The sequence below is a fragment of the Silene latifolia genome, chromosome X, assembly GCF_048544455.1.
Source record: "Silene latifolia isolate original U9 population chromosome X, ASM4854445v1, whole genome shotgun sequence".
In the NCBI taxonomy this organism is placed as follows: domain Eukaryota; kingdom Viridiplantae; phylum Streptophyta; class Magnoliopsida; order Caryophyllales; family Caryophyllaceae; genus Silene; species Silene latifolia.
The window spans coordinates 170552646-170624734 of NC_133537.1; positions in this window are offsets into that span (position 1 = coordinate 170552646).

Below are 72089 nucleotides of genomic sequence, written 5' to 3' on the forward strand. Positions count from 1 at the left end.
ATAATTTTTGGCATACATGATTAAATTGTTGTTTAAGATCATCATTCATTAATATTGATGATAATTCCAATCTTGTTCTAGTAGCAACTTTAAACAAACTTGTTCATTATTAATTGGGTTCTTTTCAAAAAATTATGTTTTTGATTTTAGGGCTTAATGCCGCAAAGAAAAAAATGGAAACTGTTTTTTTTTTTTTTCGGTTTTGCCGAGATAAAAAAAAATTTCTGTTTTTTTTTGTGGATATGCCGAGAAAAAAAAGGGTTGTTTTTTCGTTTTTTTATGGTAAATGCCGAGTAAAAAGAAAAATTTCTGTTTTTTTCTTTCGTTTTTGGGATTTGCTGAGAACAAATAAATAAAAAAAAAAAAATTTGTTTATTTTGGCCAATGATTATAATTATACATCATTTCTATATTTTGTATAATTGTTTGTTGTGAAAAGGTTCACAAATTTGAGATACCCATATTATTTTAAAGAGGTTTAAAATATTGTTGGATTAATTCATATTACAAGATTAATATGTATTAAGATTAAAATAATTGTGAGTAATTGAGGAATTGTCACATAATTTGATCAATTAAATAGGTGGTTTGGATAAATTACTCTACATAATTAAGAAATTTTGTCTTGAATGTTTAATTTATTAGTTGATGCATTTTTATTTAGTTGAATGTTTTGTTGAATGGTTTATTTACGTATTTTTGCAATCGGTTGTAATTTGTAATACCTAGTGTGGCCTTAGTTAAATTATGTTTTCGTAATGATGGAGACATAATTTTTAATGTAATTTGAGATCTCGTATCTCCGTTTGGTTTTCTTTTATATTATGGTTTTGAAATTAGAATGTAAATAGGTTTATTATGTAATTTTTAAATTGTAATTTTGAGAAGACTAAAGATGGAGATTGGATTGCTCACTCCCGCTACATGGACCAAGATGGAACATCAAGACAAGCTTCTCGGGTCCAAGGAGTAATTGAGGAATTGTCACACTAGGACTTTATTTTGTTTTACGTTTTACCATTCTTATTGCTTTTCACTCACTTGATAGTTAGTGCATCATATTCCGCCTAAACCAAACCACCTTATATGCATGAAAATTGACTCATATAGATTGAATGTTAGTTTTCATAGACATACAGATGTCACACATTTTAAGCCATCATCTTAGTTTATTCATTCACGCATGCTAGATATTAGTTCACTTAAAATGAATTAAAATAAAGTTGATGGGATCTTCCTCTAAAACTGAAATTGAGAATAGTCTTTATAAAGGCAAACAACTATGAATCCCTTCTTCGTCGGTAGGCATATAGGACCTTACTCTCCATATGACCCCTTCTACGTTGAGTAAGTAGTTTGTGTTGACTTAGTTTACCTCAACATTATAATCCGAAGAGTTTCTCGTGATTATGATGGCCTAAAGATAGAATTTACATAAATTTATCGACCAAGAATTCTAACAGTAGAATTAGCCAAAAGGTTGGCTTATCAATTTACAGATAATTGAGTCTTGGGATCATTTATATAATTCTTGAGGGAGGTCAATTGTATAAATGCTTGAGTCTTCACGTTATAACAGTATTGCATTAGACTTAAATCATAACGATGAGAACGCTTATTATATTTTTCTTCTTTTCGCAGTGTAGAATTCGTTTTATTTTGATAATACCGTTACAACAAATGGCTGGAAATAACGAAATCCCAATGCCAAGTGCCACACTTGGACGCGAGTCCTGGCTAAAAGCTTTTATGGACCCCATGAATCAGTTCACACGTCTGAAAAATGACGGGTCCAACTTTGCGGACTGGGAGGCATCATGGCGGAATGCTGCCATTGCTGACGGTAAGCTCAAGTACTTAACTGAGCTAATACCGGTAAACCCAGGCCCCAATGCAGAAGTTAACGAGTCACTTGCTTATAGTGACTTCGTCATGGAAGCGGGTGCGATAAAGAACGTACTCATTTTTGCAATGGAAACCAATTTGCAAAGACGCTTCATTGCCCAAGGTGGAAACAAGATTTTCACCACGCTCACTAACGAGTTCTCAAAAGCACCGAGAATCGTTACTTATGAGCATACTTGTCGCTTCTTTGATGCGAAACTCCAGAAGGGCCAACCGGTTAGCCCACACATTCTTAACATGATTGAGAATGTCGAGAAATTGGAGGCACTTGATTGCAAAATCAGTGAGAGCATAGTCATTGACCGTATGCTTCATTCACTTCATGATGGTTTTACCCTTTTCAGGGCAAATTACTACATGAATGACATGAAGAAAAGTCCTCATGAGCTACACTCACTTCTCGTACAGACCAAGAAGGATATGAAATTGAGTGGGAGCATGAAGCAAGATGTTCTCATGATTTCCAACAAGAATAAGGGTAAGGGCAAAGCTCCCGGCGACCTAACTGTAGGAAAGCCAAAGTTTAAGAAGCCAGGAAACGGTAAGAGTGGGCCTGGTGAGACTAGTGGCTCACAAGGCAAGGCAAAGAGCAAGGGCGGTGACATTGAGTGCCACCATTGTCACAAGACTGGACATTGGAGGAGGAACTGTCCCGTGTACCGTGAGGACATAAAAGCAGGCCGCGTCACTCCTGTTGGTATGTCATCTTATATTCATATGATTGAGATTAACCATGCAAGTTTCGGAACTTGGGTACTTGATACTGGTTGTGGTTCTCATCTGTGTAATCATTTGCAGGGCCTAAAAAACATCACACCTCTCGGAAAGGGTGATGTGGACCTGCGAGTCGGGAATGGAGCTAGAGTTACTGCAGTCTCAAAGGGAACATAAGTAATCCAACTCCCTAGTGGTTTTGAGTTATATTTATATAACTGTTACTATGTACCCAGTTTGTCTAAGGACATTATTTCTGTTTCCGTACTTGATAAAGACGGTTTTTCATTTTCAATAAAGGATAATAGCTGTATTTTCTCTTTTAATGAAATGGTTTATGGAAAAGCAGTTTCCATGAATGGAATTTACATCTTAGATCAAACCACGGATATATTACACGTGAATAATAAGAAGTTAAAGGTTGGTGACAAAGATCAAACTTATCTATGGCATTGTCGAATGGGACACATAAATGAAAAACGTGTAAAGAAACTCGTCGAGAATGGGACTATTCCCGCATTCGATTTTTCTACTTTTGTCACGTGTGAATCATGTCTCATCGGCAAAATGACTCGAATTTCCTTCAAAGGTGTTGGAATGCGCGCTAGTGACCTATTAGGACTCATACATACTGACATATGTGGACCCATGTCAATTATCGCTAGAGATGGCTATAGATATTTTATCACTTTCACGGACGATTTGAGTAGATACGGATATGTCTACTTAATGAAGCATACAAGTGAGTCCTTTGAAAAATTCAAGGAATACCAGAACAAGGTTGAGAACCAACTGGGAAGAAAGGTTAAAGCACTCCTTTCAGATCGGGGTGGCGAATATCTTTCAAATGAGTTTGATCAACACCTTAAAGACTGTGCTATCGTTTTACAGTTAACTCCACCTGGAACACCTCAATTAAATGGTGTGTCCGAACGGAGAAATCGAACACTACTTGATATGGTTCGATCCATGATGAGTCACACGGTAGTACCTGATTCATTATCGGGTTTTGCTCTTTTGTCAGCTGCTCTTATACTTAACCGAAATCCGACTAAATCTGTCGACAAGACGCCATATGAAATGTGGAAGGGAACGGTCCCTAACTTGTCCTTTATTCGGGTTTGGGACTGCGAGGCTTATGTCAAGTGGAGACACGAGGATAAGCTCGGCCCGCGATCGGTCAAGACATACTTTATTCGTTATCCAAAACGAATGTTTGGTCATTACTTCTATTCGCCTACCGAACATCGAGTTTTTTGTTGCGGCTAGTGCGACGTTCTTAGAGAAAGAATTTCTCGAGAACAAGTCAAGTAATAGAACCTTCGAGCTGTCGGAGGTTCAAGAACCAACAACCGAGGAACAGATGGAGGAAGTTGTTCCTTCAACTGATGATACGGTTAATATTCCTCAGGAACCTAGGAGGTCGGGTAGAGTCTCTAATCCTCCAGACAGATACATTGGTATGGTCGAGGAGAATGACGTTTTGCTCCTACAAGTAATGCACCCGCTACCTATAAAGGTGTCATGACCTGTTCTGACTTAAAGCTATGGCTTGAAGCCATGCAATCCGAGATGGACTCCATGTATGAGAATAACGTATGGGATCTTTTTGATTTACCTAATAAGGTAAAACCTCTAAAGTGCAAATGGCTTTACAAAATAAAGCGTTCTGTAGACGGGCAACCAGATACCTATAAGGCACGACTAGTGGCAAAAGGTTTCACTAAAGTGCACGGATTGCATTATGATGAAATATTTGCACCCGTAGTTATGCTGCGTTCCATTCGGATTATCTTAGCGATTGCCGCTTTTCATGACTATGAAATTTGGCAAATGGATGTGAAAACCGCTTTCTTAAACGATTATTTGGAGGAGGAGTTGTACATGGTGAAACCCGAAGGTTTCATAGATCCTGAAAATCCTAAGAAAGTGTGCAAGCTTAAGCGTTCCATTTATGGACTTAAGCAAGCTTCTCGGAGTTGGAATCATCGTTTTAACTAGGTGATAAAAGAGTATGGTTTCACTCAATCGGTCGAGGAACCATGCTTATATATCAAGTCGAGTGGGAGCAAGATTGTTTTCTTGATATTGTATGTTGATGACATACTCTTGATTGGGAATGACATTCCTCTCTTATCTTCGGTTAAAGGATGGTTGAAGAACCATTTTCAGATGAAAGATCTGGGTGAGGCACAACGCATATTGGGAATCCGTATCTATCGAGATAGATCACGACGGACGTTATCACTAAGTCAGGAGTCTTATTTGGATAAGATTCTTGAGAGGTTCAGCATGACCAACTCCAAGAAGGGGAACCTTCCAATGACTTCTGGGATGCATTTGAGCAAGTCTCAGTCACCCACGACGCCTGAAGGGATTGAGCGCATGAGTCGTGTTCCTTATGCATCAGCCATAGGATCAATCATGTATGTCATGATATGCACACGTCCAGACGTGGCATATGCATTGAGTATGACGAGTCGGTACCAAAAGAATCTAGGTGAAACACACTAGATAGTTGTTAAAAACATCCTTAAGTACCTACGGAGGACTAAGGATAGGGTATTGACTTATGGAGGAGATACTAAGCTATGCGCAATCGGTTACGCAGATGCTAGCTTCCAAACGGATCGAGATGATTCAAAATCTCAGTCCGGGTTCGTCTTCACTCTTAATGGTGCTGCGGTCAGCTGGAAGAGTTCCAAACAAAATTTTGTAGCAGATTCTACCACTGAATCCGAGTACTATGCCGCTTCGGAAGCAGCAAAGGAAGCTATATGGATGCGTCAATTCTTACAAGGACTTACGATAGTTCCTAGTTCAAATGACCCGATCACCATCTATTGTGACAATAGAGGTGCCATCTTCCAGGCTAAGGAGCCTAAGTCTAGCAACAAGTCTAGACATGTACATCGGAAGGCTCACCTGATCCGTGATTACGTGGAGCAAGAGGAGATAGTGATTGACAAGATAGCTTCGGATGATAACATCGCGGACCCTCTCACTAAACCGTTGAATTATGATAAGCATGAAGGGCACGTTATTTTCATGGGAATTAAATGTGTTCCTGAGTTGTAGTAGTTGATTATGGATTCGATACATTATCTTTTTCATATATTATTTATAACTTCATCGTTTTATTTCATATTTTGTTTTTCATGTGGATTGTACCGACAACATTGAACGCCACAAAGTGAACTGAATTACATTATATTTGTTTTGGTCCGTAATCGCCTACATGAGCTGATAACTCTGGCTATTATATTGTGCAGGCAATTGATGGTGGGTTCAACGAGCCATAAGTCAAACAGTTGGCTGATCGATCACAGATGCGAGTTATAACGATACCTCGTAGGACAAATTGTGACAACGTAATGGAGTCCTAAATGTTTAAAAACATTCGGTGCCAGGTCGTGGATTGGACGTCCATTGTGTTCCTAGAGTCGATTCTTTTGCATATCGACTGTCTCTTGAGATTAAGGCAGTTTTTGGGTGACTTTGGTTTCTTTCTCATGGTCTGCCGTAACAGGAGGCTATTATATTCTGGGTCATTTCATACTGTGCTTATATCTGCAGGATTCGAGTTGAAGAAAATATCCAACCTTTATCAGGTTTAGTTATTTCTCGGGGCCACTCAAGGAGTTGTAACTGAAATGCATGGCCTTGCTCGAATGATGATTCGTTTATCAGTTAAGTTACTCTCTAGTCGGGGAAACCACTCTTGATATTGATCACTTGTAAAATACGACCTTTGTGAATACGGATTTTGCTAATTGTTTTACATTGAGTGGGAGAAATTTTAGGATATGAGAATCGGTTATCGCACATACACTTGTGAGGACAAGGGGAGATTGTTGGAGCTTGTGTCCTCCACAAGTAGTGTGATAACATTTATAAATCTCTTATAGGTTCCCAAGGGTATACTTAGTATTTTATCAATTGATTAACGATTACCTAATAACGGTTGGCTTGCTGGAATGTTTGACGTTATTATCATACTGTTGGCGGTGATCAACTGGTCCCTAAAAGTCACACCTAAAGGATGTGTTTGAGAGATGTGATTATGGAAAAGTAATCACATTGATGCCTTACGTGACTAAAAGGTTAGTCCATATATTTGACTAAACAGTTAGTCAATGTGATGATGAGACGATTATTTAATACAATTAAATATTATTAGCTGAGACGAATTAACTGTCAATTCGTAAATTGAATATAATATGTTATATTTAATTAATGTATATAATGTTAGTTTAAACGAATTAAGATGTTAATTCGTAATTAAACGTAACCAGTTATATTTAATTAGCTAATTATAAATATGCGATATTTATAATTAAAGTATATATTATATGAGATTGTCATAATAAATTATTACACCCGTGATAATAAATCGATCGCAAGTTTCATTGTTGTGTGTACACTTATTAATACGGAATAAAATAAATGACAATTTATAAATAATACACTTTATATACATTTTGAAAACTACCAAAATAAGAAGATTTAATCTCATTATTTTTGGTAGGTGAAAAAACCGAAAATAAGAAGATAATTCCTCTTATTTTTCGGTTGGATTGGCCGAAAAATAGGAAAGAAAAATCTACCCTATTTCACTCCCTCACACGGTTTTAAGGGAGGAAGGGACTCATTTTTCTAACCTAATTTTGACCTAATATTCTCTCATCAAACAAAACACAAAACCCTAAATTAATTAGTGAATTTGGGGATCTCATTCTAGCAATTTGAGGGGCATTTCTCGGAGCATCTTGGGTGCAACGATTAGGCGAATATAAATTCGATATTTTTCTTAGGCCATATTTGCTAGGACCGAAGGTTGATTCTTAATCTTATTCCTTTTGTTTATGCAATTTCATTTATGACTAGAAATTTCATAATCATAATTTCGTTATAATCCTTATAATTAAAAGGGAAGTATACCGATATTTCCTACATATAAAACCGCGAAAAAATATTTCCATCTCAATATCGATTTCAACTCAAATAACTCAATAACCATGGTCGCTCGGGACCGTAAACATAACTCGGCACAATGGCTCCGTAACTCAATACCAGTAACCAATTTCCATCTCAATTTCAATATCGATATTGTTAAAGATTCAAAGAAGCGTGCTCAACACTTAGAGTAAGACTCTAAGCTACTCACCCGCTAACCAAGGTCAAAGAGAATGACAATTCAAACACAGTAATCGAATATATATGATCAATTGTATACCTATATCATGTGCACATCAAGGTCGTCCTGCCAATACGTTGAAATCAGCTTTCCTAATTATAGAAGCTTATAACATGAAAGTACACCACCATTAATTAAACGTCGTAGTATCCGACTATAATTCCACAATGAATATAGTTCTACCAACGTAACAAAAGTTCTACATTTTAAAACCAATTGCACATCCCTTCGGCAAATCATGATTAGCAACCTTACCTCTCAATTATACAATATCATTACCCCACCTCACAATAAATTAACTTAACAAAGAAAATATTATAGCTTGTACATAAATAATATCACATTCACTCTCAATAATCAATTTAAAACACATACAACATGTATAAATTACACATAATCATATAACCCCGAACAATAATAATTATAATAGGATCGGTAAAATCGTGTTACCTTAAATATAGTGAAAACAAACTCGTATAATGTATAGAGACAACATAGAGCGAGAACCCAAAACTAATTGAGAGCAGCATGGACATCGGTGTTCAGGGATGTAGTTGAAATTGATGATGATGCGAAAAATAATCATACAAATTAAGTTATCGGTGTTGGACGAATTGTTGCAGGTGGTTTTTAATGTAACAAAGAAAGTAGCAGGGGAGATTAGGAAAGCATGAAGGGGTTAGGCGGCTCCCTTTAAACATTAATTGTAGTTTATAAATAAGAAAATAAGGGTTTGTCTTTGGGAAATATTATATGGAATATGGACTAGAAAAAGAGTAATTAACACCGACACATAAAACACAACTGACCAATATTCCCTTTAATTGAATTGTGGTCTTAATTCTAAAATATAAAGTAATTTAGTTAGCTTAACTAAAATATAACATAAATTGTCTATAACCAAATATTGGAAATATTTGGTTTGTTACAATCTTCCCCTCTTGAAAATAACTTCGTCCTCAAAGTTCGAGATTAGAGAACTTAAAAAGAAAATTAAAACTTTCAGTGGTATTACAATCCACCCACCTTAAAAACAAAGTTCGTCCTCGAAATTTAAAATTCAAAATAATTTTAAAAATTTAAGAAAACTTTTAAAAGTGAAATTGGGGGCGTCAAGTTGTAACGATTTTAACACCTGACCAAGAAAGAACCAGCTCTAATACCAATTGTAACACCCCTCATTTTCGGCTAACTAAAAACTTATAATTATATACAATACTGAGCCAAAATAGAGAGGTATTATAATCAATATACAAAGTTCGTCTTACAAATTACAAATTCTTTATAAAGAATGAAATAAAACTTTTACAAATCTTTAAATAAAATCTTGTCTTGAAATAAAATCCTTTTTAAACTACAGCGAAAGTAACCTGAAAGCAAAACCAGAAGACGGAAAGGACTAACCTCATGACGAGTAGCCCCGAAGGGAGAAAACACGTCAGCCAGAAAGCTGAGTAACAGATTATACCTCAATATAAGCAGCTTAATTTTGGTCATGGCGTGGAAACACCGACATGTAAAAATAAAAATAAACACAGAGAATAATAAAAACACTCCCCATAAACTAATCTCAAGCTCAAAGCTACTCCACAATATAATAGACATCCGCATCCCAATAATTAGCTCAATCTCAACTCATTACTTCATCTCATTCATTACTCCGTCTCACTCATTATAATACTTCTAAGTAACCAGTACTGTATTCTCATCGTCGACCCTAAGACCAGCACAAGGGGTGAGTGAACTGCCGGATAAAACCGCGAAACAATATTTCCATCTCAATATCGATTTCAACTCAAATAACTCAATAAACATGGTCGCTCTGGACCGTAAACATAACTAGGCACAACGGCCCCGTAACTCAATACCAGTAACCAATTTCCATCTCAATTCAATATCGATATTGTTAAAGATTCAAAGAACCGTGCTCAACACTTAGAGTAAGACTCTAAGCTACTCACCCGCTAACCAAGGTCAAAGAGAATGACAATTCAAACACAGTAATCGAATATATATGATCAATTGTATACCTATATCATGTGCACATCAAGGTCGTCCTGCCAATACGTTGAAATCAGATTTCCTAATTATAGAAGCTTATAACATAAAAGTACACCACCATTAATTAAACCTCGTAGTATCCGACTATAATTCCACAATGAATATAGTTCTACCAACGTAACCAAAATTCTACCTTTTAAAACCAATTGCACATCCCTTCGGCAAATCATGATTAGCAACCTTACCTCTCAATTATACAATATCATTACCCCACCTCACAATAAATTAACTTAACAAAGAAAATATTATAGCTAGTACATAAATAATATCACATTCACTCTCAATAATCAATTTAAAATACATGCAACATGTATAAATTACACATAATCATATAACCCCGAACAATAATAATTATAATAGGATCGATAAAATCGTGTTACCTTAAATATAGTGAAAACAAACTCGTATAATGTATAGAGACAGCATAGAGCGAGAACCCAAAACTAATTGAAGGCAGCATGGACATCGGTGTTCAGGGATGTAGTTGAAATTGATGAGATGCGTAAAAGAATCACACAAATTAAGTTATGGGTGTTGGACGAATTATTGCAGGTGGTTTTTAATGTAACAAAGAAAGTAGCAGGGGAGATTAGGAAAGCATGAAGGGGTTAGGCGGCTCCCTTTAAACATTAATTGTAGTTTATAAATAAGAAAATAAGGGTTTGTCATTGGGAAATATTATATGGAATATGGACTAGAAAAAGAGTAATTAACACCGACACATAAAACACAACTGACCAATATTCCCTTTAATTGAATTGTAGTCTTCATTCTAAAAGATAAAGTAATTTAGTTAGCTTAACTAAAATATAACATAAATTGTCAATATCAAAATATTGGAAATATTTGGTTTGTTACAATATGCTCCCCAATTTAATCAGCTTTCGTAGAAGAATACACTTGTTTAAACTTATCAAATTATTGAGGATCCTTGAAATGTAGGTTGCGCCATACCGGTTTGTGGCTTTGTGGAGGGTAGCCAACCGGATATGGGCTACTGACATCGAGGCACTTGCTGGCGGTCGAGGATGTCAGGTATGAACCTTCCGTTTACTTCATTTTTGAATTTTCTAACTTCCTTTATTGCTTGAAACGATTAACATGAGCCAATTCTTGTCGTTTACAGAGGGAGCGTGACTTGGAGCGAGATCTTTCCCAATCCCGGGAGGAGACAACTCGCCTGCGGAGGGAGCTAGAGGTCCGCGACGCCGAGATTGCTGCTCTCGAGGCGAGAGTTGCTGAGCTAGGCGGCGACCAGCTGTAGTTTGTTGCTCTTTGTCGTTTTTGTTGTTGGCCGTACTTCACAGACTTTTGTACATTTTGGAACCTTCATTTTGCACTTTATACACTTTGTTTCGGGCTCGAGCCCCCAGTTTGGTGTACATATACCCTTTTTGGTTGTATATATGATGGCTTGAGTGCCTTTGTTGTTGGGTTGCTTTGTTTGTACCTGCAGGTTAGCTTTGAACAAGTTTGGTAGATGACGCTTTACGCCGTCATGGTGCCGAAATGAAATTGCACATAAAACACATATTTGTACACATGGGCTAAATTAGCGCAAGACAAAGACTCGAAAATGCAAAAAAAAAATTACTGAAAATGACCGGACGGTGGGGAGGGTTACCCCCTAAAATAAAAGAAAAAAATAGAAACATATAAGTTTGAAATGTGAAATGGAATGGGAGTGAAATAATTCCCCCAAAAAAGAAAATTAAAATAAAATGTGTAAGTTTAAAAATGAATATCTAAATTTGTGAAATGATTTCCAAAAAAAGAAAATTAAAAAGAAATGTATAAGTGTGCTGAAATGACGAAAATGCCGATATTGCCTCGAAATGCGTGCCCGTGGAATTTAGGAAACGCGCAACATGGTAATTTGACGGATTTACCAAAATAATAACCCGTATGAATAGGAAATTATTCTTCGAGGAATTAGGAAAGATCTAACGCGGAAAATCACCGAAAGAAGGCTTAGGAAGAGGCGCAGCAGGAGCTGCGTCCCTTTGAAAGAGGCGCGGCGAGTCTGCGCTGTTCCCTGATGTGTGTCATCCGTGATTTTAGGAAACTTGACTTTTAGTATAAATATAGACGTCGAGGGAGGTTTTATTCACATAATTCTTTCGTCTTTCTCTCGTCTTATTACATAAAACCTCTCTAATTAAGCATACATCATGAATACTCTTGAAATCCGTCTGAAAGAGTGGACAAATGAGTTCTCTAATGTGGATAAACACGATATGGGCGCCTATAATTTTGGATCGATCTTGAGTTTGAAGCTGATCAAGGTAGTCAAACCGTTCCTAGATGCTTGTCTTGATTATTGGGACCCGAATTATCACATATTTGGCTTTCCTGGATGCTATATTTGCCCATTTCCTGAAGAAATTGCTGCGATCGGTGGTTGGGACCCGGAACATTTGTCTCCTATACCCTCTACTTCTCAAGGGTATAAGAATAAGTTCAGAGATTTGCTTGGGTTGAAAAGAGCTGAGGTTGACCGTCTTGTGACCACAAAAGGAGTGCGAATGTTGGACTTCATCAATCGATTCATAAACAGGGCAGATCCTACCATTTCCTATGTTGCAAGGCGAAGGGCATTCAGATTTTGCCTACTGCATGTATATGTCCTTCAAGGGCATGTTGATGAGGATTTGAGAGGTGGCCCTCGTTACTTGAGCTTAATTGAGCAAATGGAGCTACGCAGGAGCCCAGCTTGCCTGTGTTTAGGAGAGATCATGTTGGGGTTAGATAACAGGAAAGCCAACCGCGGCCTTCCTTATTTGGGAAGTCCCATCATATTGTAGGTAACAGAACGAAACTTTTTTATTTCCTTTTTTTGTTTTTTCGATTTTTTTTTCTTGTTTTTTTTTTATTCTAATACCTGCGTTTTGGTAGGTCTGGCTTATGGAGCGTCTTCAATTGATCGAGCCCCCAGTTAATGTTCCTGCTTATCCTGCGCGCTCAATTGCAATGAGGACTAGACTTTACATGGTGGACTTTACACGAGTCTGCAACTATTGGGAGAACAAACTGAAGAGTGATGATGGTCCACTAATTAGATGGATCGTACCATGGTGGCATCTCAAATCTGTCACTGGAGTATCGTCCTTGGATCCTACCCGATCGGTGCGCATTCCTGGCTTGGAGTTTATGATATGCAACTTCCCGGAGAGGTTGATGAGGCAGGTTGGATTGAAGCAGACGATTCCGAAGCTTGATACTGTCCCGCAGACCGCTATGGCCCTTACCACTGAGAGCCGAAGAGAATGGGCCATCAAATGGGCTCAAAGAAACGTATGGTTTTTAAATTCTTCTGTTAATGCTCTATGGGTGTCTGATTCCTATACGCGGTGGAGGAAAGCTACTACTCCTCAGGAGCGCGAGAGATTGAGGAAGCGCGAGCTTGTTGACTACAAGGTTCGTGATGTAGAAAAGGAGAAAGAGGAGCATCTGACTGAGGGAGAGAAAGAAGCCGGGTTTCGAGTTGTTCATCCTCCGAAGAAACCGAAGACTTCTCCTGCCGTGTAAAAGGTGGTTGACAAGAATGGCAAAGCAAGACCACGAGAGAGACCGTTGGTGATTAGGTTTGAAGTGGCGCAAGAGCGTCCGGCTCGAGGTCGAGACAAGAAATATGATAAAAATGACAAAGGCAAAGGGAAAATGGAAGAATAGTCTGAGTCTTTATTATTATTATTATTATTATTATTATTATTATTATTATTATTATTATTATTATTATTATTATTATTATTATTATTATTATTATTATTATTATTGTATGTAATAAGAAGGTGGGGTTTTTAGAATCTCAGCCTATTTTTTTAGCTTTATTTCTATTATGTAGCGTATTATTATTAAAAGAAATGAAATAAAAGAGGTTGATTGGTTATGAAACCGCTGGGATTTCCTATTATTATTCTTGTCAAATTCCAAATGCATATGCAAGTCATTCTATTTACATTTAAAATAATGGGTTGTATCCTGTGAAGGATTGCCTACGTATTCATTTAAAAAAATGAAATCAAACCCTTGCACGTAGTTCAAGTAAATGTAAAAGAATAATTTTTCTAAGCAAGAGCTTGTAGTGAACTAGAAAATAAGCATGAGCTTTGTACTTACTCCTAAAGTGCAATTCAATTTATTTGATGATATGATGATGACAAATTGTCAAAATGCAAGACCAAGGTGACGTTAGCTTTATTTAGCTTGGCCAGGGGCCGTTTATATTCCGTGCCACGGGAGCGACACGTGAGGTTACGCGAGGCGTGTTTTTTTTCCTATTCTAGGCATAGTAACATTTCAATTGGTCGAGGTTTGTCGGGTTGGCATATTCATTCCCATCTAAGTCTGTGATCCTAACTGCACCCCATGGATGTATGGACTTGACTAGAAATGGTCCGGCCCAGTTGGGTTTGAATTTCCCTCGTGGATCGACAGGTAAAAGAGCTCTAATTGATTTGAGGACCAAGTCTCCTTATTTGATGTTCCTTGGCTTAACCCTTTTGTTGAAGGCTGGTTTGATACATGCCTGATATGTTTGCACATTATGCAATGCGCGCAATCTTCGTTCATCCAGGAGGATGAGTTCTATATATCTATCCTTCTTCCAATTGGCTTCCAGGATTTGACTTTCGAGTAAAATACGCAAGGATGGTATTTCGAGCTCGACTGGTTGCACGACTTCCATGCCGTAGGTCAAATAGAAAGGGGTGGCCCCACTGGGCGTCCTAACAGATGTGCGATATCCCCATAAGGAAAATAGTATCTTGCTTGGCCAATCTCGATAGTTGTCAATCATTTTCTTGAGGATTGTGACAACGTTCTTGTTTGCCGCCTCTACCGCGCCATTAGTTTGTGGTCTATATGGCGAGGAGTGGTGATCCTTGATTTTGTACTTGGCTAGCAATTGCTCAGTCTCGGCCTGGAAATGTGATCCATTGTCACTAATGATCTCATGTGGGCAACCGTATCGACAAACGATGTTGGTTTGTATGAACTTTGCCACATTCTTGGCTGTGAGACTAGTGTAGGAAGCCGCTTCTACCCATTTGGTGAAATAGTCGATAGCCACCAAAATGAAACAGTGACCTCCTATTCTGGCTGGGGTGATCTTTCCGATGATGTCAATTCCCCAAGCAGAAAAAGGCCAAGGAGATGTCATGGTGTAGAGTAATGCAGGAGGGACATGTTGCACATTCCCGAAAATTTGGCAGTTATGACAATGTCTGACATACTTGATGCAATCGGATTCCATTGTGGTCCAATAGTATCCTAAACACGTGATTTTCTTTGCCATCATTGGTCCACTCATGTGAGGGCCATATTGTCCATCATGGACTTCTTCCATCTCTTTCCATGCCTGTGAATGATCAAGGCAACGTAGGATTACGCCAAGAGGCGTTCTTTTATATAATTCTCCTTGTATGAGGACATATTGGGAAGCTATTAAGCGTATAGCGCGTTGTCCCCTCTTGTCCATTTCTGATGGATAGGTGTCGTTGAGTTTGAAGTTCAGGATTGCTTGGAACCAAGGTTCCTCTAGGTTTTCTTCTTCATCTGTAATTTGGTGCACATAAGCCGGTTCTGACCATCGTTCAATGCATAAAGGCATTTCTACCATATTATCCGGCATGTTAATCAAAGATGCAAGTTTTGCAAGAGCATCTGCGAATTGATTCTCTTCTCAAGGTAGATGTAGGTATGTTACTTGATCGAAGAATTAGGATACTTGGTCTATTCTTACTTGATAAGGTGCTAGGCTTTCACTTCGAATTTTCCAAGATCCCGTAATTTGGTTGATGATCAAAGATGAATCTCCATGTCCGCGAATATTCTTGATGCCTAAAGCTACTGCTGCTTGTAATCCGATGAGACAAGCTTCATATTCTGCCGCGTTGTTTGTCACCTCGAAGTCGAGTTTGACAGATATTGGTGTATGCTCGCCTTCAGGAGAAATGAGCAACACTCCTATTCCAAATCCTCTCAAGTTCGATGCCCCGTCAAAATAAAGGTCCCAGGAGTCTACATCGGTTTGGAGTTTATCCTCATCCGGAAATGACCAAGTGTCTATTGTTTGTGCATCATTGATGGGATTTTCTGCGAAGAACTCGGCAACGGCGCGCCCTTTTATAACTTTCAGAGGTACATATTTGAGATTGAATTCTGAGAGCATCAAGGTCCATCTTGCTAGGCGTCCATTGAGAAAGGGTTTCTCGAAGAGGTATTTAACAGGATCCATTTTGGAGTATACTTTGACGGAGTAGCTAAGCATGTAATAGCGTAGCTTCTTCGTTGCCCACACAAGAGCGAGGCATGTGTTCTCCAGTGATGTGTATTTTCACTCGTACTCCAAGAACTTCTTACTAAGGTAGTAGATAGCACTTTCTTCTTTTCCTACGATTTGGGCTAGCATGGCGCCCATGGCTGTTTTAGTTACCGTGAGATATAAACCAAGAGGTTGATCTCGTTGAGGTGGCATGAGCACTGGTGGCTTGGCTAGTATCTCCTTGATTCGGTCGAATGCCTTCTGACAGTCATCATCCCACATGGTGTGATCTGTTTTCTTTAGCTTTTTGAAAATAGGTTCCAGATCATGGTGAGTTTCGATATGAATCGACTTATGTATTGCACCTTACCTAGGAATCCTCTAACTTCTTTCTCTGTTTGAGGTTGCGGCATTTCGATTAGAGCTTTGATCTTGGAAGGGTCTATTTCTATTCCTCGTTGGCTAACAACATATCCTAGGAGTTTACCAGATGTTACCCCGAATGCGCATTTCTGAGGGTATAGTCTCATGTTGTACTTTCGTAACCTTGAGAAAAATTTGCGAAGGTTCGCAATGTGCCCCTCTCTATCCTTGGACTTGACAATCATATCATCTACGTATACCTCAACTTCTTTATGCATCATGTCGTGTAAGAGCGTGGTTGCGGTGCGTTGATATGTAGCTCCGGCATTGATTAACCCAAATGGCATAACCGTGTAGCAATAGGTGCCCCATTGAGTGACGAAGGCGGTCTTATGCATATCTTCTTTGGCCATCTTAATCTGGTTATATCCTGCGTATCCATCCATGAAGGACAATAGCGCGTGATCTGATGTGTTATCCACCAATATGTCGATATGTGGTAGAGGAAAGTCATCCTTGCGACTTGCTTTGTTTAGGTTTCTGAAATCCACACAAACCCGAATTCTCCCATCCTTTTTGGGTATGGTACTATGTTAGCTACCCAGTCTGAGTACTCGGAAACTTTGATGAACCCGGCTTTGAATTGTTTGTCGACTTCTTCTTTGATCTTAAGAGTCCATTCTGTCCTCATTCGTCGAAGCTTCTGTTTTACGGGTTTGAAACCTAGTTTAATCGGGATTCTATGTTCTGCAATGTCCCTGTCGATCCCTGGCATGTCTTTGTAGGACCAAGCAAAAACGTCTTTGAACTCGTGTAGGAGGTCTATGAAATTGGCCCTTTCGGTAGAGCTCAAGGTCGTCCCTATCCTAAGTTCTTGGGGTTCTAGTTCGGTCCCTACGTTGATGGGTTCAGTATCTTCTATTACTGGTCCCCCTTCCCCCTCTTGTAGTATTTCTTTGGCTATGTAGGGAGGTATTTCGATTGAGTCTGGGTCTGGGTCACCCTCATTATCATCTTAAACAGAATTGCATTCAGAATAACACAAAGAGTAAGCAGAACCTGATTTATTCATATTAAAATTTGAGAAAAGTTGAAATAAAGAAGCCATCTGTTCTGTAGTCAGTGGCGGTAAAGGGACGGCAGTTGGGACATTTCCCGAACTATTGTTGCTACTTGATGCTAAGCTCGGAGAAACAAGGGTAGTGGGAGTGACGACAGGAGGAGACTCTCTAGGGACTTCTCTAGACTCCGACTCTGACTCTGAATCGAACTCATCGTCTTATGGTTCTCCTTTGAACATCTCTCCTTCTCCAGTGGTGAGCTTGAAGAGTCTTCCTTGATTGTTCGTCCACTTGATCGACTTTCTCCATCCTTTCTGCTGATTTGAGTTGGTTTCTGTTCCCAGTGTGGCAATGATCTCATCTATGATGCTTTCGGCGTTCTTGATTAAGGGAAGATCCTGGAGGTAGACATCTTCCTCGCTATCCATCCATATCCCATTGATCACCTCTTCTTTTGGGGAGATAAGATGTGAGCAATCTAAGGTAGATTCGTCACTTGTAATCATCAGAACTCCAAGAGGATTCTGAGTGTTGTTGGTCTTGCCTCCAGGCGGTATTGGTAGGCGACCGTCTTCAATCATGTCTTGAAGCAAATTCTTTAGCTTGTAGCATTTTTCCGTATCATGCCCCTTGCCTCTATGATATTCGCAATACGAATTCTCGTCCCAGAACTTGGATTTTTTTTCTGGTTCGGGTGTAGGGCCTATGGGTTGAAGCTTACCCTGTTTCATCAGTCGCTTTAGAGCATTAGAGTATGTGTCCCTAATATTAGTGAATTTTGTTCATGGGGTACTCTTCTTAGATGGCTCGAGAAGGTTAACTTCATCAGTCTTGCTAGTAGAGCCGTAAGAACGACTTGTTGAGCCTTGATATCCACGACCTACCGTTTTGGACAACAGCCCTTTACGGATGTCATCCTCGATCCTTGTTCCTAGTACAGTTAAGTCTTTGAAGGTCTTAATATTTTGGTACCTCAAATGACTCGCATAGATGGGCTTTAAATTGTCCACAAATTTCTCCACGAGGGTAGCTTCATCTGGACGTTCAACAAGTTGGGTACTAGTCTTCCTCCACCTACTTAGGAAGTCGGTGAAACCTTCTTTGTCATTTTGGGTAAGAACCTCTAAAGTGTGCATGTTGACTTGGATTTCGGCATTCTCCGCATATTGCTTAGCGAACTCAATTGCGGCGGCGTCCCAGTTAGCGATCTTCTTGTGCTCTAGAGAATAGAACCATTGTCTCGGGATAGTGTCAAGAGATGAAGGAAAGATCCTTAAGAACATCTCGGGTTTAATGCCTTTGATAGACATGTAATCCTTGAAAGCACGAATATGGTTCAAAGGGTTTTCATGCCCCTTGAATTTAGGGATATCCGTCATGTTGAAGTTGGTTGGCAATTTGGAGCTCACGGCCTCATATTTGCGATTATTTTCCCTATAGATATCATCCCCTTTGAGATACATCAGTTGTTCCTCCAAGTATTGGAGTCGTTTCTCAGCTATAGTCATACCTACGGGAGGGTTAACCTCATGTGCTACCATAGGAGGATTTTCATTCCCGAAGTTATTCACAAATTCATCAGTCACTTCACTTTCTCGAGGAGGAAACCTTGTTTCCACAGTATATATTCGGCCCTCGATTGCGTCGAGGCGATCATACACTTGGTCTTGAGTGACTTGGAGACGAGCTAGAGCGGCTAGCATTTGATCATTACTATTCAGGGGTTGGTTGTTGCTCAGGTCGCTTGTGTCAGGCATCTTGGAAACTGAACAATAGATCGACGACGAATCAAAACACGATCGACCATTCTAGCACACTTACTTGGAAAAAATGTTTTGACTTGTAGAGTGGGAGTGTGCCACTCGTGTTAAGTGAGTTTTTGAAGAAATGACAAAGTTTGAAAATGTTGGTCCTAGTCAACTGTAGTGTAGTTGTAGGAATGGACTCGAAGTGAGGTTTTGAAATGGGCCTTGAGGCCCAAATTTTGACTCGACAATTGGACAAAGTTTTGACTGGTTTTGCGCTAATATTGGGCTTATGTTCAAAATTTTTACATTTTGAAAGAAATTTTGATTTTTATAAAAATCGTCATGGTTTTGTTTAGAAATGGTGATCACATATGGTACAAGCATTTATACAGGCATTATAACGGGATGCTGAGTGCATTTAAAAGGGTTTTGGCTTAAAGGGTGGGTTGCCATACCGAACAATCAAACCCGGGGTCTGTGGAGAGGCTCGTACCAAACAAGTGTAAGGCCGATTCCTAGTGCATATCCTCGAGTAGTGAAAGTCCTTGATACAAATAAGAATTTGGATCGTCTAGACGGGACGATTGGTCGAATGGGTTGGGTTGGGCCTAGGAAGGCCGAATAAAACGGTCTAGGAAGACTGAGTTAAGAAAATCGACAATTGTCTTGTACCAACTATTCCCTAACCTTGTTCAAGTTTCACCCTTGGCAACACGTAAGTGTATTAATCCCAAACGGAGTCGCCAAACTGTGGACGCGGGCCCACGGGGGCGAAAAGCGAGCAAGCTTTTCTTGTGCATTTGTGGAGTCGCCACCAATTTATTGTGGAAAATTGGAAACCGTTCGAATACCTCGATAGCGACCTCTACTAATGATTAGGGAAATTGTCTATACTCGATATCTTGTCGATTTATATGAATGCAATCCAACATTCATTAGATTAATCCTAGCATGTGAGAATTAATACTAAGTCGGTTATCACGTAATTTAACATGCAATTGAGTCAAAGTGGGAATTTAAGATCGATTACATGTGAGACCATACAAGCAATACGATAAAAGAAATACAATAAAAATACAATAAAGAAAATTACAATAATTACATTGGATTAATTGATTTATGTCGAAAATACATTTAAACGGATAATTTTAGAAAAGAAATAATAAATAAATAAACAGATAGAAATTAGGTGATAATACGATAAATAGTAAATTAAATACATAAACTAATAAACTAGGTCAAGGCAGAAACGGGAGTTCAGAGACAGAACTCAACCAGGAACAAGCGCAGCAGAGCTGCGTCCTTTGGAAGAAGAGGCGAGCAGACGTGCCGTGTCTGTTCTCGAGCTCGTCCGCATTTGTGAAACCCGAATTGCAAATCGTTAATATTCATTGGTGATTTTAATGCTTGATTATATTATTTGACTCGGATAGAAGTGGTTTAACAGATTATTTACATGTGATTGAGGTCATAGAAACGATAAAACATGGATAAAAACTAATTTGGACGAATTATTTACAAGATTTATAAGGTTAATTATGAGAATTAAACAAACTAAACAAATCAATTAGGTTAAACAGGTTATTAATGACGAACTAATGATGGCAACGATAAATAACGAATGAAAATATATCAAAGATGAATTCCAGAGACTCAATATGGATGAATCGAACCTCTAAAAACCCGAATTGATTTAAATGACGAAAACCCGCAAATATGGATTATAAGGGATTTAAGTCGGGATGTTAATGATGATAAGTTATCAACGAATTACAGGTTAAAATTATCATATTAGAATTATTGTGTTAAAAGAAACATGAACAATTGAAAGCAAAATAAAACATACAGACGAATCAAAAAACGAAGGAAGAAGGAAGGAAGCAGGAACTCCGGCAGCCTCAGGAAGAGGCGCAGCAGTTGCTGCGTCCTTTCTCGACGTTTGTCTCCTTATAATCCGTAAAAAAGGTTTGAAAACAAGGTTTTATAAATCGGTTTTAAACGTATTTTCGACGTAAATCTTACAATAACGATTACAAAAAATAAAGTACAATAATTAAAAGGGAAGGATTTACACCCTCAGACTTACATGTTTGACGAAACGAGATTGACTAAGTTAACGTTTAGTGATGCTCGACTCGAATGTACGACGAAAGTGCCCTCTAAGAGGAAGTTAAACAGATTGATTAAGTTGATTGATTGTGGAGTTGGTCAAATTGGTCGGTCATGCAAAACGAGGCTGGTACTCAGAAAGATCTGAGCTTACGTGGTCGAAAGTTCAAGCACGTAGACGCCAAAAAGTAAGAACGTGGTCTAGAATGCAAAGGGAGAAGAGAAGGGCGGACACTCGCGTGAGAAATATGTGAGACCGAAGGTCTCTTTTTATACTAATGACACGACGGAAATTAGGGTTTTCGGAGAAACTTTGGAAGTGAATCTCGAAAAGATACGAAAAATATGCAGGAAAGGACTGAGGAAGAGGCGCAGCAAGCACTGCGTCTCTTGGAAGAGGCGCAACACCTGCTGCGTCTTTTCCTTAGTGGTTTCCTCCTGCGGAAGAAAGATTTCCGTGTTTCTATTATGGAATAGCGGATTAATCTTATTTCCTTAATATTTTATATGATAATTTCGGGATATATTTTACCAAATATTAAAAGATTGGAAAATATGGAATAGAAATATCCGGAACATTCCAGAACATTCTGACTCGGCATTTTAAACGGTTATTAGAAAATAAAGACGGTTTTTGGCCCGGACTCCAAATGTACTCTAATTACTGTCAAAACGATCGTATCAGCGCGTAGCTGACGACTATGAGGAAGACACAAGTGTTTGGGTGATCACTTGATGATAAACTTACGAACTGTCACAAATTGTTCAGTGTACCAAACATGCGGCCCAATCATCACCGGGTGGTTTGCGGGAAGTACAGAAAAGAGGTATCTAAACTCGTGTGGGTGAGACTCGACGTCTGGCAAGGGATCCGGTTGGATTCTGGACCCGGTACGTCTGGGTGTGTCCCGGTACCTTATGGAGAGGTGTGGTGTCGTGGGCGTGGCCCTGGCACCAATTGATATGGGTATGTCTGGGCGTGTCCCGGTGCCGGCATGGTATTTGTATCCCATTTACATCTTAGCATGTTGTATATTTATTTACTATGTTGTGTCTCGTATTAAAGTATTGAAACTGACGTGTTCTGTGTCTGTGTAGTTGTCACCTATTTTTAGGGTGGCTTGTGTCGATCCATATGATATTTCCGATTATATGGGGAGCAGGTTGAGTTGGTGTCACGTGGGAGACGGGCCGAGCTTTGAACTTGGAGCCGAATGTCACCTCATTAAAGTAGCATAGTAGTCACGAGTTGAATCATCGTTCATTTCATTTATTCATTTATGGTTATGAAATCCACTAAATACTTTATTTATATTTAATTGTTTCTTAATTGCAACTTCGATTTCACCGCCTCGGGAAACCGAGATTGTAACATCCTCCCATTACCTTGGCCGAGTAAGAAGGGGGTGTTACAAAAGTACTCTTGTGAAGACTCTAGTTGATGTTGTGTTATTGGAATATTCTTGATATATAAGTATCGTTGGGAATTCCTGTGTTTAAGTTTGAGAATTATATCATTCAGTGTTGAGCGCTGAATTATTATAAGTAATTTAGCGTTTTTTATTAGATTACGTATCTACAACCGTGGCTTGAACCCTTGCATTCAAGGGTAGATCACAAAGTGTAGGAGGGTAGTTACGACCTCCAGGGTACCTTAAGGTACTAATCTTGTTTTCACACAAACAGGTCCATATAGCTTTTACACTACAGTTTTCCAAAAGGTCAACGTACAAGGTCGAACTCGGCGTTTGCATTTTAATCTCACAGGGAATCCTGACTCGCGTTACGACTCGTAAATCTCTCATATAATAAAAAAAAAAGATAAAATATATTCAAAATAACGACATATATGTATTATACGTGGTGAAGTTCATATTAACATACTCGAAATATGATTTTATAAAAATACTCACAAAATGGCCAACCATTTACCTCGACACAACTCAAATATTTACCATACTTCTCATTTTCGTACTCATCGTGCCACGCATATACCGCGTCAAATCCATCATCACATGATCACATCACTCACTAGGTCCACTGCACACTCACTAGGTGTAGTCTAGGTCCTACTTGGTCTAGTCTACGGCCATCCCTTACTCCCAAGTAGTCTCTCATCAAGTCAGAGGGTCTTCTCACGCATCCCGAGTTTCCTTTGTGGATCCCAAAATATCCGTGTATTATACTGGCCGTGTGTGCGTGAGGAAAGGTTTCATTCATAGGTACCTTCATGGAAGTGCCTCTAAAGAAGAACTCGCCCCATCGAAATTGCCTTAAAACAAAACGAGTCAGGTGAGAATAATGCAATAGCGCAATTGTCTTTTCAAAATTGGGAGACGGAAAATAGTTTGCGACAAAAAAATTGGGACAACTAAACATTACTAAAAATTATAGAGTGGGAAGAGAATGAACCAATATGAGTGATTGGAAAGGATGACCCATCGCCAGTTATGAGATCTTCGGGTCCATCATAAGCGGAGTGGAGAGAAAGGGTGCTAAGATCGTTTGTGATATGATGGGAAGCACCCCTATCTATGAGATAGGACTATAACACACCCATACACCAAGGTGCCTTACCAAGACCACCCTAGCACATAGAGATGCTACCATCTCGGTTACCCGAGGTATAGTAATCAAAGGAGACCATAAAGAAACGTACTTTAAGTTTAAAAGTTTAATGTGCGTACAACTTAACCAAAACTGAAATATAAAATATAATCATCTCAAACTGAATTCCAAAGTAAAAATAAAACGGTCATAACAAAACAGCGGAAGATAAAAAGACTCGGACTAGTGATGACTCCATCCCCAGCAAGATCTCGCGCGTACTCCAAAGAAATGCCTGCTAATCAACTAGTTACCATCCTCGAATGGATCACCACAGTTTTCAAAACATTCAAACGGGGTCAGTTACTGAATAAACAAGATAAGGAAACAACAACATCCAATAATAAAAACACATTCCTCCAACTCCATCTCATCACCAATCACCTAAATACACACTAAAGTGGGTAGCCCTACCAGAATACCCATCGCAACAAATATTCCACTCCATCAGTGGGGACCGCAGCCGTACCACCTAAGCCCCGCTCAAACCCATAGAGCGAATAACCCATGTCCATTAATGTGCACATCCCCCTTGTGACGGAACCACAACGGGCAAATCAAGGGCGTGAAGCCATTCCCGAAAATGACTCCACTCAGCCGAGGGCGCACCTCACGAACCACATATAATTACAACCGAAACCACAATACCAATATAAATATGCCAAATCTAATTAACCATAACAGTAATCATGCCAACAAAACAATCATGCCATCTTAGTGTAATACTACGGTTTTCGGTAATGTTGGGTACTCTATCGAGTAAGGCTTACTCTGTCGAGTAAGTTATTTTTGGTTACGAAATAGTGTAATGTCTGATAGGTACTCGATCGAGTAGGTGTCACTCGATCGAGTTGGGGGCACTCGATATAGTAAGTGACTTACTCGATCGAAAAAGTCAGGTTTTACGGGTTATTTTTGACGGCTTTTGTTAGCAATGCGAGAAAGATATATAAACTTAATCCATCAGATCTTTTCACTTTTTATCCTATTGTAACTTTCATAAAGATTAAAACAGAGTACGTTGCTTCTCTCTTTCGTATTGCTATCAAATCCCAAGGCTTGTGTCGTCGAATTTCTAAGTTCTTTACGCCGTTGAGACCGTCGCATTGTGGGTAAGCTTATAGTATGATTTTTATGTCATTTCGTTGATATTAGTTGAAACCCTAATTGAGTATTTTTTTTGGGGGGGGGGGGGTTGGGAGTATTGTGATTGTTAGATGGTAATTGTATGATTGTGTGATTGATAGGAGGTGATTTCGTAGAGGAACGTTTCTGATTAGCTGATTGAGACGATCTTGGTGATTGCTTTTCCAGGTAGGGTTTCCCTACTCGGTTATTGGTTATATTATATTCGATGATTGGTTGATTGTTGATGGTTGTTTAATGTTGTTGATCTATATCGTATTGGAATTGGAAATTGGTAATTGTTGGTGTATGGTTGGTTGGTTGTGTTTGTCTGTGGTTCGCGAGGTGCGTCCTCGGCTGAGTGAAGTCACTTGCGGGAGTGACTTCACGCCCTTGATTCGCCCCTTGTGGTTCCCTTCACAAGGGGGATGTGCACATTAAGGAACTTGGGTTTGTGCTCAGTATTGATGAGCGGGGCTTAGGTGGGAACGGATGCGGTCCCCCACTGGCAGTGAGGATTATTGGTTGCAACCGTAATCTAGCAGGACTAGACCTTCAGGCTAGTCAGGTGATTGGAGATGTGACGGAGTTGGCTGATTGTATGTATTGTTGATATTGCGTTATCTTATATTGTGTAATCTGTAACTGACCCAGTTTAACTGTTTTAAAAATTGTGGTGATCCATTCGGGGATGGTGAGCAGTTATTGAGCAGGTATGAGCTGGATTGCTTGAGGGAAAGCTGGGATCGAGTCACCACGTGTCACTTAGAGTCTTCCGTTGTGTCGTTGAACTTATATTTCATTTAATTGGTATTTTTATTTGACAGTTTTGGTTTTGGATATGTATCGCCGCAAACTTATTTAATAAAGTACGTTCTTTTATTGTCCTTTTGATATACATTGCCTTGGGTAACCGAGATTGTAGCACTCCCATGCATTAGGTGGTCTTCGTAAGGCACCTTGGTGTATGGGGGTGTTACAAAGTGGTATCAGAGCAACGATTTTGGAACCTGTAACTAATGAACCTAATCAACCTAGGGAGTCAAATTAAAATGAACCCGGGTAGGAGTTGTTAGGAGCTAACGCAGAGACTTGGGAGACGTCCTAAAGTCGCGAACTCGCCCTACAACTTTAAACTGGTCACTATGGGGTGTCATGGGGTTGCTATGGGTTTACTAATGTTCTATTGCGTATGTTGGATGATATGTTGGATGGAAATGTTGGATGAATGATTGTGGAGGAATGGAGGATGTGGAGGTAAATGGTGAAGTAGATTATATGATAATATGTTATGAATAATAATGTTGCATGGTGGATGATTTATAATGTGGCTTAATAGTAACATGTGAATAGGATGTTTGCGTTTGATGTATACGTATATATATTTTTGTTGCAAAAAGTTATTAAGTTAAAGCATTCGTGTAGCTAGAAAAGTTGGCTTGCCTCAATCGAGTGGGGAATACTCGATCGAGTGGGGTGGACTCGATCGAGTAGGCACAGCTCGATCGAGTGGGTTTATCGCTAAGTTATACAGTCGCTGCTATTTTGTGCAACTCGATCGAGTAGGAGGAGTACTCGATCGAGTGGGGGCTACTCGATCAAGTACGTGAGTGACTTGATCGAGTGCGTTTTGTTGTACGTTCTATATGCCAAAGTAAACGTGCATTTTTGTTTGAATTTTTGAAATTTTTCAATTTTTTTCGTATTTTGGTATATATGTAAAGAGATAAACAATGCAAGGCAATAATGTAAACGTGAATGCAAGCAAATGAAATGCGACGCAAAAACCCTTCCCCAAACCAAATCGCACAATGTCCCCATTGTGCAAAATCATGTAATGAAGAAAAATGGAGAACGGGAATTTGCGAGAAAATAAAGAAATAAGACATGAAGTGAAAATCGGGAACTCACAAGACTTTAAGCGCAGCAAAAGGAAACCTCCCCAAACCAGCGTGAGCTAGGAGGTTTCAGTAGCTAGCAGTGCTACCAATAATGACCTGAAAAGACAAAAATACCACGCATAAAACCAAGAAAGCAAAATTGGGACGGTAATTATGTGCAAAATTAAGAAAATGGAAGAAATCGGATATATGACGGAAAATAAAGTGGAGTAGAAAACTCCCTTAATTCCGCAAATCGACCAAACACAGCAGGGGAGTGATCGTGAACAGGTACAGCAGCGTCCTCGGTCGATCGACCATATTACTCAGTCGATCGACCAATGTGTCAGGAACAGAAGCTCCTGGAACTGTGCAGCTCAGTCGATCGACCACACAGGCCAGTCGATCGACTGAACTAACTGCTGTAACTTTCTAATTTCGTCTAATTAGCTCAATAAAGAGAGCTAATATGGTCTTTATACCTGCAAAAGCACATAATAACGCGCCCAAAATTGCGCATAACCCAAATGTAAAGTCTAAAGGTCTTAAATCCTAAGCAAACACAAATAAAAGCGAAGTCTCGCGCAAACGAAAAACGATAAATAGTCTAAAAGCAATAAATAGTCTTAAAAAGGTCTAAGAAATGAATAGATCAGCGGAAACTACGGAAAATCTCCGACCAAGGCTTCTGTCTACATGAAGTAGCTTCCGCAGTGCTCATCTCAGAAGCTGGACTCCACTCTACTCCGACTGGGATGCTCAATGGATCATCTCTAGCATCTTCCCAAGCATGACCATCATCTTCTAGCTCCTCACACTCAAGATCCGACTCCAAAATTTTGAATGGCTTCTTCTTCTTGGGCTCCTCATCTGGCTCCTCGTCAGTTGCATAGCTCAGACATCCCAGACCGCCTCTCTGAACAATGAGCTCCTTCACAGCTGGAGCATTGAGCGGTTCTTCCTTCCCCAAACCGGTTCCTGCAACATTCAAAACAAGAGAATTGTCCTCCGAATTGCTCCCAATCTGGGGCGAAGGTGTCATAACAGGAATAGGCACAGGGGCAGGCACATCAGAAAGCACAAAATAAGATTTCTTTTCAGAAATCATATTACAGGTCATGGGCCACATAGGGTCTTTCTTCCTAGGGGACTGGGCAAACATAATAGAGTGCTTCCCTACCTTAAATCTCAAAGTTCTTTCCCCTACATCAATTACTGCACCAGCAGTGTGCAAAAACGGTCTTCCCAAAATAATTGGGGTGTTGACGTCTTCAGGAATATCCAAAACAACAAAGTCAACAGGGAAAAAGAATTTTTCAATTTGAACAGGCACATTCTCTAAGACCCCTACTGGCTGAACTGCAGAACGGTCAGCCATTTGTACAGTCATATCAGTAACAGTGAATCTAGTTAATTTCAACTTCTTAGCTAGACTCAAAGGCATAACACTGACACTAGCCCCTAGATCACATAATGCCTTCTCGATTGAGAAAGTACCAATATTGCAGGGGACAGAGAAACTACCTGGGTCAGACAGTTTATGAGTAGCAGTGTGAGTTAAATACGAACTAGACTCTTCAGTTAAATGCACTGACTCCACAACATTCAAAGACCTCTTCTTAGCTAGCAATTGTCTCATAAACTTCATATATGCAGGTATTTGATTAACTAGCTCTAAGAAAGGAATTTGCACGTTAAGACTACGCACGACATCTTTAAATTTATCGAATGTTACCTCATCTTTAGTCGGCACTAGTCTTTCTGGATAAGGGGCTGTCATAAGTAGCTTTGCCCTCTCCTCTAGATCTCTCATACCGGCATCAGTGGACTTAGGCTGAAAATCCACTACTTTGTTGTAACTTGACCCTTCCTCAGACCGTCTCAGATACGAACCATTAATCGACATCGAGTCATACTTCGGAACCGGGACTGACCCATCAGCACTCGGGTCTTGCCTCAATAATTTTGGAGTCGTCTCATCCCGAAACAAGAATTCCCTCAAGTTGTCTGGCATTGGAGGACGAATTGGCTCATCATCAGCAGCATCATCAGTCGATCGACCAGTGTGGTCGGTCGATCGACTGACTTCTTCTTTTCCAGAATGAACAGAAAGATCAGAAGGCGTCACTGAGGATCGCAGAGTGGTCGATCGACTAGGTGATGCGGTCGATCGACCGGAATCGCTGATGTCCGTCTTTTTCTCGCACTTTTTCTTCTTTCCTTTTCCAGCAGCTTTCTCGGGTCCATCGAGAGCAGACCCGCTCCTCAGCGTCATTGCATGTACGGTCTCAATACGCTGATTCAGAGAGTGAAATTGACTCGGTATCTCAGCTTCATTCTTGTCTAATGTAGCAATTTGAGATATCAGCTTCGCAATTAAGGCCTGATTCGCCGCATTGCTTTTTTGTACCTCCACCATAAGAAGCTGCACTAGACTCGTCAACTCTGCAACTTCGTTTTTCAACTCTTGCTGTGACGGAGTGGATGGTGGTGGGGCTTCATAAGGAGGCACATATGGTTGATGCGGTGAAGCAGGAGCGTAGTTATACGAATTGGCGAGCTGAAGTTGATGAAAAGCAAACATCTTCTCCTTAGGGTGCCCGCATGCCTCGGATGTGTGTCCCATTCCGCCGCATCTCCCACAAAATGGCACCTGCTGCTCCTGAGAATGGAACATGGGTGCACCCTTCCTGGAAATCTTTGCAAATAAACAATACTAAAGAAGAAGATAAGAAGCGCCTCAAGGTACTCGGTCTTCCCTTGAGGCGAAAAATAGACTAAAATGAAAAACAACTAAAACTAGCGCGTTGCCTCCGACAACGGCGCCAAAATTTGATACCTGTCGAAGTGAGTACCAAAAATAATATTTATAAATTCCAAACTACTACTAGCAAGCGGTAGTAAGGGTCGATCCGCAGGGAGGTAGGGAGATAATAGTTGTTTCTAATTTTAGTCTAACGGTAACAATTGTGGGGGTTTTGATAAGAATTGAATCTAAATCTAATGACATAAATTAAATAAATAAATAAAAGTTGCAAAGGACGGTAAACAATGATAAAAGAAATGCTAAGACGGTCGGTTCACTATAGCTGCGATGGCACATAATCCTAGGTAACTTCGAAATACGGTCGCGAAGGATGGGGAAAACAAGTCCTCTCGGTCCATGTTAAATAGTAACTACCTCTCGGCCTATGCTACTAATCCCTAAGTCTCATTAATACTAACTCTCGTTCTTGATTAATGATTCCTAATGCAAACTAAATCACGTTATCTCTCGATCTTAGCAACTTAGTCGTTTTAATTCGTTAATTATTGTCCATTCCTATCTCTCGATCTACGGGATGGTCAAGTTTAAGCATCTATCAAGTCTCCTCTCGGTCTCATTGAAAGATAAAGCACTTAACGAAACAAACAAAGCAAAACCAGACGCGAAGTCAGTCGATCGACCAGCTATCCCAGTCGATCGACCAACCGGCTTTCGATCGATCGAGGTGATTAAGCCAGTCGATCGACCTAGCCCTAATGCGAGGTCATCTATTCTAATGCCATCTACGCCATAGATCCCCTACATCTTAGCGGGGTTGATTTAGCTAGACATAACAACGATAATAACAACAATGAAATTCGTAATTAAAGCATAAGAATTCATAATTGAAATACTAGAATAATTAAAGTGCATAAAACTAAATCTAGGGTTCCGGGATTCTAACTACACAATTCTAATACTAACAATGAAATAAAGCAATACTGAAAAATAGAGCAGAGAATACCGAATTGAATAGCAAGAAAGCAAATCCGAGAGCCAAACAAGAACTTTATTGAATAAACTAAAAATAATGAATGTGAATTATGCTAAACTCGAGACCTAATGTCTCTCCTCTGAAAAACTGATAATTATTCTGAAAACATAGGTTAGTTATATATGAATATCACGCACTCTTATTCCTAAACCAAAGAATACATTGGGCTTTCTAAATCTCGATCTTTTAATTTGCGCATCAGCTCGCGTGGTGGTCGATCGACCACTTAGGCCAGTCGATCGACCAAAGGTGCTGTACAGAATTGCATTCTGACGATTCCTGCAGCGCGCACCGATCTTAAAACAGCTGCCATTTCTTCGTTACTTGGTCAAATCAGGCGTTCTATGCGGCGTTGGAAAGCTAAGAGGATAAGCTTTCACCTCCAATTGGAATCACTCAATTATCTTTTGTAGAACTCGAGATATAGCCATCTGAACGAGGCTACAATATCGTGAAATGCTTCCTTGCTTTTGCTATCTTTAGGCCTTGAAATGCACACCAAGCTCATTCCTCGAGTCAATACTTCATGTCAAATGCAATGCTAAGTACTTAGGGACGGATTCGGCTTATTTACCACTGAAATCTTCATATTCCTATAAAATCACAAGAAAAGGAAGAAATACACGAAACAAGGGAAATAGTAGCATAAACTACTCAATTGAGCTCTGAAATGCGTGTGAAATGAGGTGCAAAACATCATATATTAGACACGCATCAGTAATGATGCCTCCCAGTCCACAAAGTTGGACCCGTCATTCTTCAGTCGTGTGGACTGATTCATGTGGTCCATGAAAATTTTGAGCCAGGACTCGCGTGCAAGTGTGGCACTTGGCATAGGGATATCATTGTTTCCAGCCATTTGTTGTAAGCAGTATTATCAATATAAAACGAATTCTACACTCCGAAAAGAAGAAGAAAAACATAATAAGCATACTTATCGTTATGATTTAAGTCTAATGCAAAAACTGTTATAATGCGAAGACTCAAGCATTTATACAATTGACCTCCCTCAAGAATTATATAAATGATCCCAAGACTCAATTATCTGTAAATTTATAAGCCAGCCTCTTGGCTAATTCTACTTTTAGAATTCTTGGTTGATAAATTTCTGTAAATTCTATCTATAGTCCATCATAATCACGAGAAACTCTTCGGATTATAATGTTGAGGTAAAATAAGTCAACACAAACGACTTACCCAACGTAGAAGGAGTCATATGGAGAGTAAGGTCCTATAGGCCTACCGACGAAGAAAAGATTCATAGTTATTTGGCCTATAAAGACTAGTCTCAATTTTAGTTTTAGAGGAAGATCCCATCAACTTTATTTTAATTCATTTTAAGTGAACTAATATCTAGCATGAGAGAATGAATAAACTAAGATGATGGCTTAAAATAGTGTGACATCTTTATGTCCATGATGACTAACATCCAAACTATATGAGTCAATTTGTATGCATTTAAGTAGGTGGTTTGGTTTAGGCGGAATATGATGCACTAATTATCATGCGAAGAAAAGCAACAAGAATGGAAAAAAAACGTAAAACAAAAATAAAGTCCTAGTGTGGCCTATCTACCAAAATGAATATAAATACAACTTTGGAATCCTTCCTAGGACCCGAGAAGCTTGTCTTGATGTTCCATCTTGGTCCATGTAGCGGGAGTGAGCAATCCAATCTCTATCTTTAGTCTTCTCAAAATTACAAATAAAAATTACAAAATAAACCTATTTACATTCTAATTTCAAAACATAATACTTCAAGAAAACCAAAGGAGATACGAGATCTCAAAATTACATCAAGACTATGTTTCCATCATTACGAAAACATAATCAACTAAGGCCACACTAGGTGTGGACAAGGCCCTCGGGAACTGCGTCCGCGGGATCCACACTAGGCATAATCGACTCGAGGTTCTTTCGAATCGAATTAAGACAAATTAGAGTCGCCACCAAGTTTTTTGGGAACTTGGAACCGTTCAAGTCAACTTTACACCTTTCATCGAAAAGCATAAAGCCAATCGACTACGAGTGATTAAAGATAAAGACTTGTACCCTATATCACTCGATTTGAATGACTCTCGTAATCCAATGGTATTTAGACGGATCCACAAACCATAGATCTTGAGTAAGGGGTGAGGGTACGTGTTGGGAAGCCCATAAGGACACCCAACCCCGCCCGTCGATAACGGCCTCTACTAAGTCAAGTGTCGGATTTCAAACAAGGTCATAGCTACTACGATGTATGATATGCAAACGTTGTTTTAACCCTATCATGTGACAACAATTTCTATGTCGTTTTAGATGCAACTAAACTAACTTTGTCAAAGTTGTAATTTAGCATGTGGGTTGATTGATCTAACAACATGTAAAGCAAACAAACAAGGCTTAAGGGGGAATGGGGGAGCCGTTGGGATCTACCTATTACAAACCAAGCATTTCATGCCGACACAACGATAAATAAATTACAACTCGATCTAATTACAATTGCTACATACAACTCAAAACACGACACAAAACACACGGCCATTGGGCCTTGAAAACCGTGCACATGAGGGTGGCCCACGGCTCACATGACCCACGGTCCTTGGGTCACTCCTCTTAATGCGTGCTCGCGCTTAATCTCATCGAATTAGACATAAGGCTACGCACCAAAGCATGCATTAGCATAAACCGGGCCATGTTGCTTTAAACAACATGCGGTTTACTACGCTCCTACAAGCATTGGGGAACAACCGTCTAACCAAACAAGACCAAGGTTTTTGAAGAGGTTTTGACTCAAAAGAAGTAAAACAAACTCGAAAATTACAACTCAATAAACAACGATAAATTACAAGCTACAAAATAAACAAAGAACGAATGACAAACAAGGAAAGAGAAACGAAATAGGAAAGACAAAACCCACGGCCAACTCACGGCCCAAACCCACGGCAACCTCACGGCCAAGACAAGGCCAACCTAGTTCCTAAGTTAGATTCATTGGTTAGATCGAATGATTGCGGAAAGGGATAGGAAACAAGTTAGAAAACGAGTTAAAAACGATGTCGATTGATTGTCGCGCAAGGGTGCATTCTACACGGCCTAAAGGGTCTAATTAGGTCAAATTCGCTAATTAATTTAACTCATCGAGTGTCAATAAGAATGTGCTAATCACGCACTCTTATACTAGCGAGAAATTAGGTGAAAGAGAGAGATGCATTCAATTATTTACAGAATCGTCGATTGATTTTATAACTTACGTCGAAGCCACCTATCGTGTCTAATTAGGTTATTAAATTAAATTAATGTCATCTAAATATGTCATAGGTTAACAATCAGAGGTTAAACTAACATGCAACGGGTCCTAGGGTCTGTCGATTTGGCCGAAACAAAAGGGGGTCGAAAACGAAGAACAAAGTTAGATAATTGTTTTATTCATGCCCTACTTTGAACACGAGGATATGTAAATGAGACGGGGGTGTACGACCGACAGATGTAGCGGTTTCTTTTCCCATCTCAAGTCAACGCGGGTGTTCATAGTGGTACTTTAACTCATACTCGGACTAACTAGTTTCGTAGTTAATTAAAACAAGCGATAAACAAAACGAAAACAAACAAAAAACAAACTATAAAAAAAGCATAAAAAAAACGAAATAAAAAAGGAGAGAAAAGGGGATTTGATGCACCCTCAACCTAAATGTATCGTTGACACCGTCTTGGGTCGTAATCGATGGTAGATTTTATCTCGAGAGGCCGTCGTCGACGAAGAACAAAGCAAACACGGGTTTTGGAAAGTTTCTGGACAGCGATTTTAAAACAGTGATATCTCCCTCGTTTCACGACGAAAATTCGATCCGAAAGATGTTTTGGAAACTAGAAAGAGAGGAGAACAAGGATCTTAAAGCAACCCCTGCTCGATTTGGGTTATTGGGCACGAAAAACGAGCACAAACAGAACTGGACAGACAAGAGTAAACCGCGAAAACAGAGTGTTATTTCACTCTGTTTTTCGAGGGATCTCGTGTACTCTCAAGGGCAATTTGGCTCGTAATTCTTTGTCTAATATGTAGATGGATGTTATGTGGTTAATTAGGAACAAGAAACTCGAATTTTTATGGAGTTTTGATGGAGGAACGAAAGGGTTTTCGAAGAGGACACACAAACAGTTTCAGTTTGTGTGTCGGTTTTGTTTAGGGTTTTTGGAGGATGTTTAGGGTTTGTTTCTGAGGTTTAAAGCTTGTATGTGATGCTTGGATGTATGGAGGACTTAGAGGAATGAATGTATGGTGAAGGGGTGGTATTTATAAGGAGTTGAAGTAGGTTAAAAGAGAGGGAGAGGCAATCGGGCTTGCTGAACATAGCTGCTGTCCAGCAGCTTTTGGGGGGGTTTCTAGGGTTCGTTTTGGGGGTTTTCTTGGTGATTAAGCTAGGATAATATGGGTAGGATACTAGGGTATGGGTTAGGGTTAATGGGTACGGGTCTTGGTGGTGTTTGGAGCGGGTTTGGGCTCGCGAATTGACACGCAAAAACAGGGGACTGCATTGGTGTTTTGCGGGCTGCTTGTGGCCTGTTTGGGATGAGAATTTGGGCTGCTTGTGAGGGGGTTCGAACATGGGTTGATGGGTATTGGTCTAGGTGGGTTAATGTACTCGAGATTCGTGCCAATTCGCAAAGGAAACGGGCTTAAAAACCGAGCTAAAATCGAGCTCAAAAACAAGTGTTCAAAACGAGTTTTCTTCGCTTTTCAAATCGATTTTTCAAATCAATTAATAAATTGAAATAAATGACTTTTCAAATCAAATATACTCATAAAATGATTTTTCAAATCAAATATTTATTTTATTTTCAATAAAATAAACTTGGGAAATAAATTCAAAATAAAATAAAATAAATTGAATTTACCTAAAAAACCATAATTTAAATATCATTCAAATTAACAAAATGAACTCACTAAAAAACATTAAATTAAATATCATTTAAAATAATAAAATGAATTCCCTTTAAAAAAACATTAATTTAAATATCATTTAAATTAATAAAATACTTCATCGACGACGCCCATTCTACCTCGTAAAACGAGCTCCAAATAATGACAATGACAACTAAAGAATACATGTGTCCTATCATCATCGGGTGTTTGTCGGGTTCTCTATAAATTCCAATATCGACGGATACGGGTATCTACAGAGCCCCCACTTTGACTGAGGCTTGGACAAGGCGAAAGTCAAAGTATACCCCAGGTCCCTTTCGACCGAGGATTTACGGGTCGTTTATAGTCCATTAGACTTGCGTATATAAGCTCGCCAGCCATAAGAAGAGATCATACCTGAAACTTCGTCGGGGATTAACTCTTCCTTCTGTTGCGTCGAATTATCTTCGTTGGTCATCGACCCATAAGTTGCATAAATGGTGGGTTGAGCCTTATCCTTAGGCGCCTATGTATCCGTTTCTGACGGAATCAAACCCGCGTCGTAGTTCGGCACTGCTGACACTTGCCCAAAGTTTATCATCTGCTGGCGTTTGTCCGAATTCATCTTCTGCTGACATTTGCCCAAAATTTGTCATCTGTTGGCGCTTGTCTGAATGGGACGGGACTTTCCAAGGAGGTTGCCGCCGTTTTCATCATTTGCTTTCAGCTACGGAATTCTTCCATTTCTTACTCTTGTATTGAATTGAATTCTGAGTGGATGTCATCCTTTTCATCTTGATAATGGTCTCTGAAGCCAACGGCTTCAGAGCCCCCAGTTTGCAATGGCTCTAAAGTCGAAGACTTTAGAGCCCCCAGTTGAAGCATATCCTGCTACATTTGAAACATAGAAAATGTACGAGCAGTAATCATCACATAAGCACATTTGGATCATCGATCTTAAAATTGGATTATTTGAAAGATTGGGTCATCGACCCGAAAATTGAATTTGAAAATTTTTAATAATTGGGCCATCGACCCGAATTTTGAATTTGTCAATTTTGAGTGATTGGGTCATCGACCCGAAAATTGAATTTGAAAATTTTGAATGATTGGGCCATCGACCCGAAAATTGAATTTGAAAGACTGGGTCATCAACCCAAATTTTGAATTTGAAATGAATCACTTGGATGCTGGGTCGTCGAACCAAAAAGTTTTTGAAATTTTGAAAGTTTGAACCTTGATGGGTGAGCATGAAATGCGACTCAGACATTCTATACGACCGGTAAACAACGTGGGCGTAGCCCGCTACCGCAAAACAAAAAAGAAAATAAAACTGTAAGTGTGCACGGGCTTTAATTCAAATATGGACTTGTCGAGGGTAGAAAATGTAAATTGGCCGTTCCGGCGCCAACAGATGGCAAATGGGAATCACAAGGTCATCGAACTTGGGACGGAGATATCGTATGGCATGGGCGTGCTCCCGAGGGCACATGGGAATCAAGATCACTTGGCATTGACAAGGTGGATTAAACTCACAGAGGAACAACGTTGGCTTCGCCCAGACGCTAAACACAGGTTAATTTTATGAGAACACTTAGACATCACATATCACTCTTGTTGGGAACATTCTGTCACTCTTCTCCTCGCCTCCTTTCTTTTCAGCGAGTTTTCATCATTTCTTGCCACCGCCTTCTTTCTTTTCAGCGGGCTTTTACTAATTTTCTTCCACGCCTTCTTTCTTTTCAGCGGGTTTTTCATATTTTCTGTTCCCAACACAAACCCCACATCTATGTGACTCAGCATCTTTGCCTAAACCGTTAGATAAAGCTCATTCTGAGACTCGATACTATTCATCCGAACCTATATCCTTATCCTAGCCTACATCGAGTGCTAAGACCGACTCAAACAAAGGTGGCTTCATTTGGACTTGGTTAAGACCCGTAAGAAACCGACAAGATGACAACTTGGTTGATGAGCGGATTGAATCCCTTATTCTGAAGGACTGCCTACGTATTCGCGTGGAGCGAAATCAAATCCGACGTAGTTCGATCATGGTGCATAAACATGGCATTTTAATTGTGTGTACACACTCGAAGGTTTCACCTATGGTATCATGTCGTATCCCATTCTAGCCTGTAAGGTATCGTTGTATCCCGTGTCTGGGGTTAGGTGTAAAAGGCTTGGATCTTTTGGGATGTGGAGCTTGGTAATAACAAGTTGGAATGGTTAACCATCATTCTGAAGGTTTGTTTTGTGGTGCTAAGGCCAAGGGCTATGGTTGCTGATGTGGTTAGAATGGGTGTCTCGGGTTTGATGAACCACGAGTGCAAATGGGTTGAAACATGATGTGGGTTCAAATTTCCATGTCTGGACCCTAAAGGTTGGGTGTAACAACACAAGCGGAATGATTCTCAAAATTCTCGACTATCCCCTTGTAACTGTCTCAGGAAGGACTTAGGGGTAAAGAGGTTACTACTTAAGCTTTTGGGTTTCGCCCATTGAACTTCAACTATGGGTACTTGACTTAACTTCTGACTTCCGTAACTTCGACATTCAACCAAAAGCGTTCTGCAATGACTTCAACATTTTTTTTCTTTTCTTTTTTCTTTCATCACTTTTCTTTTTCTTCTTTCTTTTTTTCGTCTCTTTTACCTTTTTTCTTCTTGTTTTTTTTGTCGTTTTTTTTTTTTCATCTTTTCCTTTTTTCTCTTTTTTTGAAAATGGTCTTCTATTCATTCTCTTAGTCACAAATGGATACACCTTGAAAACTGGGCTTTGCCAACTAATTTGGGTAAGAACTAACAATTCCTTGTTAGAACGGAATGATATCTTCTCTCTTCGAGATGGGATGGTTTTGTTGGGGAAAAGGCTTGCCTTCCATCATCGATAGGGGAAACAAGGAGCTAGTCTTGGTTTGTCATAGAATCATCTAAAAGCTTGTCACAAACATTGGTTCAGATGGAGGTTTTCTACCACCAGACATGGAATAGGTAAAGGAATCAAACACGAGATCCTAGTGTACCTTACATTTTGAAACAGGACATATTTCTACCCCAGGGATTCCTTTGACTGTGTTGTGCGTTTTATCATATTTCGGAATGATTGAGGATTGGAAACAAGACATATTTGGAAACGAAACTGCGACATTTTATTGGAATGGCAAAAGTTTAACAGACTCGAAAGAACGATTCCTAGGACACACCCTAGGTCATCGCGGAACAAACGACTCAAATTCAAAAAAAAAAGAAAGTTCTAGACTCGACTCAACTAAGAAAAGAAAACAGATCCCGACTCATAATTTTCAAATCTGGTCTTAAGCTTTCTCTTGTTCAGCTGTCAGCTTAGATGCTCGGTTCTTGTCCTTGATCCCTTCAATGGTCTGCCTCCATCCCGAGGTAGTCCTCTGAGGATCTACGCCAGTGATGAAGGTTGGTGAATCGAATTATCTTTTATTAACTTCGTTAACAAGAGGAGTACATTCTAGAGCAAGACTCCCGACTTGAATTTCATTCTTCGGGTTTGGCAAGAATTCAAAGCAATCCACAAATATCTTCCCGATAAACACCCCTTTCAAGTGACATGGACGGATAAGATGGGAATAATCGATATTGTCTTCGACAGAAACAAAGTTGGAGTGATCGCCAAATGGATTGGTGATGTTATTGGGTTTAACAGTTGGGATCGGGAGTGTTCCATTCTCAATCATGTCTTGGATTACGTGCTTTAGTCTAAAGCACCTTTCAGTATCGTGTCCCTTTCCTTGATGAAAGGCACAGTAGGCATTTGGTTTATACCATTTGCCTTGTTGATCAGCAGGAGGGTCCGGAGTTGGACCAATGGGCTTCAACTTTCCTTGGGCCATGAGCCTTTGAAGGGCATAGGCGTATGTGCATCCGATATCAGTGAATACCCTCGGAGCTTGGCGCGGAGGCCTTTTTGACTGTCCATCTAAGAGATTGACGGTGTCAACAAAATGGGCCGCTGCGGGTGCTTTTGCTTTTGATGATGAAGCCCCTTGGTATCCCTTTGGCTTCTCAGCTTCAGCAATTCGGACATCGTCCTCTACCTTTATCCCAATCCTTATCAATTCTTTGAAAGAACCAAAATTTTGGTATTTCAGAGCATTACGGTAAACCGGTCGTAAATTCTTCACGAACTTGTCTACCATTTCAACTTCATCAGGATTTTTAGCTAACTTCACGCTTTCAGCGCGCCATCTTGCGAGGAATTCAGTAAAGCCCTCTTTCTCCTTTTGTGTCATAACCTCCAAAGTTCTTATGTTGGTTTGAATCTCAACATTGTCAGCATAGTGCTTACAGAACTCCACCGTAATATCTTCGAAAGTGGGGAAGTTCTTGAGGTCAAGATTGTAGAACCAAGCCTTTGGGTGTTCACCCAGAGATTGGGCGAAAATTTCAGAGAGCATATCAGCAGGTACTCCCTTCAGTGCTAAGTACCCTTTATAGGCCTTAACATGGTGAACTGGATCTTCGGTGCCCTTGAACTTTGGGATGTCAGTGAGTACCATGTTCGTGGGCAACTTATCCTGAACTGGAGCATAGGCCCTAGCATTCTCATAGTGGATGTTCTTCCCCTGGGAGAGCTTCAAACGGTCCTCAATGAACTTGAACCGTTTCTCCAGATCAGTCAGAGGTGGGGTAGATGAAGCGGAGTCTTCACCTAGCTTGGATTCGATTGCATCCATTCGGGTCATCATGAGGTTCACGGCCTCAGTGAGCTTGTTAACAGCATCTTCCATTGCTTGACGTCGGGTTTTGGGCGGCCTTTCTACAAGAAAACCCCGTATTGAGTCAATATTTAAAGTAAGAGCCCCTGCACACTTAAGGACACGATCCCAACTTGACTCAAACAAAGACTCGACTTGAGATTGATTAACCAAAGGTTCGACTCACAGTTTGAATTAGACCTTGGTTCATTTTAGACTCGACAAAACGACATGACTCAAACTGTCATAACTGGATTCTAAACTGGACTTGGTGTGACTAAACCCGTGATTGGGCTAACATAGTCCAGGGTTCGAGTGAAACGTCCATAAGGCCTAGCTTGGACGATTTTTTTTTTTTTTTTTTATGGACTATTCTAGACCAAAAGGTCGACCAACATGACTCAAAGCCCAAGAGGTGAGTTTGGGTGACCCAACAAGGTCGTGTTCTAGACTCTTGAAACAAACCCGGCCTAACACGGCCATGACCCGGACACGACTCGACGCATTTCATGCTTGGTTGAGGTTCGAGAAACATTTTGGATTGATTTTGAAAAACGAAAGATCGATTTGAAAAATGAGATTTGAAATGGGCAGCATGCCGGCTATAAAAGCTTGTTTTGGGCCGAAAATCCTAGTCCTATTTGGGCAGCATTCCGCGTTTAAAACCATGTTATTTTGAAAGTAAGTTGTTCAAAAGTTCGGTTTTGAAAGGGACATGGGAATTTTCGAAAAACAAGACTCGGGAAAACACATTGCACATTGTCATTCTCATGTTATAAGGATGTATGCTCCTAGACATCTCTAGGTCTCGGCAAGTCTTCTATAAGAAGGTCTATGCCCTCCATCCTTTTGCGGTCTAATAGTGCGAGGTGTCTTAAGGTAAAGTACCTAGAAGATCGTCCCCACCCTCAAGAACCACGCGAGGCGGAGTGGAAGCGAGCAATGTGCAGCTTCCTGGCATAGTGGGACGTCGCCCCCCACGCATCACGAAGAAACGCTGGGACGGCCCGGGAAAGTCCTTAAGGGTTTATGCATGAATCGTAGCACTATGAGTAATGTTTTACTTTCCAACACTTTCTTTTCAAGTTTCACCTCGGAGGAAAAGACCCTAGAAACACAGTGTAACTAGTCCTCTTTTCCCCAGCGGAGTCGCCAAACTGTGGACAAGGCCCTCGGGAACTGCGTCCGCGGGATCCACACTAGGCATAATCGACTCGAGGTTCTTTCGAATCGAATTAAGACAAATTAGAGTCGCCACCAAGTTTTTTGGGAACTTGGAACCGTTCAAGTCAACTTTACACCTTTCATCGAAAAGCATAAAGCCAATCGACTACGAGTGATTAAAGATAAAGACTTGTACCCTATATCACTCGATTTGAATGACTCTCGTAATCCAATGGTATTTAGACGGATCCACAAACCATAGATCTTGAGTAAGGGGTGAGGGTACGTGTTGGGAAGCCCATAAGGACACCCAACCCCGCCCGTCGATAACGGCCTCTACTAAGTCAAGTGTCGGATTTCAAACAAGGTCATAGCTACTACGATGTATGATATGCAAACGTTGTTTTAACCCTATCATGTGACAACAATTTCTATGTCGTTTTAGATGCAACTAAACTAACTTTGTCAAAGTTGTAATTTAGCATGTGGGTTGATTGATCTAACAACCTGTAAAGCAAACAAACAAGGCTTAAGGGGGAATGGGGGAGCCGTTGGGATCTACCTATTACAAACCAGGCATTTCATGCCGACACAACGATAAATAAATTACAACTCGATCTAATTACAATTGCTACATACAACTCAAAACACGACACAAAACACACGGCCATTGGGCCTTGAAAACCGTGCACATGAGGGTGGCCCACGGCTCACATGACCCACGGTCCTTGGGTCACTCCTCGTAATGCGTGCTCGCGCTTAATCTCATCGAATTAGACATAAGGCTACGCACCAAAGCATGCATTAGCATAAACCGGGCCATGTTGCTTTAAACAACATGCGGTTTACTACGCTCCTACAAGCATTGGGGAACAACCGTCTAACCAAACAAGACCAAGGTTTTTGAAGAGGTTTTGACTCAAAAGAAGTAAAACAAACTCGAAAATTACAACTCAATAAACAACGATAAATTACAAGCTACAAAATAAACAAAGAACGAATGACAAACAAGGAAAGAGAAACGAAATAGGAAAGACAAAACCCACGGCCAACTCACGGCCCAAACCCACGGCAACCTCACGGCCAAGACAAGGCCAACCTAGTTCCTAAGTTAGATTCATTGGTTAGATCGAATGATTGCGGAAAGGGATAGGAAACAAGTTAGAAAACGAGTTAAAAACGATGTCGATTGATTGTCGCGCAAGGGTGCATTCTACACGGCCTAAAGGGTCTAATTAGGTCAAATTCGCTAATTAATTTAACTCATCGAGTGTCAATAAGAATGTGCTAATCACGCACTCTTATACTAGCGAGAAATTAGGTGAAAGAGAGAGATGCATTCAATTATTACAGAATCGTCGATTGATTTTATAACTTACGTCGAAGCCACCTATCGTGTCTAATTAGGTTATTAAATTAAATTAATGTCATCTAAATATGTCATAGGTTAACAATCAGAGGTTAAACTAACATGCAACGGGTCCTAGGGTGTCGATTTGGCGAAACAAAAGGGGGTCGAAAACGAAGAACAAAGTTAGATAATTGTTTTATTCATGCCCTACTTTGAACACGAGGATATGTAAATGAGACGGGGGTGTACGACCGACAGATGTAGCGGTTTCTTTTCCCATCTCAAGTCAACGCGGGTGTTCATAGTGGTACTTTAACTCATACTCGGACTAACTAGTTTCGTAGTTAATTAAAACAAGCGATAAACAAAACGAAAACAAACAAAAAACAAACTATAAAAAAAGCATAAAAAAAACGAAATAAAAAAGGAGAGAAAAGGGGATTTGATGCACCCTCAACCTAAATGTATCGTTGACACCGTCTTGGGTCGTAATCGATGGTAGATTTTATCTCGAGAGGCCGTCGTCGACGAAGAACAAAGCAAACACGGGTTTTGGAAAGTTTCTGGACAGCGATTTTAAAACAGTGATATCTCCCTCGTTTCACGACGAAAATTCGATCCGAAAGATGTTTTGGAAACTAGAAAGAGAGGAGAACAAGGATCTTAAAGCAACCCCTGCTCGATTTGGGTTATTGGGCACGAAAAACGAGCACAAACAGAACTGGACAGACAAGAGTAAACCGCGAAAACAGAGTGTTATTTCACTCTGTTTTTCGAGGATCTCGTGTACTCTCAAGGGCAATTTGGCTCGTAATTCTTTGTCTAATATGTAGATGGATGTTATGTGGTTAATTAGGAACAAGAAACTCGAATTTTTATGGAGTTTTGATGGAGGAACGAAAGGGTTTTCGAAGAGGACACACAAACAGTTTCAGTTTGTGTGTCGGTTTTTGTTTAGGGTTTTTGAAGGATGTTTAGGGTTTGTTTCTGAGGTTTAAAGCTTGTATGTGATGCTTGGATGTATGGAGGACTTAGAGGAATGAATGTATGGTGAAGGGGTGGTATTTATAAGGAGTTGAAGTAGGTTAAAAGAGAGGGAGAGGCAATCGGGCTTGCTGAACATAGCTGCTGTCCAGCAGCTTTTGGGGGGGTTTCTAGGGTTCGTTTTGGGGGTTTTCTTGGTGATTAAGCTAGGATAATATGGGTAGGATACTAGGGTATGGGTTAGGGTTAATGGGTACGGGTCTTGGTGGTGTTTGGAGCGGGTTTGGGCTCGCGAATTGACACGCAAAAACAGGGGACTGCATTGGTGTTTTGCGGGCTGCTTGTGGCCTGTTTGGGATGAGAATTTGGGCTGCTTGTGAGGGGGTTCGAACATGGGTTGATGGGTATTGGTCTAGGTGGGTTAATGTACTCGAGATTCGTGCCAATTCGCAAAGGAAACGGGCTTAAAAACCGAGCTAAAATCGAGCTCAAAAACAAGTGTTCAAAACGAGTTTTCTTCGCTTTTCAAATCGATTTTTCAAATCAATTAATAAATTGAAATAAATGACTTTTCAAATCAAATATACTCATAAAATGATTTTTCAAATCAAATATTTATTTTATTTTCAATAAAATAAACTTGGGGAAATAAATTCAAAATAAAATAAAATAAATTGAATTTACCTAAAAAACCATAATTTAAATATCATTCAAATTAACAAAATGAACTCACTAAAAAACATTAAATTAAATATCATTTAAAATAATAAAATGAATTCCCTTTAAAAAAACATTAATTTAAATATCATTTAAATTAATAAAATACTTCATCGACGACGCCCATTCTACCTCGTAAAACGAGCTCCAAATAATGACAATGACAACTAAAGAATACATGTGTCCTATCATCATCGGGTGTTTGTCGGGTTCTCTATAAATTCCAATATCGACGGATACGGGTATCTACACTAGGTAATAAAAAATTACAACCGATTGCAAAAATACGTAAATAAACCGTTCAAACAATTCATACAACTAAATAAAATGCATCAACTATAAATTAACCATTCAAGACATAATTCCTTAATTATGTAGAGTAATTTATCCAAACCGCATATTTTAAAATGATCAAAATTATGTGACAATTCCTCAATTACTCGCAATAATTCCAATCTTAACACATATTAACTTGTAATATGAATTAATCTAACATTATTTTAAACCACTTTAAAATAATTGGGTATCTACAATTTGTGAACTTTTTCACAACAAACAATCATACATTATAGAAATAATGTATAATAATAATTGGCCAAAAACACAAACAAAAAAAAACGAAAACAAATTTTTTTTTTTTATTTGCTCTCGGCATCCAGCCATTTTTCCTTCTTTTTTTTCCTTTCTGCTCTCGGCATTTAGCCCATTTAATATGAACAAATTTTTTTAAAGTTGCTACTAGAACAAGATTGGCATAATCATCAACATTTAATTTAAACATAGATCCAAACTAGATGATTCAATTTAACCTCTTAAAATGAATATCTAAATTATGATTAAAACGATTATCTGAATATTTGATTCATCACAATTGATTTGAGCATTATTAAATTAACTTGTATGCCAAAACTATATAGCAAAAACAAATGAACATCATCAAACAAAACAATTTCCATTTACATTTCAATTTAATTATTATTAAATCAAAACATCTACAAATTTATCATATTATCATCTTAACATATTAAAACAACAATATCAATAAATCAAAATGAAACAAGGCATAAAAAAAATGAATTCCTCTTGGCAAAAAAAAAAAAAAAAAATCGGCCGAAAGGTTTTTTTTTTTTTCTTTCAAAATTTTTTTTTTTTGTTTTAATCCATTTATGAAAATCATATAAAATAATTTCATGGCCTATGCTCTGATACCACTTGTGGGAAATATCGGTATATTTCATCAAGAAAATTTCGGATTATAACGAAATTATGAAATATGAAATTGCTAGTCATAAACGAATTGTATAAACAAAAGAATAGAGATAAGAATTAACCCTCGGTCCTAGCAATTTGGCCTAAGAACAAATATCGAGATCGATATTCTCCTAATTGTTGCACTCAAGATGTTCCGAGAAATGCCTCTCTTTTTTGCTCGAATAAGAACCCTAATTTCTAATTATATTTTTAGGGTTTTTGTGAAGAGAGAATTAGGTCAAAAATTAAGAGAGAAAAATGATTCCCATCTCCCTCTTTTAACCGTCCAAGAGGAGAATTAGGAAGATATTTTTCTCCTTTTTTTCTTCCTTAAATCGTGTGACCCCAACAACCAAATAAGGAGGAAAAATCTTCTTGTTTTAGGTTGTTGTCAAATTGTATATAATGTGTATCAAATTAATTGTCAATTATGTCGACATGTATTAATAAGTCCACACACAACAGTTTGTAGTCAATTTATTAATGCCGGTCTGTCTTCATTTATTATGACAATTTCGTATAATATATACATTAACTATAAATGTCGCATATTTATAATTTGCTTATTAAATATAACCGTTTATATTTAATTACGAATTAACATCTTAATTCGTTTAAGCTAACATTATATACATTAATTAAATATAACAGTTTATATTCAATTTACGAATTAACAATTAATTCGTCTCAGCTGATATTATTTAATTGTATTAAATAATCGACTCAACATCACATTGACTAACCTTTTAGTCAAATACATGGACTAACCTTTTAGTCATATAAGGCATTAATGTGATTATATTTTCATATAATCACATCTCTCAAACACATCCTTTAGGTGTGACTTTTAGGGACCAGTTGATCACCGCCATCAGTATGATAATAACGTCAAACTTCTAGCAAGCCAACCGTTATTAATAAACGTTAATCAACTGATAAAATACTAAGTATACCCTGTGAACCTATAAGAGATATATATACGTTATCACACTAACTATGGAGGACACTAGCTCCAACAATGAGGACATACCGAAGACAGCTTTTCGATCGAGGTATGGTCACTATGAGTATGTGGTGATGCCGTTTGGGTTGTCTAATGCACTAGTAGTGTTTATGGATTTGATGAACCAGGTCTTCAGTCAGTTTTTGGATCAATTTGTGGTGGTGTTCATAGATGATATCTTAGTCTATTCCAAGACTAAGGAGGAGCATGAGGAGCACTTGAGGTTGGTGTTACAAACTTTGCGTGACAATCAGCTGTATGCAAAGTTATCTAAGTGTGAGTTCTGGCTCGAGGAAGTTACCTTCCTGGGGCATGTGATTTCGAAAGAGGGTGTATCTTTGGATCCTACAAAGATAGAGGCAATGTCGAAGTGGGAATCACCAAAGAATGTGGCAGAGATCAGGAGTTTCTTGGGTTTGGTAGGGTACTATCGTCGGTTCGCGAAAGACTTTTCAAAGATCTCCAGACCTATGACAGCGTTGATGAGGAAAGAGAACAGGTTTCGATGGGATGAAAGTTGTGAGACGACATTCCAAACATTAAAGGAGCGTTTGACCACAGCTCCAGTCTTAGCTTTACCTGAAGGGTGTAAGAACTTTGAGGTGTATACAGATGCTTCAAAGAATGGGTTGGGTTGTGTGTTGATGCAGAATGGGAAAGTCATTGCCAATGCTTCTAGGCAACTGAAGCCTTATGAGGAGAACTACCCGACACATGATCTAGAGTTGGGTGCAGTTGTGTTTGCTCTCAAGATTTGGAGACACTATCTTTATGGGGTGACCTTTAAGTTGTTTTCAGATCATAAGAGTCTCAAGTACATCTTCACTCAAAAGGAGCTGAACATGAGACAGAGGAGGTGGATGGAGCTTATAGGGGACTATGACATGGATATCATATACCATGAAGGGAAAGCAAACGTTGTGGCTGATGCGTTGAGCAGGAAAAGTGTGCATTCTTTATGCACAGCTATGTCTTTGATGTGGTTAAGAGATGAGGTGGGAAAGATGGGGATACATGTGATACAAAAAGGGGATACTATAGGAGACTTGACAGTGGAGCCGGATCTGTACGATGATAATCGCAGGAAGCAGGCTCTTGATTCTAAGATTCAGGAGTGGAGAGCTGGAGTAGAGAAAGGGACAGTGTCTCGGTTCTCTATTCATTCAGAAGGGAGTGTTTGGTTAGATGGGAGATGGTGTGTACCTAGGGATGAAGAGTTGAAAAAGGGGATCATGAAAGAGGCTCATTGCACACTGTATTCAGTACATCCAGGTGGTGACAAGCTGTATCGAGATTTGAAGAAGACTTTTAGGTGGCATGGGATGAAAAGGGAAACAGCTGAGTTCGTGGCTCGATGTTTGACATGTCGGAGGGTTAAGGGAGAGCATCGACGACCACAAGGTAAGATTCAATCTCTTGAGGTACCTGATTGGAAATGGGAGTCTATCTCCATGGACTTTATAATGGGTTTACCGAGGAGCCAGCAGGGTAATAGCATGATATGGGTGATTATTGATCGCTTGACTAAGTCAGCTCACTTTATTCCAATGAAATATATATGAAGTAAGGTTCAGTTGGCTAATGGGTATAAGAAACATGTGATGAGGTTACATGGAGTCCCTAAGGACACTGTGTCAGATCGAGATGCGAGGTTTATTTCTCGGTTTGGCAAAAGTTTCAGGAGATGATGAGAACTACCTTGAAGATGAGTACTGCTTTTCATCCTGCAACAGATGGACAGACAGAGAGAACTATCAAGACTTTGGAGGATATCTTGAGAGCTTGTGTGATGGAGTTTGGTGGTAGTTGGGAAGATAGGTTGGATTTGATCGAGTTTTCTTACAACAATAGCTACCACATGAGTATAGAGATGGCTCCGTTTGAGGCTTTGTATGGGAGGAGGTGTAGGAGTCTGATTTGCTGGGATGATAGAGCTGAGGCAGTGGTTTTAGGACCACAGATGGTACAGGAGATGATAGAACAGGTTAATGTGATTAGGCAAAAAATGAAAGCGGCCCAGGATCGACAAAAGAGTTATGCGGACTTGCACCGTCGGCACATCGAGTTTCAGGTTGGGGATAAGGTTCTTTTGAAGGTTTCACCTATGCGTGGGGTTATGAGGTTTGGTAATAAACAGAAGCTGAGCCAAAAGTTCATTGGACCATATGAGATTTTGGATCGTGTGGGAGAGGTTACTTATCGGTTAGCTTTACCACCAGCTTTGGATCGGGTGCATAATGTGTTCCATGTGTCTCAGTTACGGAAGTATGTGAGTGATCCTTCCCATGTGTTAGAGGTGGAGAACATTGAGTTGGATGAATCCTTGTCTTATCTTGAGGTGTCAAAGCAGATTCTGGGTCGTAAGGTTCGTAAAACTAGGTCTGGGGAAACGGTGTTGCTCAAGGTTCTATGGTCTAATCATGAGGTTGAGGAAGCTACATGGGAGGCGGAAGAGGCTATGTGGGAGCAGTATCCGTCTCTTTTTTATCAGGTATGTGTGGTTATGGGGACATAACCATGTTGCTTTTAGGGGGGTAGGAGATGATCGCATAAAGTATTGTTATGGTTTTATGTTAGTTTTTGTACAGTTAGTGGTTGTTTAGTCGGTATGAGTTGTGTTTGGGGTTTTGTTTTGCGTTTTGTTGCGTTGTTGTGTCGTGGTTGGGTTAGTATGTTTGTTTTTTAGTACGGGTTTGAACTTCGAGGACGAAGTTCATTTTTAAGGAGGGATGACTGTAATACTACGGTTTCCTGTACTGTTGGGCACTCTATCGAGTAAGGCTTACTCTATCGAGTAAGTGAGTTTTGGTTACGAAACAGTGTATTGTCTGATGGGTACTCGATCGAATAGGGGGCACTCGATCGAGTAAGTGACTTACTCGATCGAGTAAGTCGGTTTTACGAGTTGTTTTTAACGGGTTTTGTTAGCAATGTGACAAAGATATATAAACTTAATCCGTCAGTTCTTTTCACTTTTTACCCTATTGTAACTTTCATAAAGATTAAAACCAAGTATGTTGCTTCTCTCTTTCGCATTGCTATCAAATCACAAGGCTTGTGTCGTCGAATTTCTAAGTTCTTTACGCCGTTGAGACCGTCGCATTATGGGTAAGCTTCTAGTATGATTCTTATGTTGTTTCATTTATTTTAGTTGAAACTCTAATTGAGTATTTTGGGGGTTTTAGGAGTATTGTGATTGTTAGGTGGTAATTGTATGATTGTGTGATTGATAGGAGGTGATTTTGTAGAGGAACGTTTCTGATTAGCTGATTGTGATGATCTTGGTGATTGCTTTTCCAGGTAGAGTTTCCCTACTCGGTTATTGGTTACATATTATTAGATGATTGGTTGATTGTTGATGGTTATTTAATGTTGTTGATCTATATCGTATTGAAATTGGTAATTGATAATTGTTGGTGTATGGTAGGTTGGTTGTGTTTGTCGGTGGTTCGCGAGGTGCGTCCTCGGCTGAGGGGAGTCACTTGCGGGAGTGGCTTCACGCCCTTGATTCGCCCCTTATGGTTCCCGTCACAAGGGGTATGTGCACATTAAGGAACTTGAGTTAGCGCTTGGTATTGATGAGCGGGGCTTAGGTGGGAACGGCTGCGGTCCCCCACTGACGGTGAGGATTATTGGTTGCGGTCGTAATCTGGCAGGACTAGACCTTTAGGCTAGTCAGGTGATTGGAGATGTGACGGAATCGGGTAATTATATGTATTGTTGATATTGATTTATCTTATATTTTGTAATCAGTAACTGACCCCGTTTAATTGTTTTAAAAACTGTGGTGATCCATTCGGGGATGGTGAGCAGTTATTGAGCAGGTATGAGATGGATTGCGCGAGGGAAAGCTGGGATCGAGTCACCACGTGTCACTTAGAGTCTTCCGCTGTGTCGTTGAACTTTATATTTCATTTAGTTAGTTTTGGTACTTGGAACAATTGTATTTTTATTTGACAGTTTTGGTTTTAGATATGTATCGACGTAAACTTATTTAATAAAGTACGTTCTTTTATGGTCTTTTTGATATACATTGCCTCGGGTAACCGAGATGATAGCATTCTCATGCATTAGGTGGTCTTGGTAAGGCACCTTGGTGTATGGGGGTGTTACACTTATACTTATTAACGCAGTCAAATGAGTAGGGAAACCCTACCTGAGGCGGAATCACCAACAATCAAATGAAGCAGATCAAAAAGCTTCCTTTACGAAATCACCTCCTATAATCAACAATCATATAATTACAAATCTACTACATAATTACTCCCAAAACCCCTAAATCACCCAATTAGGGTTTAACCAACATTCACTATTTGACATAAAACAATATATAAATCTTACCCAAACGATGACAATCATAAAGATATGACGATCTTAGAAATCCGACAACCCTAGCCTTGATTTGATAGCAAAGAGCGAAGAGGATTGAATGTCGTTTGTTTTTTCTTATGAAAGGTTTAAAAAAGTGAAAGTAAAAAGTAAAAGAACTGTCAAAAGAACTTTAAATAGCCATCCGCGTTTACTATCAAACCCGGCCGAAAAACTGTTAAAACCTACTTACTCGATCGAGTAACTAATGTACTCGATCAAGTACCCCCTACTCGATCGAGTTCATTCAAAGCAGAATGTATTCTAGAATCCGTCAAAGACTTACTCGACATAGTAAGTCCTACTCGATAGAGTACCCAACATCTCAAATATCTGAAGTATTACAGTCTTCCCTCCTTAAAACTGAACTTTGTCCCCGAAGTTCAAACTCATACTGAAAAACAAATATCACTATACTCAACTATAACGTAACAACAAAGCTACGACTCAAGACAAAACTTAAAACACAACTTAAAAACCCAAAACATACTCTAAACTTTACCAAACCTGACCAAACATCGCACCAAAAGCTAATGCGATCATCTCCTACCCCCCCCCCCCCCCCCTTAAAGAAACATGGTTACGTCCCCTTAACCACACATACCTGATCAAAAAGAGACGGATAACACTCCTTCATACCTTCTTCCGCTTCCCAAGTTGCTTCATCGACGTTGTGATTGGACCACAACACCTTTAGCAACACGGTCTCCTCAGTTCTAGTCTTGCGAACCTTGCGACCTAGAATCTCTTTTGGCACTTCAAGATAAGACAAGGATTCATCCAACTCAATGTCGTCAACCTCTAGCACATGAGAAGGGTCACTCACATACCTCCGGAGTTGAGACACATGAAACACAACATTTAGATAGTCACGTTCGAAGTTGGGGAAATTTCTAGTAACATGCCCAACGTCACGACAACAATTACATTTACCTTTTAATGGCTTGTGGTGAGAGGTGTTGGGGGTGACTGACGGGGTTGGGTAGGGTTGTGAGATTGGTAGGTGACCCGAGGCTGATGTTGGTAGATGCGGGTTTGGTTAGAGGTGGGGTAGTGACGAGTTGTAGCATCAGTCGAGGGGGTGCAAGGGGTGGCAGAGGATTGGTTTTTGACGGTAATCTCGTGTTGGATTAGCTTTTCATGAAAGGCTTCAAACGATATAGCAATATCTCGTGCACGAACAGCAACAATGACGGTTTTGTAAAGGATTTTGGTCAAGGCGATGAATGATTTGAGAGGAGATATCCTCGGTGTCTATCGGTTTGCCAAGTTGAACTAATTGTTTAGTGCAAGACTTGATCGACAATAGGTAATCAGTAACCGATTTGTCGCCAAGGGTGATGTTTTTCAGCCGATCCTTAATTTGAAGGATATGGCCTCTTGAGGATTGGCATAGGTGATGATGAGGGTTTGCCAAGAATCATAGGAGGTTTTTTCGTTGAGGATAAGGGGTCCAACGGATTCATGGAGCGTGGCCGCAAGCGCACCAAGGATGAGTTGGTCTTGGCGAAACCATGTGTTGTAGGCTGGGGTAGGGGTGGGGCAGGGTTTGGCTTGGCGTCAGTGGCAGTGGCAGTGACAAAAGGGGTGATGGTTTGTGGAGGTATACGAATAATTAGCTTGGACTATTTAATCCGAATTTTCTGAATTAATTTAATTTAGTAGGGGTGGGGCAGGGTTTGGCTTGGCGTAGCTTGGACTACGTAGGGTGTTTAGGATCCACAATAATCCGAATTTTCACTATTTAATTTAGTTAGCATGCTTGGACTTAGTTAATTTTCGCCATTAATTTAATTAGCTTATTTATGAATTCAAGTTGTTACACTCTACATTGTATTGTCAATACAAAAAAAAAAATTGTAGATTCCGACCAATATTCTATTAAAATATGTCGTTTACCAAACACATGAAAATAGTAGATTAATTGGTCAACTTAATAATTAGGTTGAAAATAGCAAATTATTTTATTAAAATATGTCGTTTACCAAACACATGAAAATAGTAGATTAATTGGTCAACTTACACATGGAAATTTATGATAGCAAATTATTTTTTAAAAATAAAAAATTACCAGAAAAATTACTGAAATCAAAAGACCGGAAGAAAAATAGAAATAAATTATTTAAAAATTTGAATATAAGAAACGCAAAAAGAGGTGAAAAACTGCTTAAAATAAAAATTGATTTAAAAAAAATCATGGATAGAAAAAAATACTCCGTATTTGTTTGGGAAAAAAAATCATGGATGACTATCATTAACATTAATAAAAATAAATAGAATATCATCAAACCTTAAAATTAGATGGGTACCTAAACTTTGTCCAATAACCCATAGATATTGTTCCAACAAAAATGAATTGAAATTGATAGTTTAAGGTGAACCTAGGTTGGACTAAGGTTGAACATAAGTTGGACAGAAAGAGTCGGTTATGGCAGATTAATAGAGGCGGCGGAGAGGGACGAAATTGAAGAAAGAGTGGCAGAGTAAGTTTTTTTTTGGTCTCACGAAGCGCGCACATAGTCGCATTACAATAAGGGGGAGGGGGATTCGAACCTAGGACCTATTGTCCACAATACCTCCGTCTTAACCACTACGCTAAGACATCCTTGGTACAGTGGCAGAGTAAGTAAACTAGGGTTTTTTTGAAAGAAAACTAGGGTTTTAGTAATGGGTCTATGAAACAAATTTGTTGTTGGACCAAGTGAAATGAACCAACTCATACGGAGTATTTAATTGTATGGTATAGTATAGTATAAGTAAATTTGCTTATTAAGTCCAAATTGTATGACATTGATTTTAGAGACGGCGATAATTGACCCGATCCGAAAACACAACACGAACCCGACACGAAGTTAGCAGGTTAATGTTAAGATATTATGATCCATTTAAGTAATTGGCTTGATATGGACACAGTGGCGTAGGTAGTATAGTAGCATGGGGTAGCACATGCTACCCCACTTTCAAAAAAAAAAATATATTTTTTTTATGCTACCCCATTTAAAATATATAGATAAATAAAAGGAAAGAATATAACACAAATAAGGCAATTAGTATTTCCCTAGAAAAAAGCCAACTGACTTTCAATCTTCCTTTATTCTTTCAAATCTTTTCTCTTTCCTAATATTATACTAATTTACTTGTACACACATAATAAAAAAAAAGCATTGATTTTCTCTACCCTTTCACAATCTTACGCAAAACCCAAATACCCAATTACTGCCGATTCATCCATCCATCTTTCTTTTCTTTTTTTTTTCTTTCATTTGAGGTATGTATAAATCATCTTTTTTTATTTAGTTTATATTTTACAAATTTGTTAATTTTGTTATAGATTATATTTATATTGAATAATTGTTTTTTCATAATTTGAGATTATAAACGAGATTTGTCTACTTAGAGAATAGAGATCTATTAATTTATATGTTCATCATCTTAGAAGTTAGAACTAATTTTAATATTTGTACTAAAAATTAATTATAATCACAGTTTGGATATCAAAATAAAGTTGTATAAACTAAGTAAATTGTAAAACAATAAAACGAAAATCGAATTATAGTTTGATTGTAAAAAAAAAGTATATATCAAATGGAAGCTTTTTTTTATCTAGTGAATTATTAAAATTGTATTTTAATATTAAATCTTGTTGAATTTCAGGGATGAAGAGAATTAGTACGCCGACTATTACGAGTTTTTTTGCAAAAAGACAATGCAATGATGATACACATACACCAAATCCAACTGATTCAACACTCTCGGGTGATGATCCTGAAACTAATATTGACGAGTTAGTAGATGGAGAAACCGAATTGGGAGGTAGTTCAATTCCTTTTACTAGTCCAATTTTAGATAGGTTGAGTGATTTTGATGTGATATCTCTTCCCAAAGATCCCGGATTAAGAAGAAAATTAACCGACTTTCACATAAATGATCGTGATATGATAAGACGAGAATATATTCGTAGAGGTCCTTGTCAGCCTAGTAACTACACATTTCCTAAAACTAAGCGTAACTTTGTTCGTAAATGGTTTGAAAAGTATAAGTCTTGGCTTGAGTATAGTATAGAAAAGGATGCAGCGTATTGCTTTGTTTGTTATTTATTTAAGAATGATAGCACTTGTGGAGGTGATGCTTTTGTTAATGGGGGATTTAGAACATGGAGTAAAACTAGTGCCTTTGATAAGCATGTTGGTAATCATGTGAGCGCTCATAACAATGCTATGAAGAATTTTGATATATTCAACAAACAAAAGTCCTCTATAGTTTGTTGCTTTGAAAAGTTTACAAATGAAGCTAAAAGTGACTATCGCATTCGGTTAGAAAATTCAATTGAAGCATTGAGATTTATTTGTTTACAATGATTGGCCTCTCGTGGTCATGATGAAAGTGGAAAATCATTGAACCAAGGAAATTATCTTGAACTTGTGAAAATATTTACCAAGCGTGACAAAAATACGCCTAGAGCTCCCGTATTAAAAACACCTGGAAATTGTACACTTACCTCCCCTGATATTCAAAGGGATATCATAAGTGTTTTTGCAAAAGAGACAACAAAAAAATTATTGAAGAGTTAGATGGCGGCTTTTTTGGTATTCTTGCAGATGAGTCGGCTGATATATCATATAAAGAGCAAATGGCTCTTTGCTTGCGATATGTTGATAAAAGAGGAGCGGTTGTAGAGAGGTTCTTGGGTATTGTGCACGTGGGTAACACTACTTCTTTAACACTTAAAGCTGCAATACAACAACTGCTTCTTGAGAATTCTCTTACTTTGTCGAGTGTTAGAGGTCAAGGTTACGATGGTGCTAGCAATATGCGGGGTTCTATTAACGGTCTTAAAAGTTTAATCATGAATGAGTCTCCATGTGCTTATTATGTTCATTGTTTTGCTCACCAACTTCAGCTAACTCTTATTACGGTGGCTAAGAAAAATGTTGATTGTAGTGAACTTTTTGATTCACTTGCTATTTTACTAAATGTGATTGCATCTTCACCTAAACGTAAAGAAATATTTAGAGATAAACAAGCAGAACATCTTGAGAAAGCATTACAAATGGGTGAAGTTGCATCAGGGAGTGGCTTAAATCAAGAAAAGGGTTTAAATAGACCGGGTGATACTCGTTGGGGATCTCACTTTAAAACCATTTTGAGTGTGTTTTCTTCATATTCCATCGTTATGGATGTTTTTGAAGCCATTGGTGATTTTTGTGATGGTACTGAGCTAGTAAAGGTAGAGAAACTGGCACATACTATGCGAACATTTGATTTTTTTTTCATTGGACAATTGATGATTACTATTTTGGGTATTACTAATGAGTTGAACTTAGCTTTACAAAAGAAAAATCAAGATATTGTAAATGCTATGGCACTTGTTGATGTCACCAAAAAGAATTTGCAAAAGATAAGAGATGATGGTTGGGATACTCATATAGAAAAGGTGAAATCATTTTGTGATAAGTATGATATTTTTGTTCCTATCATGAGTGATATTTACGTGGCTCCGGGAAGGTACAAGCGTGGTAGAAAAGAAGTGGATAATGATGAGCACTTTCGGATTGATATTTTTCTCTGCGTGATAGATCAAATTTTGCACGAAATTAACAGCCGGTTTGATGAGGTAAGTAAGACATTACTTGTTTGTATGTCTTGTTTCAGTCCTAATGATCAATTTTTCTTCATTTGATGTTAGCAAGTTGCTCCGTCTTGCTCACTACTATCCAAGTGAATTTTCAAAAGCTGATTTGTTACACTTTGAATATCAACTTAAAAATTACTTTGAAGATATCCGTCATGATGAAAGATTTTGGAATTTGAAGAATCTAAACGAGCTTTTTATCAAGCTTGTTGAGACCAAGAAACATTTGATACATTCGAAGGTCTACTTGCTTCTTAAACTTGTATTAGTTCTTCCCGTGGCGACTGCAAGTGTTGAAAGAGCTTTTTCGGCGATGACATACATAAAGAATAAACTTCGCAATAGCATGGGAGATGAATTGTTGAATGAATATTTAGTTACTTTTATAGAAAAGAATATATTTTGTAATCTTACCGACGATGAAATTATAAATCATTATCAAAATATGAGAACTCGTCGGCTACGATTAGAGTAGCTTTTTCGCATCAAATTTATATTTTGTAATCTTATGGCTAAAATTATTATCGGATGAAATATATTTTTTGTCATATATTTGCAATGCATATTTTTCGCTACCCCATATTTGAACTCCTGGCTCCGCCCCTGCATAGACACGACAAGAAACTTAAATAGGTCGGGTTAGGGTTGAACTCTTTTCACTCGAACATTTGTTTAAAAGTGACAATATTTTTTGTTTGAGTCAATAATTCAACAAAACAACTTAAAAACAAGTATTTGTATTCATTATTTTTAGGATAGAATGGCTATAAAACGTAGTTTATTTGGTTAATTAAACGGGTTAAGTGAGTTAAAAATGACCTGCTTATAGATAAATGGTTTAAACATGTCGGGTTGGGTTATAGAAAACTTAAATGGGTCGGGTTAGGGTTGAGATAAATAACCCGTTTATGTAATTGGGTCGGGTTAGGGTTGAGATAGTAGTGACCCGTTTAAGTTGACACGAACACGAACATGACACAACCTGTTTGTCATGTCTTTATTCTACTACCTATTTTATATGTGTAATTTCTAATTAAAATTTTAAGGTGTACTTACTTTGTTTTATTTTCTTTGATTTATTTAATTAACTTTGGTTTTGACATAGACACCAAAGTAAGAGAAGAGAACCATTTTTAGTTTTTATTTTTCGGTGATAAGAGGACAATGATTAATGTTGTTGATCAAGTACTCATAACAAAGCTTCCCACCAAAAAAAACCAAACAAATGAATAAAACAACATAAAGTAGAATAAGTAAACAAGTGACCCGGACAAAGAATTATTTACTTATTTTTTTTAAGTTATTTTAATTGAAAGTAAACATAAGAAATTTTGTCAAATAAACTTCTGGTCAAATAAGCTATCCAAAATATTTTACCAAACATAGCCTAAGACTAAGAAATTATTTGCATTCATTGAAAAATGAGAAATTTCAACACATGACTTTAACCAAAAGTCAAAACATAATCACTATTTTTAATCATTATTCTTAATAAAATTCGAAAATCGTAAAATATACTCCACTTTAATCCAAATTTAATCATTATTTTTTACATTTTTTATAATAACAAATTCAAAAAACCAACCCAGTGCAAATTTATATGGATTTATATTATATATATATATATATATATATATATATATATATATATATATAGAGAGAGAGAGAGAGAGAGAGAGAGAGCAAAGTTCTTCTAAGTCCCTTTTTTTTTTGAGTCCATAAGTCCCTCCCACAACCCTTGGATCATGCATGGTGGAAGGTTGAGATTGAAAGCAAAAAACACACTTAACACTAATTAATTCACTTCTCTCTCTAGTTTTAATAATACATTCACTAATTCATTATCATACACAATTAACACCATATTTTGTCTTATACTTCAAAGTTTATGAAAATTTTGTTAACATTTTTCTGTTTCGGTATTTTTCGTATTTTTTTTTTTTTTTTTTTTTCGAGACAAGTTTTTTTCGTTTCGTTTTTTTTTTTTTTTTTTTTTCGAGACAAGTTTTTGACATTTTAGGATTTTACGAGTGTAATTCTAACGGTAAAAAGTGTAATTTTAAGAAATATTTTCGAGAATTTAGCGTTTTACAAGTTTAACTTCAATCTTTTCCGAGTGATTTTAACGAATAATATTTTGAATTTTTGTCATTTTATCACAAGTTATTGTAATTTAGCATTTTACGAGGGTTATGTTAATGACAAAAAGTGTTATTTTAGTCCAGGTAAGTGTAATTTCAGTCCAATGAGATTGTTATTTTTAGTCAAGGAGAATGTAAATTTAGTCCAGAAAAGTGTAATTTTAGTCCAGAAAAGTATAATTTGGTCCAATTTGAGAATGTAATTTTAGTCCATTGAGAATGTAACATTAGTCCAATGAGAATATGAGAATATGACCAAGTCCATTGAGAGTATAACATTAGTCCAATAGAGCTAAGTGTAATTCTAACAGAAAATAGTGTAATTCTAACAACAACAAGTGTAATTCTAACAACAAAAAGTGTAATTTTAGCAAAAAAAAAAGTGTAATTCTAGCAAAAAAAAGTATGATTTTAACAGAAAAAAGTGTAATTCTAACAACAAAAAGTGTAATTTTAGCCGAAAAATGTGTTATTCTAGCAAAAAAAAGTGTAATTTTAACAGAAAAAAGTGTAATTCTAACAACTAAAAGTGTAATTTTAGCCGAAAAAAGTGTTATTCTAGCAAAAAAAAGTATAATTTTCACAGAAAAAAAGTGTAATTTTAATGGAGGAAAGTGTGATTTTAACAGAAAAAGGTGTAATTCTAACAACAACAAAAAGTGTAATTTTAGCAGGAAAAGTGTAATTTTAGTCGAAAAGAGTGTTATTCTAGCAGGAAAAAGTGTAATTCTAGCCAGAAAGTGTAATTATAGCAAAAAAAAAAAAGTGTAATTGTAATTCTAGTAGAAAAAAAGTGTAATTCTAACAAGAAAAGTGTAATTTTAACAAGAAAAATTTTTACAGAAAAAAGTGTAATTTTAATGAAGAAAAGTGTAATTTTAACAGAAAAAAGTGTAATTCTAACAGAAAAAAGTGTAATTCTAACAACAAAAAGTGTAATTTTAGCCAAAAAAAGTGTTATTCTAGCAGAAAAAAGTGGAATTTTAACAGAAAAAAGTGTAATTCTAACAAGAAAAAGTGTAATTTTAGCCTAAAATAGTGTTATTCTAGCAGAAAAAAGTGTAATTCTAACAACAAAAAGTGTAATTTTAATGGAGAAAATTGTAATTTTAACACCAATATACTCAGATTTTAGTATTTATCTTCATTTGTTGAAGATATACCAAAGAAATGATATAATTCCTCCTCCCTCATCTCGTCTTTAAAAAATTGATATTAGGATCATATTTTACAACAATAACCACCACCAACCTATTTTACAAAAATAGATAAGAAATTTCAAAAAAAAAAAAAAAAAAAGAAAAAGTAGATCTGAAAAAGAAAAAAGCAAAGAAAAAGTCACAAGAAAAAAAAACAAATGGGGCGTGAGATTAAAGAAAGAAGAAAAAAAAGAAGAAAAAAAAAGAAAAAAAGAAAAACAAACAAAAACCCACCCACATCTACAACTAAAAAACAAAACAAAAATAAAACAAACTGCAAACCCACATTCACATTCACATTCACGTGAGATTGAAGAAAGAAGAAAAAAGAACAAAAAAAAATAAAAATAAAAAGCAAAACGGCGGCAGATCTGGAATAAAGAGAATGGGAGGGCGGTGGAAGGTGTGATGTTGGGGTCGTGAGTCATCGGTGGTGGTGGTGAGGCAGGGGAGGAGAGGTGCGTGGTGAAGTTGTTGTCGCGGAGGGTGTGGTTGTGTTTGTTGTTGTTAGTTAGAGGAGGCGGTGATTGTGGTGGTAGTTGGAGGATGGTGCGTGGTGGTGAAGAGGGAGGAGACAGCTTGTGGTGTTTGATGTTGGTGTTCGGTGGTGGTGGCGGCATAGGGGGAGGCTGGTGGGAGGCGCGGATCTGGGTTTGTGGCGGAGAGAAAGGAGGGTGGTTGGGGGCGCGGGATCGATTATGGCGGTGATTGTGGGGGAAGGTGGTTGTGGTGTATGTGGTTGTGGTGTATGTGGTGGTGGCCGGTGGTTGTGGTGTATGTGGTGGTGGCCGGTGGTTGTGGTGTATGTGGTGGTGGCCGGTGGGGTTGGTGGAAGGAGGGGGTTTGGGGCGCGGGATTTTTTTTGGATTTTGAATTTTTCTGATTTTGAAGTGGATTTTTTGGGTATTTGATTTAATTGGGATTTTAGAGAGATGAATGGATGAAATTGTGAGGGATGAGTGAGAAGTTATTGTGAGAAAAAATGTTATATAGTGGATTAATAATTAATTAATGTTGATTAGTAAAGTAGAGAGGGAGAGTGTTTTGTTAGGCATTAATCCCCTTATTTTTGCTTTTAATCTCAGCCCTCCAACTTCTTCATCTAAAGGCTCACAATGAGACTTATGGACTCAAATGTAAGACATGGACTCACTTGATCTTTACACTATATATATATATATATATATATATATATATATATATATATATATATATATATATATATATATATATATATATATATATATATATATATATATATATATATAGAGAGAGAGAGAGAGAGAGAGAGAGAGAGAGAGAGTTAGGTTCTTGTGAGTTTTGGTTCTTATGGTGAGTTGTGAGTTTGTGCTTGAAAATCTCAGCCACTAGATTATATTATAGATGAAAGGCCAAAATCTAATCTTACCTGTCATATAAAATCAATGTCATTTACTTATTTTCTCTTTTTTCTAGTGTTACTTTTTTTTTTTACTTTAAATTTTTTTATCTCCTTTTTTTACCTCGTGTTATTATGCTTTTTTTCTACAACTTTGGTTTTTTTTTCTTCTCTTATGTTGTTCTCTAAATTTCTCATTATGTTACCTTTTTTTCTTCTTCTTTTTGTACCAGGTTTTTTTTTTTACTTGAATTTTTTTACTCTTATTTTTTTTACCTCGTGTTATTATGCTGTTATTGTGCTTTTTTTACTTTGATTTTTTTAACGACTTTGATTTTTGTTTTCTTTTTTTACCACATGTTATTGTTATTCCGCTGTTATTGTGATGTTATTCTGCTGTTACTTTGATTTTTTTTACGACTTTGATTTTTTTTTTCTTTTTTTTCCACGTGTTATTATGCTGTTATTCTGCTGTTATTGTGATGTTATTCCGGTGTCACTTTTATTTTTTTACTTTTATTTTTTTACTACTTTGATTTTTTTATTCTTTTTTTACGCATGTTATTGCGCTGTTATTCTGGTGTTATTGTGATATAATTCTGGTGTCACTTTGATTTTTTTAATGATTTTGATTTTTTTTCTCTTTTTTTCCCACATGTTATTGTTATTCCGCTGTTATTGTGATGTTATTCTGCTGTTACTTTGAGTTTTTTTACGACTTTGATTTTTTTTTTACCACGTGTTATTGTGCTGTTATTCTACTGTTATTGTGATGTTATTCCGATGTCACTTTGATTTTTTTACTTTTATTTTTTTACTACTTTGATTTTTTTTACTCTTTTTTTTACGCATGTTATTGTGTTGTTATTCTGGTTTACTACTTTGATTTTTTTACGCATGTTATTTTTTTACTACTTTGATTTTTTTTACTCTTTTTTTGTGCTGTTGTTATTTTTTTTACTTTGATTTTTTTTACTCTTTTTTTTACTTTTATTTTTTTACACTTTGATTTTTTAAACGATTTTGATTTTTTTTCTCTTTTTTTCCCACATGCTATTGTTATTCCGCTGTTAGTGTGATGTTATTCTGCTGTTACTTTGATTTTTTTTACGACTTTGATTTTTTTTTAACCACCTGTTATTGTGCTGTTATTCTACTGTTATTCTGCTGTTATTGTGATGTTATTCCGGTGTCACTTCCATCTATAATTCAGAATATAAATTTTGGGAAGATAAAGCACATAAAAATGGATTAAAACATAACAAAACTTGAACTTTACAAATAAAATTTAATGACCCATTTGATTTAAAACACAAAATTAAGAAAATTTCAAAAGGCAGCTGGTGATTGTCACATAAAATTAAGAAGTGAAAGATATATACATTTCTGAATCTGAGACGTGCATGGTCTATTGTTCATCACTATTAGTTCATGGAGACCATCTACACCACCCTTTAAACTTAGTTTATTGAATTAATCAGACCAAATAAATAAAAGAAATACAAGTTTAGTGAGTCAAACAAAAAAATAAGTGGGGTTTAATAAAGTAGAGATTAGTAGAACTAGTTGCCAATAATTAAGTCTTAAACACATGTTTAATTAGCAGGAAGAACATGTTCTGGACACAAAAACAGAAAATACTACTACAATACTTTTATCACCAAAAACAATCAATCCCACACAAGACATTTTTCATCAATTAAAAACAGCCCATTTCACCTATTGCATACCAGAGAAAAAACCCAACTTGCAGAAAATTAATAAACCAACAAGAGATTAATCAACTATTAATCCAAACCTAAAACATTACAGCAATATCATACTCGCACATACTTCGATTAATCAACTATTAATCCATATACAATTCTACAACAATATAAATCTGAAAAAATGAAACAAAATATGAACATTATAACAAATAAATGAAAAAAAAGGTAAAAAAATTGATGAAAATTAATAATTGATGACGGAACTCCGGAGAACGAAAATTCAAAACTCCGTCAAATATCAAATCGCACCACGCCGTCGCACCTCTATAAAAACACTATATCTCATTTTTTTTTAAAACAATTGTGATTTAAATCGTAGATTTAAGCAAAACGAAGAAAAAATTCAAAAAACTAACCACACTAATGACATTGTTGCAATATTTCGAGTCCAATGGATTCCATTTTGGTCGAAAATGTCTCTAATTTTGGTGGTGGTGCGAGTAGTACGCCGGAGACGAGATTAATTAAGATAATCCGGACAATAAAAAAGGAGAATATAAGGAAAAGCAGCGACGGTACGGTTAACTTGCGCTTGATTGCTGACGAGGTTCATGACGGAGCTCCGTCGTCAGTCCGTTAGTGGTTGTCGGCATTGCTATGTTGAGACTTTTGACAGTAGGTGTAAAGTTATGAATGACTATTGTTTATGGTTGGAGTTATGCGTGTCACTTGGAGTTGGGACATAGGATTTTAATTTGTTATTAAAAGAGTTGATGTCAGCCGTTGATTTCACTTTATTCAATTGTTCAGATTTTCCAAACTCACAATTCACCATAAGAACCAAACTCACGAGATCCCGCCTCTATATATATATATATATATATATATATATATATATATATATATATATATATATATATATATATATATATATATAAATAGGATCATGTAAGTCCTATGTTTTATGTTGAGTCCATAAGTCCTAATGTAAACCATTAGATCTTATAAAATGGATGTGTTCCGGGTGTAGTTCCAGAGCAGATTTGTTACCACGTAAGCTTGTAGAATGATGACTTTGCTTGACTCTTCCTTTCGGCCTCTCCCGAAACAATGAACAACCGAGGGGCTCGGCTTGGTGCGAGCGAACTCACTCCGACGCTCAAGTCGGTAAACTTAAAGGGATTAAGTTGTGTGTTACTTGGCACAAAGTATATTGTAGAGAGATAAGGGAGTTTAAACCATATTAGTATGTTTAATTGATTATTTGCGGATCCTTTCCTCAATGAGGGTTGAGGAGTATTTATAGTCTTTCACCTTTTGTCACGTAGTGGCCAAGTGGCCAAGTGGCAGAGCAGGTGGAAAGACTGTTCTACCCTCGGCCGAGGGACCCATGGCAGGCCGGCGGGCCCTGTTGACTCCATGCCGAGGGGTCTTGGATGTGAGTACGCGGATTTGTCTCCGGTGGCCGGTTGCAAAGCCGAGACCCAAGGGACAGCCGACAGTCGCGTCGGCCTAGGCATCCCAAGGTGTTGACTTGCTTTGAATATCTTTGACCTTGCTCAATATGTTTGACTCGGTCAGCGGGTGCAGAATATGCCCCATCAATTTGCCCCCAGCGTAGTCTATGCCGTGGTATGGATCTTCGATGAGTGTTGAGCGTATTCTGCGCAAGTAAAATTTTCGCCCGGCTTCTTCTACCTCGGCTTGGTTCTCGCTTAGGCCGTATCCGTATCCCCCTCCACATGGATGTGTAAAGGGCATCAAATGTGGAAAAGAAAGTGGCGCTGGCCGAGACCGAGGTTGTGAGTGCCGTGTGCTTTTGATTGCCCCCAGCCGGTGCTGCCAAGCTTGGTTGAATCAGCGGGCCGTTTCGGCAAGTAGATACCAAGGAGCGTGTTGAAGAAGATACGTCGATTGGCATTCTGTCAAGGAGCGTGTTGAAGAAGTTTTGTAACTGTTTGTCGATTGACATTCCATGGCTGCATGCTTGACACGTGGCTCGGCGTTGATTGGTTGACGCTTCATGGGCTTTGCTCTGATTGGTCAGATTGAGTGGGCTTTGCTCTATAAATAGGGCAGTTAGCCCCTCATTTTGGCCTTCCGCATTTTATTTTCAAAAAATTTTCTCTTGTTAAGCTTTTCTTTCGCAGAGTTCCTTTATCTTTCTAATTTCTCGAAGCGTTTACTCGGTGTAACACTTCCTTCCAAGGTAATCAAACAAATTCTTCAATCTTTTTTTCTTGTTAAATATTCATTGTCATGTCTTCTCGCGATCCGGACCTAGTAATCTGCGCCGGGGGTTCCCCGTCATACGATGAAGAGGAGGCACTGGCCGCCATCCCGATAAGGTCCGGGGGCCCTAGGTCTCCTTCTCCTGAGGTTGATGATCGGTATTTGGATGGTTTCTCGGATGATGATGATGATGTTGATGACGGTGATGATGATGGTGATGATGAGGAAAGGACTCATTCCGACGAGGAGAGGCCGCATCTCTGGATCACGGCGGCCTGTAAGATCGGCCACGATCGTGCTTGGACCAACAAGTTCGCCAGTTGTTTCGCCCCGACTTTTTCGAACATCATTTCTCCTTCGGCGGGGAGTATAGGATTGTTATTCCTAAAAGAGGGTCAGGTCGTCATGTTGCCCTCTCCGGGTTGTATCGGCGTATACATGAGACACCTGGAGTATGGGCTCTGGTTTCCTCTCAATGCATACGTTGTCGCCATAATTAAAGCAATGAACGTTCGTGGGCATACCGCATCCGTTGGCCATCGGGACGATTGTTGGCTTTGTGTGGCTATGCCGATTTAAGGGGAGGCCCCAACGGTGAACCTATTCCGCACGCTTCATCACCTTCGATCGAATGTTCAAGGTGGCAAGGGGTGGTATAGCATACGGACCGAGCGAGGTTATATCACCGTCCTAAAGCTTACTTCCTGCAAGGACTGGAAGGCACGGTGGGTATATGTTGAGGTTCCAGGGGATTATCCACTGCCTCGGTCCTTCCAGCACCGTGTCAATTTGCGGTGCGAGAGCAAAGGGGAGCGTGAGAAATATGTCTCCCGGCATAAGCTTAAGATGGACGCCTTGAAGGTCCATCTTAATGCGGACGAACAGCGGCAATGAAGTACATTTGAGATCGAGAAGGATGGGACGCCGAAGGGATGGATACCCCGACGAGATCATTCTTCAAGATGAGCCGCTCAGCCACGTCGGCCGGCCTCATACCGGCCCTCGAACAGGGTGAGTGGGGTCGGCGTGAGGCCCATCTCTGCTTTTAATGTTTCTGTTTTTGAACCTTGATTTATTTCTTTTATTTAACTCTTGCTTCGTTTCTTTTACAGACCGTTTTGGCCCGGATCTGTCTGAGGAAATCCTCAAGAAGATGGGACTTGACAAGGACAAGAAAGTTGTTGAGTTGCATCCGAAGGCCGATACGCGTGATCGCAGACCGGCGCCAAACGACCTTATGGATCAGAAGTTGAAGGCCCTAGATGTGACGGCGGCCCAGGCGAAGGTTGCCGGTAACGTGCCGCGCCGAAAGCGAAAAGCAACGTCTTCGGCGGCGACGGCATCAACTTCAGTTCCACCTCCAATCCCTGCAGTCCAAAAGGAGACGGTGGTGGTCGTCGATATTACCGATGAGGAGGTCACCGTGGCAGAGGAATCTCCTCTCTTACGTAAGAGAAAAGAGACCGCGCCTCTGCTCGCCTGCATTGCCGCTCCCGCTACCGAGGCCAAGAAAGAAATAGGTCCTCCCGCCAAGAAGGCCAAGGTGGTACAGATCTAACTCCGTGGTTGATTTAGCCCCGGTTTATTAGGCGTTCTCGATGACAGGCTCTACGGCATGTCAATGAACGTTGACATGGATGCTTTGTCCGAATTTTTTGTAGATCAACCGCCGCCGTCTCTTGGTCCCTCCGAACGGCTTATTGAGAAGTGACTGCGCGAGACGGGTGATAAAGATGCCGCCGTCATCTCCTCCTCCCCGAAGCCCTTCCCCGCCCGATTAGAAAGATCTTTGGCGAAGTGGGTGATATGGCCGGTGCTCATATTATGGAGCAAGAAAAGGTCATGGCGAAGCGCCCCACGCTTGAGCGGCTCAGCTTGAGCTCGGCTGCTGAAGAAGGAAGCCGAGAGGGCCAAGGTTGAGGCCGAAAAGGCGGTCCTTCTTTGAGCGAAAACTTAGGGAGGACGCTGAAAAGGCGATCCTTCCGAGAGAGCCAAGGTTGAGGCGGGGAGGCGATGCCGCTAAGATCTTTGGAGGAGCGTGACAAGCTTCAGAAAGCATTTGACTTCACCGTTAAGAAGAGGGAAGAATGGAAGTCTATGTATCGGCTTCAGTCGAAGTCACACAGGAACACAAAGGCAATCCTCACCTAGAGGGAGGAGGACATTGAGACGCTCCAAAGCGTCGTCCTCCCTAACATGTGCGCCCAATACCGGGACCTGGCCGAGGAAGCTGCCAGGGAAGTGATCGGAGAGCTCTTTCCTGAAGGCTCCTTTCCGTGGCAAAGATTTGACGAGCTGTTTGATGATAAGCTTGATGCTAAGGCGAAGGCCGCGGAGGAGAAGGCTGCGGAGGAGGCAAAGGTGAAGAAGGAGGAAGAGGAGGCTGCGGAGAAGGCGGCCCATGCTGAAAAGGCGAAGGCGGCCAGGGAGGAAGCTGAGAGGCTAAAGGCTGAAAGGCGAAGTCGCCCGATCGGCTCTGGGTCGCCCACCAAAGATGATGTTCTTTGATGTCGCGGTGGCGAGCAAAGAATGAGCATAGGGAGACGGGCGGTCGTCACCAGGTTCACCCGGCATCTCGGATAGCTTCAGCTGTTCGGGGGCCAATTATTAAGCCTTTCCTCCCTGCCATCTTTTGGCACTTCATGTCTTATGTCTGTACCCTTTTGCTGTTCCTTCTTTTTTGTAAACTTTGGTAGGTAGTGTTTAGGCTATCCCTATGGGGACGGCCGTCGACTTCTTCCTTGTATTTCCTGTAAACACTTTTTAATAAGAGTTTGTTTATTTTGCCTCTGGCTTGGCCGAGGTCTTTTTCTCATTTTTGTCTGAGTTGTCTTCTTTCGTTATTAATTGAGCGCTTTTTCTTTCGTTTCTACCTTCGGTTTTGGCCGAGGCAGTTAGAATGCGTATCTCAACTGTACTTAACGTTTTTAAACATGTTGACGTGTCGGTCGCTTCCTCCACCGCCCGAGGCGGTCAGATTTGCGTTTCCCAACCGCCGTTGCGAACATGTTAGCGTATCGGTCGTTGTGTCCCCGTCACTCTGGTCGCCGAGGAAATCGAGGTTACTGCGCGACGGCGTTCAGATCAGAGACGTGTTGATCGCTTCCTCTTTCACTCTCGGCCATGCCGAGGCGTCCGATTTGCGCTTCTCAACCGTACTTATACGTTCCTAAGCATGTTGGATCAACTGCTGTGGGGCAAGTCGTGTTTCCCTCGTCACTCCCGTCTTTGGCTGAGGTGAACGAGTTTACGTTTTGACTGCTGTTGTAAAAATCTTGGTATGACTATGGGAGGGACATTTCACTTTGATAGAAAACTTGGAACATTCTTCATTTGATATAATCAAGCGTTGGGGTGCCTACAACGGTCTCGGACACCTCCGCCGCTATACAAAGTATTTTCTAAGATTGTCGGTGTTCTAGTGGCTCATTAGAGGCACTCCCCCCATGTCTGTCAGCCGGTATGTACCCGGCCTCATTTCTTCAACCACTTTGTAGGGTCCTTCCCAGTTGGCCGTCATTTTGCCATGGATGTTTCCTTTGTTGGTGGCGGCTGACTTTCTTAGGACTAGATCTCCTACTCTTAAGTCTCTTTTGTGGACCCTACGGTTGTATGCTCTTCTCATTCGATTTTGATATCTTTGCCAAGTTAAGCCGTGCCGTGTCTCGGCTTTCTTCGACCAGGTCTAGGGAGACTCTCAGACCTTCCTCATTCTCGACTGGGTCAAAGGTTTGCCTTCTGAATGTTGGCACCGATGCTTCAATTGGCAGGACGGCTTCAGACCCATAGACCAAGTGGAATGGACTGTACCCTGTTGCTTCTTTCTCCGTGGTTCTAAGGGACCACAGGACGCCGGGTAGTTCATCAACCCACCTTCCCTTTAGATCTTCAACTTTCTTTTTCAGCCCGTTTAGGATTGTTTTATTAGCTGCCTCCGCCTGCCCATTGCTCTGAGGGTGGCAGACGGAAGAGTATGCAAACTTGATACCGAGCTCTTCTAGCCAGTTCATCACTATGTCACTCCAAAACTCTCGACCGTGGTCAAACACCATGACTTGGGGTAACACAAATCGAGTTATGACGTTCTCCCAGATTACCTTTCTTACGGCCGCCGTCGTCTTGGCAGGTACCGCGACAGTTTCGACCCATTTGGTGAAGTAGTCGACGGCGACGATCAGGTACTTTCTTCCTCCGGAGGCCGTTGGAAATGACCCCAATAAATCCATCCCCCACTGTGCAAAAGGAAGGGGACTAAGCACCGGTTGCAGGTCTCGGGAAGGTGCATGTATCACCGGAGCATGCATCTGACAATTTTTACACTTCTTGGTCTTAGCTCTGGAATCCTCAAGCATGGTAGGCCAGAAGTAGCCGGCTCGGAGAGTTTGTGGGCTAGTGTTCTTGCCCCCATGTGATGTCCACAGATGCCTTCGTGAATCTCTGTCACAAGTATGAGCTGCGTTACCGGGCCGACACATTTTTAAGTGGCCTTATTACGAACCTTCTATACAACTCTCCTTCAAACACCAAGTACCTTACGGCGATCCTTCTTATCTTCTGGGAGAGACTGCGGTCCTCCGGTAACTCATTTGTCAGTTTGTACTTCGTTATCGGAGTCATCCACGTCGTCTCGGCTTCTATGTCGCCCACCATGCCGACGGTCTCAGTGATGCTTTTAGCATTCCGATATCCACCAAGACGGTCCGGTGACATTCTTGATGGTAGAACGGCAAGTTTTGAGAGAGCGTCGGCTCGGTTGTTCTCGGACACGGGAATGCATTGGATTTGGAAAGATTTCAATTTTTTGTGTCGGCTTTTACCCTTTCCGGGTATCTTACCATCCGTCGTCCGAGCCTCAAACTCTCCTCCGATTTGGTTAGTAACCAATAGTGAGTCCTGTCTTCAACACAATGTGCTCTGCTCCGGCAGCTCTAGCTAGCTCGACTCCGATTATCACCGCCTCGTATTCGGATTCGTTGTTTGAGGCCGAGAAGGTAAATTTCAAGGCGTACTCAAACTCGTCCCCGTTTGGGTTGATGATAAGGATGCGGCTCTGAGTGTTCGCCGTGGAGGACCCGTCGGTGTATACTTCCCAAACTCCGGGGTTTGGTTCCTCTTGATATGTGCACTCGGCCGGGAAGTCGCAAGTGCCTGTCCCTTTATCGAGGGCCTCGGCTTGTATTGAATGCCGAAGCCGGATAGCTCTCTACCGCCCATTTGATGAGCCTGCCGATTGTTCAAATTTTTCCAATGCTTTCTCCAATGGTTGGTCGGTTAAGACCGTCACGGGATATGCGTCGAAGTAAGGTTTTAGTTTCCTTGCGGCAACGACGACAGCAAAGGCTGCTTTTTCAATCAATGGGTAATTTCTTTCGGCGGGCAAAGTGTATGGTGACAAAGTAGATTGGGTGTTCTTTGCTTGTCTTCTTCTCGATGATTACGAGATCGACCGTGGCCGAGGTAATCGCTATGTATAGATATAGCGTCTCCCCCAAAGATCACGGACGGGGGTCGGGAGAGTTTGAAGATGAGCTTTGATTGCTCGAAAGCCGTGCTCTGTTCCTCCCCCACTGAAGTCTTTATTCCCCTTCAACACTTTGAAGAATGGGGTGCTTTTGTCGGCTGACCGAGAGATGAAACGGGCGAGAGCCGCCATTCTCCCGGTCAACATCATAACCTTTTTTCGATTCTTCGGCTCCGGAAGGTCCAGTATTGCTTGGACTTTCTCTGGATTGGCATCAATCCCCCTGGCACTGACAAGCACGCCAAGGAACTTACCTGCCCGGACACCGAAGTTGCATTTCATTGGGTTAAGTTTAATCTTGTATTTCCTTAGTGAACAAAACGTTTCGCTCAAGTCGGCCAAGTGCTCGCCGTCAGACTTGCTTTTTACAATAGCATCGTCGACATAAGCCTCGATGTTTCGCCCTTTTTGATCTTGAAACACTTTGTCCACCAGCCTAGTGTAAGTTGCGCCAGCGTTTTTCAAACCGAACGGCATCATTTTATACATGTATGTGCCGTGTATGGTGATGAATGCGCACTTAGGCATGTCTTCTTCGGCCATGAATACCTGATGGTACCCTGAAAAGGCGTCGAGCAGGCTCAGTATAGTGTAGCCTGCCGTTGCGTCTATTAAACTATCTATTCGAGGCAAGGGATAACAATCTTTAGGACATGCTTTATTAAGATTTGTAAAATCCACACACATCCTCCCCCCCCCCGATGACTTCCTCACCATTACAACATTTGCTAGCCACTCGGGGTAAGTACAAGGCATGATAAAGCCTGCCTCTAATAGTTTGTCTACCTCGGCCTTGATGGCCTCATCTTTCTCGGCCGAGGAGTTCCTCATCTCCGCTTGACGGGGGCGGCGTTGGAGAGCATGTTCGGCTTTTGTGAACGATCACCTCTCGGCTCACTCCTGGCATCTCGGCGGCCGAGTACGCGAAGACGTCTTTGTTCTTTCTCAACAGTCCGGGAGGTCGGCTCGAACTTTGGCTCCGAGACCGATATCG